The 72,089-nt window shown below is 40.4% G+C and overlaps 1 protein-coding gene across 3 annotated transcripts; it reads left to right on the forward strand.

Annotated features, from left to right (window-relative positions):
• Positions 1-18,222: 18,222 nt before the first annotated feature.
• ACTR3B (actin related protein 3B) lies at positions 18,223-44,686 on the forward strand. Of its 3 annotated transcripts, none has more exons than XM_074831383.1 (12): positions 18,223-18,400; positions 25,939-25,994; positions 27,791-27,915; positions 28,901-29,011; positions 29,395-29,490; positions 29,646-29,753; positions 31,031-31,174; positions 31,788-31,961; positions 34,592-34,684; positions 42,502-42,627; positions 43,073-43,156; positions 43,737-44,686. In XM_074831383.1, the coding sequence occupies exons 1-12, from the start codon at positions 18,357-18,359 to the stop codon at positions 43,830-43,832; spliced, it is 1,257 nt and encodes a 418-aa protein (XP_074687484.1). In that variant the 5' UTR covers positions 18,223-18,356; the 3' UTR covers positions 43,833-44,686. The 3 variants fall into 3 exon arrangements, with proteins under 3 accessions (XP_074687484.1, XP_074687500.1, XP_074687491.1); XM_074831399.1 differs by having other exon boundaries at positions 43,741-44,686; XM_074831390.1 differs by lacking the exon at positions 18,223-18,400 and adding an exon at positions 23,198-23,217.
• Positions 44,687-72,089: the final 27,403 nt, after the last annotated feature.

The raw sequence follows: 72,089 nt of genomic DNA on the forward strand, positions 1-72,089 counted from the left end.
ATGAAAAAACAGTCCAGGTCATTGTGGCATCTGTGATAGAGTTTCGTAGCTGGTTGCTGGATATTCTGCTTTATATATCAGGTTGCAGATTTACATCAGGAATAAACTTGCTCTATGGAGCCATTCACCTGTACTTATGTCTAGATTTCTTATTTCTGCAGGTTGCCTTTTATCAGCTTGTATTCCTGAGTTGGAATTACTCCTTGTTTGTTTGTACCAGGTTGTTCTTTCTCTGCTGCTTCTTCCGTCCTGTCTGAATAATTCTGCACTGGCTCATTGTGAAGCTGCCAGATACTCTTTACTCAGACGTTAATCACACAGATAAGGACTGGTTTGGTATTGGTGACCTGGCCAGGGGTATTTTCTTGCTTGTCTTTGGGCACAGTTTAAGGTTAGCAATAAATAAATAAAGGTTTACAGAGAAGAGCGCCTGACTTGTAAAGATGCCTTCATAGCCAGCGGTGACTACAGATGAAGTTTTGTTTTGAGTACTTGAGCTTTGACCTGCAGCCCACGGAGGGAGAGGTCTTGTGTTTGACCTCATGAACGTCTGTCGCTGCTCGTGCCCCACTGATGAGAATAATGCAAATTTTGCTTCAGTCAAACATGCTTCTGAAAATGTTCTCTGCCTTCTACGGAGCTGTTCAATGAAGTATGAATAATCTCTCTAAATTCTACTCTTGCGAGTTCCCCTCTGGTTGAATGTTGATGCCCTTACAAGCCCCAGGTTTTACAAAGAAGCTACGCAGGCAGTATGACCTTGCTAAAAAATTAATACAAATCCTAGGCCTGTCAATAGGAATCAATCACTACTTTAATTAATTAGCTAGGTATGCCACCCTGGGTATGCTGATAAAAGATGCATCCAGGTAGCTGGCACCGAGTTTAAGCTGACCAATATTCCTTGGTGAAAGCAAACCAGAATTTGCCTCTGTGGTACAGAGAACTAATGGTACAGTTCAAGCATGCATTTCTAACCATGAGATAAAGCTGAAGAAGAATAACTGTATAATCAAGGCCATTTGTTTTTTTAAAAAATTTTTTTAAAACTGACTAGGGAATCCCCATTTTACCCTTTTTACACAAATTTAGCATTAAAGTTTCTGTTTCTTGTAATCCCCACAGACCTCCTGTCAGCATGGAATATACATCTATTTCTTTTCTTTTTGATCTTAACACTTGTAAGTAATAAATAATTGATTGCCAAAGGAATTCTGGGAATATATTCAGCCTTAAATTGAGCACTAAACTATTTGCAAATGTGCTTAGGCACTAGCCCAAAAGATACATCAAAAGAATGTCAATTGGATATTGGGAAGTGAAGTGCCCTCATATGTTAGAATTAGGAAGCATAAAATATAAGTAGAGGGATAACAGCTGTCAGATCTGCTACCAGTGGTAATAGAAAAAGGTATGTTTTTATAGAAGACTAATAACATTTTGTTCAAGCTAGACCACACTTTCACTTCAGTAATGACACTCCAGACCCTATTGAGGGAATGTCTCATTTTTGACTGTTGTCTTGAAACTGGGGCTTGACAGTGCACTCACCCCAGAAATATCTACAGCTTAGTCTGAATGGTCTGTGAAATAAATCTATTAGAAAGAACTGGGGTATATTTACTGCAGTGACTGGCCATCTTTGATACGGAAGACAGATTTACTATGACAGTCTTATTTCACCATGGTTACAAGCCCCAACATAAGCTTGGTCAATAAACTTGGTCTATGCTGCTGTGGGTAGACTGTAGGGTCTGAGCTAACCTGACTACACCTGCACTGCTGTGCTTGCAATGGAGTCTCAATGGAGATATCTGTGAATAAATGTAGATGTTGTAGGATGTTGGCCTTGCCACTGCAACTGAAGCTCAAGTCTGCTCTTCATTGAGCACATCCTCTTGGAAAACATTTACAAACACAGAAATGACAAGAAGGTAATGACAAGGAAGAGTGAGGATGGATTTATTAACTAATGGTAAATCATGATTGACCAACCTGGTTGCTTTTTATGGTGAAATAGCTGGCTAAAAAGATTAAAGGAGAATGAGGGATGTAATTAATATATCTTCTCTTCAGTAAGGTTTTTGACACTGTAGCATTCTTATCTGGAAGCTGAGGAAGAATAGCTTGGATGAATACTCTTAGATCAGTTGAAAACTGTCTGGACCATGAGGTCTGAAGAACAATTATCAGTGTCCTGATGCTCAGTAGTTTTGTACCCCAGGTTGATACGGGGCTGATATTGTTCAACATTTTTATTGTGATCAGTGAGAATGCAAACTCAGAAAACTTGTGTGTGGTGCTAAATTAAGGGAAATGATTAGCACCCTGAACAACAGAGCTTCAGTCTAGCGGGATCTTGAAACACTTGTGGATTGGACCTTAAGACATTCAGTAAGGTATGTGAAGCTTGATACCTGGAGCAGAATAACCTCATGCGGCAATACAGACTGGGAACTTACTGTGAGAACTGGAAACTGAGGGCAAATCTGAGGACAAGTGCCGCAGTTTGCATCTTGGGAGATTCAAACTGGACGTTAGGAAAATTTCTTTAGTAGAAGGACAGTACACCACTGGAATACATTATTTGGAAGAGTTGCGGCATCTCGATCCTTGGAGGTTTTCAAGACTCAGCCAAATAGAGCCACAGCTGGTTTCATTTAGAGTTGGTGATTGTCTTTGATTGGGAGGTTGTTTCAGATAGCCTTCAGGAGCTTATTCCAGTTTCTCTGATTCTGTAATCTTTGTTTCCACACAGCAGATAGAAGAGTCACACGTGAGTTTGCTTGTGACCTCCTCAGATCTGTTAGGTTTTTCTTGCGTAGAAGTTTCTTGCATTGTGCAAACTCAACATCTGTGACCACAGCTGTAGATCAAAGATGGCTTTTCAGTGGCTTTGTCAGAAGCCGTTCTTTCTTCTGTTCTTTCTTCTGGTGCTGTGGAAAGCTGTATCATCCCTGATGTGTGTTACATCAGCCTCAGAGATTCTTGTGTAAGGCAACTTGCAATAACTCTTATGCAGTTGCACATGTAGAGTGTTGCAAAGACAGCATGATGCACCCATGTTCACCTGGCATGCTCGTGGTTCTTCTGTCATCATGATGGAAAATGGTCATGGAAGCCACATAGAATTGAGTCAGTCAGCAGTTTACTGATCAGTAGTTTTCCTATCTGGCAGAAAACAAAAAGTTCTTGTGGACTGTCTTGATTGAATGAAAATGGGTTGTATGGATTTCTTATATTCAGAATTTCAGGGGGAAGTTTTTCGGAAGTTGTCGAGACATCATCTGTTAGCAATTTCAATGTGAAAACTGTCCTGTGAAACAATTTTTCTGATAGATCTTAAAGTTAATTATACTAAGATATTTGAATGAAAAAGGGCCATAGTTGAAATGAAACATTTAAAAATGTTCTTGTTGGCTCACTGGTGGATTAGAGTACAAGACTTTGCTCTTTTGGTTTTGAAATACTGAAACTCCCCTATGATGGGAAACCTCCTCCTACTGTTTGTTAAAGAAAATAGCCATCTAATATTAGGTCAGGGTGGTACAAAATAGCCTTATTGTGGCTTGGGAACATCATCCTGTATTTTGATTTCCTATATTCAGTGCACCCTGGCACTAGTGAAAAAAGTCACTTTGGGATAAGGAGCATTTCTCAAATTTTTAAATGTATTCACTTTGCTTGTGTTCATACCTATTTTAATGCTTGATTTTCTCCATATGTTCTCACAATAAGCTGCTGATAGGAATGTTCACTGAAACAGCAAATTTGTAAGTGAACATTAAAGTATATCTACAGAAAATGAATTCTAAATATATAAACCACAATTTTTTTCATGAACGGTGTGATCTGTGCACTCACATAAGCAGTGACAGCCTGAATTTTCTGATGATGCATGTTTATAACAAACTTGCTGAGTTTTTTCTTACAAAAAGTTTGAAAAAATGTTAGAAGTGAGATTTGGTAATGGTAGTCTCTGGGGAAAAAAAGTGTATGATAACATTCTTTCTCTGCAAATGGGGTTTTCTGACATACTTTCTCAGATTATGTAGATTGTGAAAACATGGTCACCTCTTTCACTGCCATAATCTTTGATAAGAAGTGCAGCAGTAAGTAGTACTGTATTGAAAGATTAACTGTGAAAATTAAGCACTTCACTAAACCAAATTTGAGTAATTTAAGATCTTTAACATGCAAGCTAAGGCTGCAATTGCCTGACTGCTTTAAAATGACATAAATTCAAGCTGCTCCTGCAAGACGTGATGCCTCTCTGGGCTGCACATTCTTGCTGCCTTCTTTGTGCTGTGCTGGTGGCTGTGTACTGAACCAGCTCAGCCCTGTGACACAGCCGGGAGCGGATGGAGGTGAGAGGAAGGAGTCTACCTTGGATTTCGGTGCTCAGTTCCCTGATGTGGAGATGGCAACATGAAGCCAGATGTGAAAGACAGCTGGACTGTCTCATGCTGGCAGCTTGTATTCTTGTATTTAGGTTGACCAAAAGTGACTACAGAGCCAGTTGCAGGGAGACCTCAAAGGACTGGTTGATGTCAAACGTTAATGTCTCTGTGAAATTTACAGTCTCAAAAACAAAGCCTGAAATTCTGAAGCACAAAATGAAGCATCCAGAAGAAAACACCTTATTGCTAGGCCATCCAGATGTGATCCAAAATGGTTTTTGTGCCTGACCCAACACAAGGCAGTTTCTAACCTTTAATTTGTGAAGGAATTGCAATAGGTCTGTAGGTTAAAATAATTTCTGTATAAGTCCTCTGATGGCAGCAGAGTTTCAACAAGAGTGATTTCACCCAACGTAGCAACTGCAGCAAGAAATGTGTTACAGTGCTTCCCAAAGACCTGTACGCAAGCACTAGGTTGAATTTATTAAATGGATGGTCAATAACAAAGATGATCTTAGACAACATGGAAAGTTGGGAAGCAGTAGCAGATTTGTGGGAGCTGCACAGCCCCTGACCGTGGATTTCTGAGAACCTCTCCATGTCCACGTCACATTTCAGAAGTCACCTGTAATATTAAAAATTACTGCAAGGATCCTATGCATCAAGAGCAGGGTTTCTGACACATTATAGCCATCAGCAAAGTTCCCCGGATTTCTGAGAGACCATTGCAGTTTCCTGCAAATCTTTCTGTTGCTGCTAGCATCCCACAAGATGGTTTGTGTTTATGTTACCTGGAAGATCTGCTTCTTAGGAAGAGCTGCAGTTGTAGAAGGAGAATGAAACATGGAAACATCTGAAAAGTATGTTCATCACTTCAGTGGAACTACTGGTTTGACCGGTACTAAGGATGCTCAGAGCAAAGGACTAGGAAAGAATGGGACTGGTTTGGAAGAAGAGAGGGGAAATTTGTGCTGATATGGTTAGGACTCTGAGATTAACACCACAGCTTCTAATTGAACACAACAGTCACTAATATTGGTGATTTTTTTTCCTGAATTTAAGGATAACATGGATTATTTAGAGAGAGGGAGATACAGGGACCCAGAAAAGCTCCTCACCCCATAATCTGGAGCCTTCAGATGACTACTGTGTTTGCCTGCCCTTCAAAAATAGCTTTAAATAAAATATCCAGAATCTTTCTCTCCATGCCCCTCTTCCTCTTGCCATTGGCAAACAAAGCCCCGACAGACAAAAACCTTCACTAGTGTAATCCCCAACCCCCAAAATAAAATTAAAAGGTAGGTAAAAAAAAAAGGTATAATCTGGGTGTTTTTACCACTTATTATAGTCTGAAGGCTGTATAAGCAAGTATTCTCCACCTTCTCAAGAAAATGAGGTGCCTCTAAGGAATTAAACAAAGCTAGATAGGTGAGGAGTCTTAGGAGCAGTGAAAGGGAACACAAATAGGTCAGCTTGTCTTCCTTAGAAGCAACTCTGCTAATGTTTTAATGCAGGCATGAGTTTGGGGCCTGGAGAGGAAGAGGAAAACAGTTCTGGTAAGTTTGAGTGATTGTGGAAGTATCTTTTGGAGGCAGAATTCAAACTTCATCTGCATCTTCAATATTGTCCTCCTTCTCTTGGGATCCTGTCTTGGAAAAAATATCCCATTTCACAATCCAAGGGGATTAGTCAACAACTGTGATCTAAATCATTAATTACAAGCATCTCTGCTTACATATGACTACACATTGACCTCTGTATGGCTAGATGAACTCCCGTACCACTGCTTTTTGTAACATTTTATCACCTTTTATGATCAGTCTCTTTCATCTTTATGGCATGTTGTCTTGCTGCGCTTTGCCTGTGGGATATTTCAAGACAGGTAGCAGCCATGTACTCCCCTCTTCACAGGCAGTTCTTTGACTTGTGTCCTTCCCCACTGGCTTGCTTGGTCCTCAGTGCTAGCCGTGACTTGGCACAGAAAACAATGGTTGGTGGATTATCATAACACTGTCTTCACAGGGGCAGCCAGGTGTTGTCCATGGCGAGAAATAAATGTTGATTTTCTTTTTCTCAGGGTCATCCACTCCCTTTCAGTTAAACAAGAGGTCAGCCAGGCCCAGCCAGTGCAGAGATGTCTGCTGATGTTATCCAGCTGTGCATTTATCATCTGCTTCCATTCTTTATTTTTCCCCCCTCCGTTTTGCAGGATGAAAGTAATGACAATGTGGGATTCTAAATATATCTGAGCCGCCTGCAGGTTCTGTGATTGCCGTGTAGGCTGTGTGAAATCTGCAGGCAACAGTACGCCCGCTTGCAGTGTTGCTTTAGGTGAGAATCTGTTCAGTGCCCTAAGACAAAGTTAGAGACATACAAAGGCCCAAAGGCTAACACACCAAAGGGGATGTTGGCAGCGTTAACCTGAAACCCTCTGTCAGTTAGCAGGTAATGTCCCTGCTGGAAAATAATGAGTGCATTCAGTGGTAGTTCTCCATCACAGTGAATTAGACACTCACTAGCACACAGAGGTTCATCAAGTGAAGCATTTCAGGGAGAGAGCACATCCATCCTCACAAGGGCACCCTAGGAGTACTTGATCCCAGTGAGATAGTTATTTTTTTTAGGCTGTGGGCCTCAGACCCACTGAAGCAGTCCCTTCTGCTCCCTCACCTCCTCCTACTCTCAGCCACTCCTTCCCACTCCCTTACTCCTCCTTCTGCTATGCTGGCACAAGCGTTTGGGCATATGGTGAAGTGCAAAGGGAGAGCTAATCTGGCTGAAGAAATCCTGGCTGAAAAAGAAGGGGGGGGGGGGGGGGGTTAGCCAGCTCAGCTCCCTGCTCTGATTTATTTGTAGCAACCTAGGAGGTACAAGGAAGAATGATGTAGGAGCAGGGACTCCTTAAGCAGACAAAGCTGCTGAAAATAATGCTTATCAGGCTATGATAGGATTTCCTTTTTGTGATGACTTCTTTCTGCCACCTGCAAGGAGACAAGACAGCCCCATTACAGTTTGCTTGGTGAGGATGGGGAGGAAATAACCTGTCACAAGTGCTGCACTCCAAACTGGGCATCGAAGGAGAATTTAGAAGAAACCGTCAAGTGATAGTCAAAATCTTTTATATTCTTGTTTGGCATATAGTTCAGTTTAAAATAACAGTTTTTAACTAGTGACCCTCTTCATGGTTTGAACCTCACTACCTCTAAACAGAGGAACTGCCACTTAGTTCAAAGCACGGATAAGAGAAACCAGTGAACCATTAGAGAATCCTTTACCAAAAGAGAAATGTCTCCTTGGTTTATATCAAGGAGTACCTCATTTGTACTCAGAAACTTAATGGTTTATGTAATTTGCAAAATATCTTTCCATGCTTTTTCATTGTGGTGTTAAATATTATCATTATGTGCACGCATATATCCCCTCCTTTATTTTTCGATCCTACTTACCTCTTGGCCTGAAGAGATAACTGGAGGCAGTAGAGATCATTTTCAGTGAGTCAGTTTGAAAGTTACTCGGGGGATCTGAGGTCACACAAGTGCTTTAGAAAACACGACCAAGGACTTGAATATACCCATGAGCTTCAGACCCTGGGTTAAAGTGAAATAATGCTTCAAAACTAAGTCCTGGCCATCAGGCAGTGATTCCAAGCAGCTCACCCAAGTCCTGTGGATCTCCACGTAGTAAGTGAAGACCGATAGCTCAGAGGGCATGTCAGCGTGCTGGAGGCAATACCTCTCCTTCTGTGTGTAACAGACCTATGGGATGATGAAACCTGTAGGCTGAGGAAGAAGCTCTTGGGCTAGCCGATGAGAAGTGATGGGTGAAGATGTGTCTGAGACCAGGTGCCTGATTTGGGACTGCCTAGGGGGTGTCTCTGTCCCTTACAGATCGAGAATACTGAGCTCTAGAAAGGTAGGTAACTATAGGTGGACTCTTAAAAGTACAAGAAGTCCCTGAGTGAGAACCAGATCCCTGCCTTCTGGAGGTTTTCATCAGCAAGGAGTCAGGTTCATGCTTACTTTCTCACTGGCCTGTTGAATGTTGTCTTCTTTGCAGCTCAGTGCACCAGCTGCAGTAGGAGATGCATGGGAGCGGGACATAACATTTTATATTCTGATGGCCAGAAGATCTTGCTAGAGAAGTGGGAGCTGTGGGAAAGAGGAGTCTGCGTCTGGGTCTTTAATTCAACTGAGTTATGATAGAAAAGGCTACCACCATCATCTCCACCTGTGTTCTGCAGTGAACTTCTATATAAGACTCACTTGGATATACTAAGATAAACTTTTTTTTTTTTCTCCAGGGAGTTTTGCAGGAAGCACAAAAGCTTCACAGCAATTTTGAGGCAGCCTTTTAGGGGCTCACCATGCTTCTTCTTTTTCAGACCTCAGGTAAGTTTGTATTCCAAAGTGATGACAACAGTTAAGATACAGACACACACACACACACACACGTATACGTATACGTATACGTATACGTATACGTATACATACAGTTCCTCTGGGAGGTATTTGGTACTGCTTTAAGTGGTCAGAATCACTATCTGAGAGTGAGTTCCCCCAAACTGACTGGTTTGCTGGTGATACGTGGAGAAGATCTGGCCTTCTGACTATTAGACAAGGCAGACTTTTTCTTTAAAAAACCCACCTGAATTGTGTTAGAGAAGTACAATATAGAACTAGCCCCTTGTGTTTTGCTTTTTTCTCATTCCAGCAGGGATGGCTGGGGGCAGGGGTGTGGTGCACAGAGATGAGCCTGACTTTGTCATTAGAAAATAAGTAAGGGTTTACAAAGTGATGATGCAGTGGCTGTGTTCCTGCAGTGTGCCTAGCAGATTATGACTGCTGGATAATCTTTAAACTATTGCCTCACTCTGTGTAACCCTGAGCTCCTGAATTATATTACAATCTCATATTTCATCTGTAAAGCTGTGAAGCAGATACATTTTTCAATCAGTAAAAGACATTTTTCTTTCCTACTTTTTCATGCCAATTCCATACCTTTCCTGAGGGAGCTAGAATGTCTGGCTAAGTGGAAAAGTAATAGTGGGTCTTCAATAAAGAAGACAAAAAACTTGCTCTATTGTAAAGGGTGCAGCTACTTGATTGCATCTGTTTATTTTGTCAGTGTGTGATATCCACTTTCAGGCTTTGCGATTATTAGTACTGAATCTTCACCTCATTGCTTGCATCCACTGATAGTCTTTTTTACTTTCAACCTCATGATGTGATAGTCTTAGCTACTGCAATGATAGCTGACTTTATGCAAAAAATCCCCCACAAACAACAAAACAAAACTAGCTGAGGAAAGGCATGGCACCCACACAAGTACCAGAGAAGTACTTCTTCCTTAGCTGCTCTAAAGAGTTGCTACAAATCTCAACGTTTCTCAGAGTGGGAGTATAGGCAAGAGGAAATTTGGTAAACAAGGACTCACAGATTAGTGGAGTGACCATGTATGTCTGTCTCAGTTGGGGGTCTGCTTGTAGTGTGGATAAATACATTTGATTTAGCTTTGATCTACTTTGTTTGGGCAACAAGCAGCGTGAAGAGATCAATGGGAGAGCCACCCACTTGGTTAATCACCCACAGCCCACTCCATGCTGCTGCGTCGTCACTGCTACCCGTAGCTGAGTAATATAGAGATTAGGAACAGTTTGGATATGTTTACAGGTGCTACAATTGTTCTTTTTTTTTCCAGTTGCAGAACAGACCTATTGCTTTGTGGTGTGTGTGAAGGTATTGTGTGAAACCAGGTGTCCACAGACTTCAAAGTCTTTGTTTTCGCAAATGCTGATGCTGTGATACAGGAGACTTGAAACATGGGGGTTTGCCTTTATACGCTAGTAGTATCAAAACATTTTGTAATTCATTAGCAAAATTCTATACTTCATGGAAAAGACCTAGTTTGTTAGTTGATACATATTTCAGCCCCCACAAACAAGTGGAACTGGATGCAGGGAGGTATTCATGGAGACACAGGTGCTGAGGGGGAAGAAGCAGCAAAGAGTATTTGAGAAAATGATCTTTTTCCATATAGCAGAAGATGAAAATACTAGTTTGGGAAGATGGGTTTCCCTTGATACCTCATGTAGAGAAATAGTAATTTTTGATGGTGACTGAGCTTGTATAACTTAGAAATGCTGGCATAAACCTTTATGGTGCTTGAGGTAGAGAAGCAAAAAAAAAGTGTAAATGAATTGACAGCAGGACAACTACCATAGGTCTGAGCACTCTGCAGTAGGTGACAGCTGTGAGGTGTTGGACCTCTGAACTTACCGTCAAAACAACACCCCATACTCAGCATTTTTACTGCTAAATGGATGAATACTTGCAGTGAGTCCAACTACAGATTTTGGGGATTCTTGATCAGTTTTAATATGCAAATGCCTAATAAAGGTATATTTGCTTGAGTTAGAAGTAAGGTCCAGCTCCAGTTTTTGTGAATCTTTTTATGGGATGCCCTTGTAGAAGGAAACAGCCCAGTTGGCAGAAAGAATATGCCAGGATTTTTATGTTACTGAAGAGAATTAGCCCCTGGCCTCTGTGGAAGGCTGGGTTTCCACCTCCAAGTACTGTGTGCCAGTACCAGCCTCAGAGCCCTTCTGGTGTGTGACTTGTTGCAACCTGAAAAATTCACAAGATCTTCCTCAAAAGCCTTTTTTTAAAAACAGTTCTGCTGCTTGAGAAAGTTAAACACAGACTCGGAAAGATATTTGGTATAAATAGCAGGGGTTTAGGAGATGAGGAATGGCATGCTGCTTTTAATGGTGCTTCAGACCAGCTAGTGCCTTATTCCTGCAGCAAGGTTTGGGCAGACCCCTTTTTGTGCCTCTGGTGTTGATCCTGTCACATGGAGTGTGGATGTCCGTGATTTTGGACAGCTGTATTCAGCTACAATAAATGTTTCCTCAAAGCCTGATTAGATCAAAATGATGTTTGTGTTGTGTGTGTGACAATGCTTGTGGTGTCTTGGAGAACCAAAGACTTCATCGCCACGAAAAGCCTTCTTGATATCTCTGGTTTGGCAGATCAACAAATGCATTTTGTAACTGGGAAAATATGTTGCTGCTTTGTTGATGTGTTGACTCATTTGATGTATTTTAAAAGAAAACAAACAACAAACTGATTTGCTTGTCCAAACGAGTCTAGCTGACATATCTGCAGAGGTAGGCTGGGCTGGAGGATGTCAAGATCGTCTCTCATCAGGTTATTGTGATCTCTTGTTTGCTTCATGGTCCATATAAAGAAATCAGTTCTGTATTACCATCAACTCTTCTGGGCCTCAGATGAGGTTTCATATGGCACCACTGTGACAAACAGATCTACGCTTTATGAACAGCATGTTATGGGAAACTTACCAAATCATGAAACTTGAGCATGTTTGATATTGATAAAAACTACATTGCATAAAAGTTACTTGAACGGTATTTTAATGACTTGAATAGGATGAAATACTCCATTCAGTGCACAGGAGACAAGATGTGCAGTTTTCAAGCTAGAGGGTGTTCAATCTGCAGGCAATTTTATTTAAGGATGGAAAGCATTGGATAGGAGATTCTGCTCATACATATGTGTGCAGTTGCTTCTGAATGACGCACTTCTCATAGTGGGGGTGGTTCTATATAGTGTGGAGCTGGGTTATTGTTTGCATCCTGGAGTACCCCTGGAGGAACTTAAAATCTCTATCTTTTTTGGTGTGTCTAAACAGTCTGAATTGCCATTTTTGGAACTGGCTGTAATGCATCTGTTTCCAAGCAGATAAAGATTTGGGTGGCCATACATGCTCCAATGATGACAAACTCATCACTGTGTTGCTGCATTCTGTGCTGTTCTGCTGACTTTCTGTAGCCATTTTGGGCAAATTAAGCAAATAGTCCTTTAGATAGTGGCATCTGGGAAGTTGCGTCTGCCATGTTAATTTGTTGTTGTCTAACAATGTAGCTGTTCTGATGATGCAATCTCTCTGTGAGGGTGATATTGGCCTTTCTCTGTAAGCTTCTTGGCTATTTTCTTTACACAACTGCTGGAAATGTTTACATCTTTCAGGCCTCTACCCTTGACTCAAGCTTGGTTGAAGTTACCCAGTGAGTTCAAGTTGGAGGGAGGGAAGAAACTGTCAGATAATACAAGGTTTTTTCCTAATAATACCAAACTGAAAACCCAAAGATGGAATTTGAAAGTGAATACTACAATTAATATAAAAACTTGACAAATACAGCTGACTTCATGCTATTCCCATGTTCAATATGGGCAGTCTTCTTTTTTTCTTTTTCCCTTAAATTTGCAATTCATAAGTGTATTGCTGGTATTATTTAGGAAGACAGAGATGAACGGAGTAGTTCAGACCTTCCCTAGGTACTAGCTAGACCTTCTGTTGTTTTTCAGGTTTCTTCAGAAGTGCAGGGGTAAAATCTCCTGATTCTAAAAACATAGCTTCTGGTATATTATTTTTAAAATCAGAGGTGTAATGTTTGGCAAATTCCACGGTGCAGCATCACAAAGTACACAGAACTGAGTATATAGAACAAAATTTGTGTTATGTTTTAAAACCATGTAATGCAGTTATGTCATTGTATATATACATATACACATATATATGAAGAGTTTTACAGTATAGTTAATAATAACCAGATTTCAAGGTAGACAGGCGTGTTAACATTACGTGAAAGTGAGCATGAGAGTTTACTGCAAGTCTGCTGGCTTTGCTTGAGTTTGAGGAACTGCTGCTTTCATTAATTATGAATGTTCTTTATCATAACATTTCTCTTAGGGTAAGAGAACTATCAAAATAAAAGTGTATTATTTACATAGGTGTCAGAGTTACTGCAGTTGATATTCTCGGCTAAAACTGGGTCCCAAGTCACGCTGGACTGGCTTCAAATTTCAGACTGTTATTTTCAAAGTGCAAAAGGGTAATTTCTCAGCTGGGGTAAGATGAAGTTGTTAGAATTCAGTTTTAAAGGCAAAGAATCAGAGTGGTTTAAAATAAGCTTTGCATAGCCTCTACCTCAAAGATACTTTGTAAGGCATTCAGCTACCATGGTGATGAATGTGGTATAAATAGAAAATAGGTTAGATAGAATCCAAAATGTTTCTGAGTAAATCTAAATTAACAGTGGCCATTCAGGAAAGCGAGGTAGGAAGTCACTGTGCAAAATTTAAGAAAATACACACCAATAGTAAATCTAGAGTGGTTTACCGAAAGAAGGTAGAAAGCAGTTGGTAATATCATAGCTGGTAATGCAATACCCACAGGAGTATTGGATTCTGATTCTGTTCAACCCTAGCAGAGAAAAAGCAGACACGGGAGATGTTTTAGAAACTTGAGAAGCACAGAAAGATTTTTACCTGGGAGACAAAAACCTCTTTTGAACAGACAGGTGTGAGAAACAGCAATGTTCCCCCATGTATTTATGAAGCAAGTAAAGGATCCCACAACAGTGGGATACACGACTAGGAAAGACACTCGGAAATAAGTCACCTTTTTTTTCTGAAGAAAACATACAACTCTGTCCCCTGTCAATGCAAACCCACTTTAACTTGTCTTGCAACGTAAGACCCAAATATAATTTAAAGACAGCAAGTACATTTTAGTCTGTTTACATAAGCAGCTTTTAGTTTTCTGCCACAATATATTAAGGTCAACTGTTTGGTAGGAATTAAAGGTTGTTGAGGCCCCAATTTGCAGACTTATGTAAAGGACATAAAACTTTAGGGACATGAATAATTCTGTTGTTTTCAGTGGAGCTGTTCATGTGCTTTAAATTGCAGGTGGACTGAAGTACCCTGCTGAAGAACGATCTTAGAAATAGCTGTGTATAGGTCTATGTATACCTAAAGAATATACAGTAGGTTAATGTGTGCTCTACAGATATTCCTTTGTATGAATAGTTTGCACTGCATTGCTGCCTTTTTTTGGGCTTTGCTTTGTCTGCAGCCAAGGGGAAAGCTTAGCTCCTCTAGCAATTTACTTTCCAGTGACTGAGTAATACCCTGTGATTGCTAGTGTGTTAACACCATTACTTGGTGACCTTTCCTAGTGATTGTATGATGACAACTGTGTAACAGCTGCCCTTAAACTAGCCTCATGTTTGAGATGATCAAGGGATTAAAGACCCGTCTTTCATGCTGCTACTTTCTGAGCTTCTGAATTGAGTCTTTTTTATGTTGTCATCATTTCTGCTAGGTAGAAAACAAGCTGAGTCTTCAGTCATGTATTTGTGACCAAGACGTAAGCACCGATTTTTGCTGGTGAGACGAACAAAATCAGAGGGTGTAGTTTATCTATCTCAAAAGTAATTCACTGAATATGATCTGATAACAGTTCTCCACTACTTACCAAAAATCAAAGTTTAATGGAAGAGTGCTGACCAACCACTTATCTAGAGATTGAAATTTTAGACTTGAAAGTAATTTTTGAAAACCTAGCTGAAATTATTTTGGATGGAGCATGATAGCTAGACAGAACAGAAACTTGAGGGGATGTGTGATAGTGCTCCCTCACCCCCATGTTACTCGATTCAAGATGACTGATGACCTCTCTCTGGGGAGGCAGAGGTGCAGGAGAATGTTCTCAGGGCCTCTATGAAGGTGTCCACTAAATAAGGAGTGATGGAATATACCCTTACAACTATCCCATTAACTAGAATTCACCATGAACATGTGGCCTGCAGGTACGTTGTTTGGGCAAACCTAAATGCCAGCAGCAAGTCCTTCAACAGATCTTAGGTCTTATCAGTACCACTAAGATAGCCCAATGCTTTTACAGATCAGCTCAGCAATGAAGAAAATCTGACTGAAGCTGATCTCAAGCAGGGGAGAGGTTATGTAAACAAAACCTTTTTTGTAGTCTCATTTCTTTGAGGGTATGCAAACACAATTGGTTAACTTGCCAATTAATTTGGTGATGTCCCTGGACTCTGAGCTGTCACTAAGCTTGTGTATGCATTTTGTTTAGGAACCCATGTCTCCTCCTGGCAGATTACGTATGTAACCAAAGCTGGGTTTCCATTACCCCTTCTCTGAAATAGCAACGTGATATATCTGGGAATGACGTTATCAGCTTTGAAGATGCATGATCTAGAACAGAACGTGTGGTTCATCTTAATAACATGAAGCTAGCATAAATGCATCAAAAGCACCCTCTTCTTGCATACTGGCTTCTCATAGCTAAGTGCAGCCTCACTTTGAAAAAGTTATCTGAGTTTCTTGGGGGTTGCTCTGTTACTGTTGAATAAATTCTCATGGGAGTGAAGGGTTATCAAGACTACACCACCTTCTACTTCTTTAGATTACCTTCTTTATTGTAAACATACAGTAGCATCAACACTTTAAGATAAAAACCCTAAAATAAAAAGTAAAAAACCAGTCCTCTCCTGCCTACACAGTTCTCTTTGAGACTGAAATGAAAGAATGGCAGATATTAGCCACATCACTTAACACATTCCTGGAAGGCATCTGGATGCTGCGGTGAAAAGGGGTGTAGACAAACCAATGTAAAACAGCATAGCTTCAGTTGTGTAACTCATGGCAGGCTCTACAGATAGTCAAGCTGAGACCACGTATACTTCTTGGGTGTCCACTTCCCTTTCAGTATAGCTTAAACTCAGCTAACTGTTGTGGCCTATATGGTGCTGAGAGCAGAAGGACGTAACGATCCCTGGGGGCTTAAAGCATGAAATGACAATAACAATGTCTGTGTTCTGAGGGAGAGGCCAGGATATCCCCCAAATGCCACATGATTATGGTATCAGAAGAATCTATCATTCACTAAGCTGAGTAGATCAGGTGACGACTCCTTCCTCCTCTACCTGAGGAACTAGTTATCATTATTGTAACTTAAATAATCATTAGATACTTGATTTCTAATATATCACCAGGATGAATGAATGTTTTCACATTTCTCATTGCTGCAAGACCATCAGCTGATGTATGTTATCATAGTTTCATGGCACAATTTTTGTTCCAGGTTCTCTGTGGACTTGTCTCTATGCTACTTAGACTACAGACAGATGGCCTCTTCTGGATCCAGCTGGAACAGCTTAAGATGTTATTGTGCTTTACCCCTCCCCTCACTTCTGCTAACAAAGCAACTTGTTTGAGTGCTCCCTAACCCACTTCAGGCACAATCAACTGAGTTAGGGCATAGCTCCTATTTAAACTGTTTGAACTATCTCAGCTGATTCCACTTGAAGTGGGTTAGGGAGCACTCACACAAACAGCTGGGAGAGCTACTGGGGTAGTAATCAATGCCCGAGGGACCCTGATAAACAGCTTGAGAAGGGCAGGGCACAAATGTTTCAAACCTCTGCAGCTGTTTGCAAATTGAACGTCTACATAGGGCCTGTAGGCTGCATGTGAGCTATGAAAATACCTGTTTCCAGATGAGGTGCTCTTCTCCTGTAACAGCTAGTGACTTTTTTTTTAAAAAAAGGAAAGTTGAGAATTATAAGAAAGTTTACAGTGATGTGCCCATATAGCATACGAGCAGATATCCTCTGAGTGCAGCACAGCATATTGTGCAACAGCATGGGAGAGGGGAAGTTTTGGCCAGGAAAGTCAAAGCATATTCTTTCTTTTATCTGTTGGATGCTAAAGCAGTGTCTTTCATGTGCCGTTTTGATTTGACTGGCCTGAAGAGGGGGGCAGACAATTTCTATTGAGCTTCAATCCCCAGTCCTGGAGCCTAATTATTAGAGTCTGAGTGTTAGTTGTTTCAACCCACCGATAAGGGAGTCCTTCCAACAAACAAATTGAGCTGCCTTCCATCACACTCTGTATCTTCCAAAATCTCCGAGGGGAACAGAGTGAACAACTATGTTGAGCGAGCATGCTCAGTTTGTGGTAAACGGCTGAACAACCCCCCCAGGGCATATGCACAGTCTATAGCCATCACACCAACACTGGGTCTGAGGACCTGAGGATACATCTCATTTTATTATACAGGCCTTTGGTCTGCACGAGCTTCTGGTGTAGTGATGCAGAGCTGGGAGAAGGTGATAGAAAACTACACCCTCATGGGAAACGCTTGTTCTCGTGGTTCATGCTTGGGCCCAGGCATCTGGAGGGTCTATTTCTGGCATTACCACGCACTTGCAGTATGACCAGGGCTGAGTCACACATGAGACATTATCCTATATGTAAATTAGGTATCAACAACTTTGCAGGTGATGTTTGTTGCAGCCTATTTTTTTTTCAAGTGCTTAAAGTGTATTAGTATGTTGTATTCTGGGCCTGTTTATGGCCAATCCAGAGCATCTGTGGGCTGTGGCATGGTCACCTGCACCCAGAGAAATACAGTGTGGCGTTTTTTACAATTGACTGGTTCAGTGTTGGTGTTTTTTCCTGGGGCAAACCCCACCTTCACTGAAACGTGAATTGTGAGGCAAGTCTTGCTCTGAACAGCAACAGCACCTGCAGTGTTTGCTGGGGGGTGGTGAAGCCTTTCTTCCCCCCCACATGCACTGTATCCTTTGTGGTCATACATGGTGAAAGAAGCTTTCAAACTGATGATATCCATCTTGGCCAGTGTGTCATTGCTGGGGCCAGCCCTGGCTGACAGGCCCAAGGCACCAGCCTCGATGAAGGCGCACCGCTCAGAAAGCAGGAAAGTGAGTACGGCATCAAGCCCAGAACAAGGCTGCGACCCCGCTGCCACGCATGGCCTGCGACCAAGCCCCTCCACCGGCTCCAGCGCCCGTGAAAGCAGCACCCTCCCCAGCCCGCGCTACCCTGGCTCAAGATGGCGGCCCGCGAGCGGCGGGGGTGGGTGGTGGCGGAGGCCGCGTCACGTGGCGGCGGCGGGTGGCGCATGCGCCCTGGGGGCGGCGCTGACAGGCGGCTGCATGGTGCCTGCCGCCCCTCCGCCGCCGATGTACTGAGGCCGCGCCGGGCCGGGCCGGGGGAGCCGGCGGCGGCCTGGATGGTGGCGTAGGGCCCGCGTTGCCGGCTCCCCAGCATGGCGAGCTACCTGCCCCCCTGCGTGATAGATGGAGGCACCGGGTGAGTGCGGGGGGTGGGGGGGAGCGTACCGGCACAGCCAGCCCCCTTTCTGGGGAGTCGGGGGGTGTCTCTGCCGTGCCGGCGTCCCTCAGCCGCCTCCCGCTGCCGGCTAGGGCTCTCGGCGGGGTGTCCCTTCCCCTCTCGCAGGTCTGGGCTCCTGCCGTCTGTCCCGGTCCCCTCTCGGCCTGTCGCCCCTGGGGCGGAGGGTCTTCCTCCACTCCGCGCCTCTCCGCCGCTGGGGCGGCTGCTGCTGCCCACCGCCTTCCCCCGAGTACCGTCCTCCTCCTCCTTCTCCTGCCCTTCCTCCCTGTTGGGAGCTTGGAGCAGGGCGGTCCTGCCGTGGCCCGGCCGTGTGCCCCGGGCAGGCCGTGTGCCTCCAGGGATGGTGTGTTTCTACGTGCCCTTTCCTCCTCTTGAGTCTAATTTTTGTTCATGTTCCTTGACTTTAAACTAATGTATAATGAAAATGCTAAAATTGGGGATAGCTTATTTCAAACGACTGCCTGGAGAGAGGGGACACATCTTTGCTTTGCCTGGGAGCTGTGAACTGATGCCGACTGTGGTCCCGAGGCAGGTGAGGTGTGCTTGCTGGGCTGTGGCGTCTCCTTCATGCACAGCCCCTGGACCGTAGTGGCCTTGCTGGATTGAGGTTGGGTATGCCTCTAGACAACATGTACTACATCTTGAACCTTTCCAGGTATTACCTCCAGCTAGCAATGAGATGGCAGCTGGCTGTCTTATACTGGTGGTGTTTTTTGGTCATTAGGCCATCCCTTCTTCACCTTTGTCAAATCAGTGTGAGATTTATTTTACATTTAGGCAGACTACAAGTTTTGTGACTCAAGTCTTTGAGGACTAAAATGAATCTAAATTGCAGAGGCTGTTCTCAGGAGGCATTTCAGGAACAGGTCTTTCCTATCTGTGTCTAGAGAAGACCCATTCATCATGATCCGATAGACAGGTTCTGCTGTGCCTCAGGAGTGGGAGGTTCAGAGGGAGCTGTATTGAAGATGATGCTGAATATGTAGTGTGCTTTTGCTAATATCTTTCTTTTGCCCAACAGTTATGGACACCTCTGAGAAGGAGAGGAGACACCGGTCCATGATTCAGCCAGTAACTTTACTTGTCAGGCTCTGCCTCAGTGTTACTGATTGCATTAATTTATTGCAATAATAGACCTTTCCTCTGCAGGGAATTTGCAGCACTATTTTCATTTCTTTAATGCTTGGAAAGTTAGCTTAAAATTTCCAAAACTGAGCCATCTTAACAAACCCAAACAACCAACCAAACAAAAAAATCCAACCCCCTAAGGAAGCAGAAGAAGCACTTTCCAAAGATAGGGTATCATGCTGTCCTCTTCTGAAAAAGTGTTTCATATTTTGAAATACGACTATATTAAACTGTCACAAAACTTCTAGAGGTCTCTTGGCCTGCTTCTGTTTATGCCTTATCTTTGTCCTCTCAGTGGGGATTACTGAAGTCCACAGCTGGAAACTTTGGGAGTAGAATAGAGACCAGATTCCATCTTGCATGTAATTCTGCCTGTGCATCAGATACTCCTTGGGAGTTTCCCAGGTTCCTTCTAATTATTTGCTCAAGATACTTTAAATACCACTTCTCCACAGAACTGCTGATGTTACACGAATATTACTTGACAGTTTTGAAGAGTTTTTCGAGGAGAAAATGGGAACTCTAGGTGGATCCTTTAAAAAGGCTACAGTATAAACTACAAAATCCAGAAAATGCATTAAATGCAATGTCTGTCTTTTGCAGGAGACCTCCTTTGCTCTCAAGTTTGTGGAGTGATTCCAGTGTTGGCACTAGCAGTAGATATTGCTGACCAACAGCTGTACAAAATAAGTAAGGGTAGAAAAAAACTTGTGTCCTTTCAGAGAAATAATAATTTAAGTAGAATTTCTAAAATCTGTTTAGTGCTTGCGTGGGAAAAACTGGTGGAGTTTGTGTGTGAGGGTGTGTATATTAGTTTGTTTCAGGAAGGATTCGGATAGTCCCCAAATGATGTGACTTTGCATTTCCATGCCTCCAAAGGATTTTAATTCATACGAGACAACATGGTGTGTCTGCTCATGGGACTTCTCTTGGCTTTGCTGTAGGGCACTGAAATGTGGAAGTCTTTTCAGCAATGAGATTATTGAATTTGAAATAAATTATTTTGCTGAATTCAGGAAGAAATAAAGAGTCTGAACCAAAGCAGCCAGAAGAAGTAGCTTGACTCATTGATACGCAGTCTCTGGAATTTTCCTCTGTGTGGGCTGAAAACCTTCTTATTGTTAGAATGAATCTACTTTGGGTTACAGGCTTCAAACAATTCATTCAAATTATTCATGAAAGGGCTTTCAGATGAAAAACTTGGAAAAGCATAGCGGAAAGGAAAAGGTATATGCAGACGTGCACTGTGGAACATTATGTATATAAAATACACTTTTCTACTTAGATGTCTGATGCTGAATGAGGTGCTTTGTCCAGACACTAATACTTTTTCTTTTCATGGAAGGGGACTTAAGAAGTTTATGAAAAGATGCTTCTTGTTGTTGTTTTGTGTGTAAGAAGCCTGGTTTAATTTATTGTTGTTTGCAGCCATAGGCCTCAGTCATGTGAAACACTGGAATTTCTCAAAGAAAAGCAACAACAAATGTATAGAAAATAGGTGTAGACCTTCAGTGAAAAACATACCGTCATAGCAGGACAGGATAACCTTCTTCTATATTGGATAGATGACTGGAACTTTCTTTGTCATAAACTGTTCAGTCTTTATTCATAAATTTTGCAGAAAGTGGTAATAGTTTGCTATCATCTTTTCCATTAGTATTTGAAAATGATCTGTTCTTCTTCAGTTTTGATGCACTACATCTTCATTTTCTTTGCATGAGGTTTTCCTTGTGATCAGTTTACACTTTGCTGTCAATCATTTTGTGGAGAAGGGCATGCTATTTTTAGTTTCGTAGGACTACCAGGCCTTTTTGGTGTTGCTCTTTTAAGTAGCTTTAAAATTCATAACTAGTTTTATTAACTGGCATTTAGCTGTGGGACCTCAGAATGCTAGTAGGTGGGTGTGCGAAACAAAGATGTCTTAAAATACCCCTCTCTTCAGTGTGTGTATTTGCAGACACTAAGGAATACTTCTATTTTGGGTGTATTTTATTGAAGTCACTCCATTTTCCTTTTAGTAAAAAAAAAAAACCAAACTATTTTGACAGAGTCTTATTGATGAACTTAAATACTTAATTTCTGGGAGAATTGAGCTGGACTTGTCTTAAAACTTAGGGTGTTTTTTTGTTGCTGAGCTGTTAAAGATAGCTGGAATCTCAGAACAAGTTACATTTTCCCCCTTAGTTTATTTCTGTTGCTAAATAAGTGGCTTTAGCCAGGTATTACCTCTGCTCTTTACATGTGAGACTTGTGAACAGCCATTACTGTAATTGCCATTCTGGGTGTAAGAAGCCTGGGTTAATTAACTGTTGTTTATAATCACAGGCTTTAGTCCTGTAAAGTGCTAGACTCTCAAAAAAACCAATGGCTCTAATGTACACTTTATTCCTATAGTGGCTCCTAGTGCTCTTGGGTAAACTGGACAGACATAATCGATTTTTTTCTGTTTGATATTTCTTCCTTCATCCCTTCTTTCTTCATTCCTATTCCTTCATTACATTCTCCTTCATTTCACAAGTGCCTTTCCACATCTTTATGAAGAACTTGTGTTGTGAGTTTCTTGGGTGTATTTGTAATAATGATAATACAGTCTGTTTATGGCAGCATGGCATCACAGGTGTCCTGGCAGTAATAACTGTTAGTTATTTAGCAGCTTAGTTGTCAGAGAATGTGTTCTCTTTACAAAAGTTATTTTTTTGTTTGCTTACAGGACTTTCTTAAAGTGTTTTGCTGTTTTCAGTCACTTCATATCTATCTCTTCAGAGCTTTTTTTTTGTGGATGTAACGTGTTGTTTTAAAGATCTAGACCAAAAACCAGTAGAAACTGAGGAAATGGTAAAATGTTCACAGCTGGGCTTTGGTCTTTTGCATACTTGTCCAGAGAAAAAAAAAATGTCCATTCTGTATTTTGAGATGGATACAGCAACTGCCTGAGTTTATGTATTTTGAGATGGATACAGCAACTGCCTGAGTTTATGATTTTTTTTTATATGCCTTAATTATGTTGTTCTCATGCTTTAGTAAGAATTTTCCAAAATACATAGCTGCTCTTTAAAATGGTTGAGGGTGCAGTATCTGCTTCCAAGTTTGGTCTGTTTGTACATCTTTGCAGTAATATTTTTATCTAAGTTTTTCAGTTTTTTCATGGTAGGACCTCCAAAGAGAAGGAGGTTAGGACTTACCATTCCTCAAGCAAAAGCTAGTGAAACTGATTTGTGTACTAACTAATCACCTGGGAGAAACAGGATGTAGTAGGGGATGATCTTTATTATTAGAAACTGCTTGTTTCAACAACATATAATTTTTGGATTTTTTAAAATACAATTTTTTTAAAAATTTGAAGTATCTTCAAATCCCCTTGCATAAAATAACCTTAGCCTATTGGACCAGTTTTCTACTAATCTTTAATGCAGTCTTCAGTATCCTATATTTTGGAGAGTTTCCAGTAGGTTCCTATCTCACTGGCAATAAATCTGTTGCTTTTAATGAAATTAAGTTGGAATACTGACATGTTCCCTACAGCTTTCTCTGTAATTTACAGATCACAAGACGTTGCATTACCATTAGTCTGCTAGGCTGTAACCCAGGAGAAAGAAAATCATGTTTTAGATGCTTAAATATTCATTGGAGAAGGGACTGAAGACCAGGTAACCTCTCTAACTGTTTAAGTCCAGAGCCTTTCAGGTCAATGAATATTTAAATATCTTGTATAAAAGGGAACAGTCTCTGTAGGAGGTCCTGGAAGTGGGTCACCCGAACACTTTAATGGACTCTTGGGTATGCCTTTGGAAGGTGGAATGTGTTCAGGTCCTGCTGGGCAGAAGAAAAACCTGGGACCAAGTCTGCCATGTCCTGAGTGAATAGTCTGTTGGATAAGAAAGGGCAGCACAACTGCGTTGTCTCTTTTCCTTCTCCAGTGGTTTTGAGAGTAGTTTGAGTTTCCCTTCCATCTGGTTTTGTCAAAGCACCTGAAATACAGCTGCTTTTTCAGGTCTGTCTCTTGTTTGATCCTAAACATATTTTTTTTAATAGTGTTTTTTTTTTTCGCTTGCTTCAACGTTCAACTATGAATTTAGTTATTCTCATAGTTCCAGTATAGATTAATGGCATGCAAAAGAAATTTTTCCAGATCTTATCTTCTGTGAGATGTGTTCTTTGAAAAGAGAACTATTTTTCAATGAGGAATAAGCTTATTCCATAATTTTAACTGGGGTTAATTCAGCTAGTGAAAAAACTAATCGATAAAATACAGAGCTATAGGCTTTTGGTAACTTTAGAAGTTATTCTAGTAGGGGGTTCTGATCCCTACTTGAGAGGGAAGGTAAAGCTATTGCAGACTGATAGCCCAAATTGACTTTTGGAGGGTGTGTTCTTTTTAATACTGTGAGTGGGTGAGAGTTTAACACGTGTGTAGAGGGGGGAAAAGATGGCAAACTGAACTCATCTCTCAGCCAGAGGTTAGTTTAAGAAATGAGTTCTGATTATATTTCAGGAACCCTTAGTGTTTTACATATCTATATCTATGTACACACATACATAAAAATGGTATAAAGAGTATGTATCCATATTTACATGATTAGGTATGTGTGTATATATGTATGTATTGACTGTTTCTGCTTGATGGCCGTTTCTAGTCTTAGAACTAGGTGTCTTGAATCCAGAACCGGTTTCCTTGGTCCTTGCTGTGTGCATTTGAGCAAAGCCTATTTCAGAGAGCGAACCGAAGAGGAAGTGTCCTGTAGTACATCTTAAATCCCAGTGTAACTCCTGTTCTTGCTGGTTATGTTTTAACAATATTCCCTAGGTAGACCTCATTCTAAAATGTGAAGAAACTATGCAATAATAATCATAAAAAGAATTCTTGCTAGTAATGGCCTTCTCTACAAATAAGCCTGATGTCCTGCTTATATTTTTTTGAGAGCCACAGAAAGTATGCATAAACATTTTGGATTAGACTGAAAGCCTATGCCCATATAATGATGATTAAAAATACAACAAACCCTTGCCCGCAAAACACAGTCCTTGTCTTTTTGGCCTTGGGGAAAAGGCTTTTTTAACTATTATTTGAAGTCTATTGAAGCTATAGCTTTGAAGAGATGTTGAAAATATAATATTTAAATTCCAAGGTCATTGCTAATTCAGTTTTAATTCCTTTATCTAAGCAAGCTGACCTTAATGAATGTTTTTCTACCAATCACTCCATAAAGGGGAACTTACTGTTTAAGCTGTTAATGAAGAAGCAACCCTCTGCTTTAGCAGTGGCGTATATTGTTTGCAAATGCTGAGAGTAGGCTGTAGACAAAGACCCTAAATTTGCTTTAGGACCTAGGTTGTGGTTGATCCCATGTAAGACTGTCATGGGTTTAGGTTTTCATGGTAAAAATGGATGTGAATAATGCTAATTTCCCTCAAGTCCTGCTATTATTATATTCCAAGCTAATGACAATATTAGAGAAAGACTTCAGTCTCTGCAGCCATTCCATTAATTTTGTTGTGTTTTTCCTTTTTTCTTTAAAACTGCTTCTGAATTTTATTTTTTTTTTCCCCCTAGGAATTAGAGCTGGTTTTTATAGTCTAGGATGTTAATTACTTCTAGTTGCTGAAGACCTGAACTAGCTTGCAGTCAGTAACACCATGCAAAGATTTAAGGTTTTGTGTGAAAATTTCTTTTTTTTTCATCCCCAAGATACAGTTTCTTCTTTCTCTTGATCCTTTACTTGTTAAAACAGATATTATATGTGTATTGTAAGAGACAGACAATGCTTCATACCATCTGCTGCCCATTTCTAAAGCATTTTATCAATGCATGCTTACTTTGGTGTAGTATGTATGTATTACCACACACAGATACTATACCTGTGACAAAGTGAGTGGTTTGTGCAAGGGAATTGTATCAGGACTGCAACTAGAGTTCTGAACTGTGGTTTGTACTTAAGATGTGCTATTTTTTTTTCTTGTGTTTGACAATATTAAACAAATATGCAAAGTCTAATGACATCTTCAGTCATGGTAGCTTTCTGAAAGGTAAGACCTGCACAGCCCTTTTTTTTACCAAACGATGGAATGTGGCCTGCCTATCTTTTGTCATAGCTGGTTAGCAAGATGGAGAAAGTAGGACCTGAGTTTTCAGATTTCATAGTTCAGAAAAAACTGCCAAAATTTGTAAGCTGAAGGTGTCTGACAATAACACCTAAAATATTTACCACTTTCGAGTTTTCTTCTCAGCAGGATGCTACTTGAAAGCGTAACCCAGAAAATGTAGATGTGGTATGCGATTGGCCTTGACTTTAAGAAGTGTAGTGAACTGAAAGTATTTTTTTTTTTACATCTAAGTGCATCCAATGACCTTGTGATCGTTCTTTTTCTAGGTATACGAAACTTGGCTATGCAGGAAATACAGAACCTCAGTTCATTATCCCATCATGTGAGTAATTTGTTGTTTCTCCAAATTCTAATACACACCACTGTCACTGAGCAGTTTCATGAGCAAATGACATGCTTTCCAACTCCTAACTCAGCCTTCATAGTCTCCTGTCCATCTGGGAAGTGATATTCATTGTGTTAGCATCTTTGGCTAGAGTTAGCTAAAGAGAACTCCTTGTCTGCGGTTAGCTAGGACTGTTGCTCATTAAATCAGCTCTAGGTTGCTATGACAAAGATGAAGAGAACTCCTGTCCAATTTCCTTTTTATCTCCATTATTTTTCTTCCAGGACTCTTGAGTAGACAGAATGCAATTTACCTCCTGTCTACCTGACACCATGGTTACTGCCCAGATAATCTGGGGAAAGCTTCCAATCAAATTAAATACTAAAGTGCAGGTGGTGTCTGCCTTATTTACATTGTCTGGGACTGTAGACAGTTTAATATTCAAAAAAGTTGTTCCTGTTAGGAAATGTTCTTTTTGGGTGTGTGTTTACTAATTAAAATGGTAACATGCTTTTGTTAAGCAGATTAATGTACAAAAAAATTGCTTAAATGTTGTACCTTTCTGGTGTTCTTGATTTTAATTGTTGTCTTAATAGTTTCTCTCAAATGCTATATATATTTATAAATAGTAGCACTGACTACGTATTTATGTCTAATGGCATCTGTTATCTCCACTTATGTTAAACACTGCCTTTTACTTTTTGAGAACATCAGTTAACTGCTTATTAATGCATCTAGACTGTCTTGTAGCTACTCACAGTAGAAGGAAATAATAATCTGGGCCCAAAGAGGTGGTGTGGGGCATGCTCTTTACCAGGTGTAGCTGAAGTACTGGTTATAGTCTTACTATTTTAAGTATTGTAAAAAATTCAGACCTAAACCACTGGTAAAGATTTAAATGTCTTATGTTAAAGAGGTGGGATAGCAGGAGTTTCCTGTGATGGGTTTTGTGTTTTTTTTTATAAATCCTGTTTTATAAAACTATAAACTTGGTGGGGCTTAGATGTGTTTCCAAAAGAATTGTTTGCCTGTCATAATTTTAGGGGCTGATGGTATTTGCTACATTTGTGGATGATGCCTGTCTAGTCTGCGTTTTCTACTGTATGTTATTTAGATCCTGATTATGACCTATTAAAAGAAAACTGGATCTAAATAAGGTTATGTTTTAAGAGTACTTTATTCCATTGTTATTTATAACTTGCCCCAAATTTGCTTTTTTGCTGTCTCATCTTCTTGCCTATAGCAGCCATCATCTAATAATTTTAGTGATAGTTGCAGCCTGCTAATGGGAAGCGTAAGTGTCTCCGAAGATTTCTCTGTAGCGCTGCAAATTGATTTCTCCCCTCTCCCCTTCCTCATTCTTGCCAACCAGGATAATGACTCCAATACTTATTTCTGAAGTACATAGTTTATTTTCTTCTCCTCCTGTGCGCTTAATTCTAGAGTTGAAACTCAGATCATCATGTTGCTTACTGACTTAGAGTAACTCCATGGAAAGTTGCACTTGCGCAGGTTTAGTGAGTGCTGTAGTCTGTAACAGAATACATTTTTAAGATTTCCTATGAGTTATTATTTACATTGAGGGATGGGTGACCAGAATCCTCTGTGATGCAGTGAGAATGAACTCTGCTATATTGCCTTGTCAATAGATTGCTTACGTAACTTCTACTTTCTGGAAACTGTGCTTTCTATATCCCAATTTTTATTTCTGGAAAAGAATCCTTAAGTAAATATTCATTGCTTGGTATTTAGCTGTTTAATTTTGTTTTGATTTGTTTGGGTTTTATTTTAAGGTATTGCAATCCGAGAATCAGCCAAAGTAGGTGACCAGGCTCAGAGGAGGGTAATGAAAGGTGTTGATGATTTGGACTTTTTCATAGGAGATGAAGCCATAGATAAACCTACCTATGCTACAAAGGTAAGCATTGAGTATTTTTAAGAAGTCTTCCCAAAGTTTCAGATTTTTGTTATATAATGTTCTAGGACTTTTTGATAGCCATTTAAAACATACATTTGCTTTTCTGTAAAGTATTTTTGTTGCTTTTTAAAAAATGCATGATTTGGTTCATGGCTTTATATTTTTTCAAGTGTCTGTTTTGCTAGAGCTGTCCTACATGATTGGTGCTTGAACCCTTGTGTAAATATCCATTGATATAGTGCAGCTGTTCTGTTTTCAAAATTATTAGCTATTAAAATAGTTGTAAACAGTGAATATTTAAATTCTTGCTAAAAGTGTATCCTCCTAACATGGCATATGAACTGGGGAATGCGTTGGATGCTTTTGCTTCAGGGAATGTCACAATTGTTTTCTGGAGGGCTGTCTTCAATGCAGCTTTTCTGTGAATCATATTTTCCATACCCTAGTAAAGGACTCCTTGTACTTACAAAATGTTACCGGCTTATGAATTATGTGGAAAAAAAATCATATTTTATACATCCTACTGTATTACTTAAATGTCAGCTGTGTTCTTAACATTGAACAAAATGTAAACATCATCCCTGCCAGAATTTTCGTTGAAAAATATATAGCCTATGTGGTCTTTATTTCTTTTTATAGATTGGAAGGCATATTGAAGCCAAGTATGATTCTCAACTTTATAAATGATAAAATTTGTACAGAAAGAGATTAAAACACAGTGCCACAATAGAGCAATAGCAGTATTAGGAATAGAGTCTTGATTCTGGCTTCTAGTCCTGCAAGATAGAATCACAATTTGAAGTAGCAGGAGATAACTTCAAATACTGCCTCTAAATTAAAATCAGAATGGAGGATTTGATAACCTTAACCATGAGATGAGGTGTTATCATTCTTACAGAAGATGGAAGGGTTCGGGGACTTAGGCTGTTCCTGTTTCTGTGTTTGTTTTTCTTTGTATGCATGTTGACAACTTTTCTTGCTTCAGTGGCCTATACGACATGGTATTGTTGAAGACTGGGACCTCATGGAGAGATTCATGGAGCAGGTCATTTTTAAATACCTACGAGCTGAACCTGAGGATCATTATTTTTTAATGGTGAGTTAGTGAGACTGGGTAAGAAAATATTTTTGTAAGAGGGAAACTAAATAATGTTCCAAGCACAAGTAGCTTTGTCTTTGAGGATTTTTCTCCGTGTATGTCTTTTATTTCTTCAGCAACCAGGGTGGGGGGTAGGAGGAGAGGGAGGAGGAAAATAATCTATAAAGCTGCATTATAACTAAATTCTGTTCAGGCTACTGCAGGTTGGATTTTGTTTTTGAAAAACTTCAATTAATGTTTAAACTAAATTCTGTTTGAAATTTTCTATTTTGAGTGCACTGAGAATTTTAAAAGTTTGATTACCATACCAAACTAATCAAGACATGAAGTCTTAAGACTCTCTTGAGGTGCTTTTTCAGATTTTTTTTTTATTCTTGTAGACAGAGCCTCCGCTGAACACGCCAGAAAACAGAGAGTATCTTGCAGAAATCATGTTTGAATCATTTAACATACCAGGACTTTACATTGCTGTTCAGGTGAACAAAGTGAATATATACTTCTAAAGTGTACTGTATAGCTGCAGTATGTATAGTTGTCTATATGCACGTCTAAAATGTTTGAAACAGTTTTTTCTGACATTGTAAATTAGCACACTCTGCCTGCTTCTAAATATAAACCCTTTCTCATGTAGGCAGTGTTGGCCTTAGCTGCCTCTTGGACGTCACGGCAGGTTGGAGAACGTACTTTGACTGGAATTGTCATCGATAGTGGTGATGGAGTGACCCACGTAATTCCTGTGGTATGTGTAGCAGGATGCAATTTGAAATTATCAGTGGTTTGGACAACAGGGTTGGTTTACTATAGGTTTAAAAAAGAAGTGTCAAATGAAACGTTATTTTAAAGTTTTTTCTGTTGCTTGGTTGTTTGGGATTTTTTCCTCCCTTATTGTTTTGAAAAATATGTATTTTGTTCTGTGAAATGAATGTGCAATTAATTCAGCTTGCAGGCTATAGGTAGGTCACAGTAAGGAATCGTCAAGCCATCTTTTAAAGGCTATTTCCATGTAAAACTGTGTCTTCTGTTACTGTGATGCCTCAGTTCTGTGTAATATTAATGCTTAGCACAGTTTTGGATCTCCTGCATGCCACCAATGTCTGACAAGAAATGTCCTAACTTTTTTGATGTCCTGCAGTTTGATTGCTTTAATATAGCTGACAATGTGTGCTACTTACATGATATATTGTATTTTAGAAGTTAGTGAAATCTGTTTGTGTGGAAACAACTACAAGCTTGTATAAATGCGTGTTCATATACATGGCTGATCTTATACATGGTTGAGCTTAATTATATTAGGATGTTAAAAATACAGAATTATCTGTGCATACAGACATCTGTTCCGTTGATGTCATTTTGTGTATTTCTGAAGCATATAGTATGCTTGAATGATCAGTTATTTTAGAAATGAAAATTTTATTCCCTTTAACTTCATCTTACATTTTGGTATTAACCTGGTCTTCTCAGTATTTGCATGTGGGAAATGCTGGGAAAAGTGTAAAAAAGACAGGGGAAGAAATGATGTTGGCTCAGCAATACCAGTGTTTTCAGTAAATGCATCCTGAAAAAAAATTCAGCAAATTTGTTTTTTGTTGTGCTTATCATTAGATATGACTTAATATAATTTTTCTTGTCTGAGAATTTTAATAATTTTTATACTTATTATTTTTTCACTCTCAAACAGGACATGAGTGGTCTATTTATATTAGGTTGCTCTTCAGATCATGCCTAAAAGACAAAAAATCTTGCACACATTAGAAGACAGTCTAATCAGATGGTTACTATCAGTTGTGTATCTATTAGATACTCAGTATCTGTTTATGTGTAATCATCGAGGTCTTTTAAATAAAACTAGTAACCATTTTGTAGTGGGTTGCACATTTTTATAGTAATTTTACAGTTTCAAGATTTTACTTTTGAAATCAAAGCAATGTATTATAACAATGAGCATTAGTTTTGCTGTTAATTATTGATACACAGTAGGTTTTTCCCTAAATATTCTTTTCCTCTCCTCCTACATAGGCAGAAGGCTATGTAATTGGAAGTTGCATCAAACATATTCCTATTGCAGGTAGAGATATTACTTACTTTATTCAACAGCTCCTAAGGGAAAGGGAGGTGGGAATTCCTCCTGAACAATCTCTGGAGACAGCAAAAGCCATAAAGGTACACCCTTCTTTATATCTTAACAAATACATAACTGAAACTCTTTGAGCTATTTTTTTGGCTTTAACAAGTTGCTGGTGGCTCTTTTAAAAATGCAAATATAGGCAATGTATTGTAATTACGCAAGCTTCTGGTGGTTTATCCAATCAAGTGCGGGGGAAGGAGAAAGAGGAAGAAAATCTTCATGCTAGACTGTTTGGAGTGAGTATGTTCTGCAGATTAAATCAGCATTTTAAGCTTTAGATTTGTTTAACATATGCTTTTTAATTTAATAAAAAATTATGTGTAATGTCAGTAGGGTGATTGTGAGGGTCCAATCTTGCAATGAAAGCTCGCCATTGAACTTCTTTATCAACACAGACCTAATGGTCGTGATGTTTTCATTTTGAGAGAGTAATCTAGGTGAGACAGCGTGCAATCTTGTTGAAACAAATAGGCCATGTGCATTGTCTTGTAGGGTTGAGTCTTCAGTAGTCATTTGGGTGAGAACATCTGTTCAACAGCCCCATCTGTAAGAATGCTCACATATTTTTGTTTCCAGATTATGTTATACTTTAATTCAATGATGGAATAATTATTTTGTCAATTTTTAATGCATGATATTTCTTAACAGGAGAAATACTGTTACATTTGCCCTGACATAGTGAAAGAGTTTGCCAAGTATGATGGAGATCCTCGAAAATGGATCAAACAGTATACTGGCATCAATGCAATCAACAAAACCAAGTTTGTTATAGATGTCGGTTACGAAAGGTTCCTTGGACCTGAAATTTTCTTTCATCCTGAGGTAAGAATAGGGACTAGCAATATGGAGTTACAGAAACTTTACTGTGTGAGGGAAGAGGCGGGGGGCGGGGGGGGAGGGAGGTACTGTAATTTCTGGTGCCAGTGCGCCATCACGTGGAAGCAAGATACCAGTAAGTCTCCAAACTGGAAGCCATGTACTGCCTCGGATAACTTCAGCACAGAAAAACATGAGCACAGCAGATAACTTTTTTTCTAATGTCTCGTGTAACATTTAAAGTATTTTATTCTGTTTCTTTAAAGGCAATCTAAAATTGAGAAGAATTTGTTTGAATTTCCAGATTTTATATAGCTTTTTCCTTCTTTCTTTCAGCATTAGTTTAAACCAGTATGCCTTCATACCGTGTGTTTGATTATGTTGCCAGTCCCTTTGGGCACTACTCTGCATGATAGCATTGCATTGATAATATTTTAAATCTTGGGTGCTGACTTTTGATACTGAGTCATTTTATAAAGCACGGATACTAAATTTGTCCTTGAGGGAAGTCCACTGAAATCTCTGTTGGTGTGGTCATAAGTAACATGTACAGTTCCGGGAAATGTTATGATACTTAGTCTGTCTGGTTTTTGGTAGTTCAGTTTGAGTGAGCTTCAGGATATTGTGGGAGAGGAAAGAGTCAAGTTTTAATATGTTACAGCATATCAGAGAAGGTCCTCTCCATTTCTGCGCACTCCATGGAGTTTATTGCAGGCATCCTGAACCTGCCATACTATTAAAAAATTAAATCAAGATCCACATTAACACTGGAGAAGTTTCCTTTTGTCTACTCTGCTCCTATTGGAAGAATACTAAAAATCCTCATTCTCTCACCTTTTGTCTAAATTCCAGCCTTAATCTCTTTGTGGTCAGTTTGTAGCCATCTGATCTTGTGCCAACACTAAACCTCTGGGCTAAATAGCTTCTCCTCCCTGCTGTTTACCCATATGATCTTACCGAGAGGCATTGAATCCCATGTCAGACATCATTTTAATAGCTCCTCTTTCCATAGTCCCTTCAAAGACTGTTAGGAACAGGGTAAAGGACTAATTTCCATTTTCTTCATTTCTTGATAGTTTCTTGGCTCTGTATTGAAAAAAAAACTGAACTGACTTTCTAGACAAGAAAAACACACTAGATGATATGTACTGCATCCAAAGAGAATTTCTCGCTGGACTTCATTAACTCCTCACTTCAAAGGGTATCAAGTTAGCTAGGTAAAAGCTGCCTTTGGTAAAGCTGTCTTGTAATCCTTTCCTGTTTTCAGTTTAAACAATTTGTTCTGAAGTCTTTAATACTCTTGAAGGTAGGCTTTGGGGTTTGTAGTTATCCAGATTGTTTCTCTGGTTTGTCAATTAGGTATTTTACTTGCTATTCACTAACCATATGGTATTTGCTAGCAGACTGCAATTTCACATGTCACTTCTCTTGTCCCCGTTCTTAGAGCATGTTATACTCTGCTTTGGATGCTATAACTCTCATTTTTACTTATTCCTTTTGCCCTGCTGTTATATCAATATCTTTGAGGAGAGCTCATGAGAAGTTTTCAGACTGTAGCTCATTCGGATGAGAACTCTCTGTGTTGAAGCAACACTGCTTCTTTCTTCTCTTTTAATTTATGTGGCTTCTTCATGTTTTAGCTTCTTGCATGATTAATTCTGTCTATGGAAATTAACGTGAATTCTTGGGGATTTTTCACATAATTTTTATGGCTCCTGGTCTCCAAGCCAACTTCCTTTGCTAATTTCTCTTTCAGTTCAATGTATACTTGTGTCTTGGCTTTTGATATTCTTCCAGTTAGATACTTCATCTTGTTTAGGATGTGAATCCCCAATAGTTTCTACACCTTTGGGAAAGTTTTAAAGTTATGTAATAATATATCTATTATAATATATTATTATGTATTGATAATTCATTTAATTTCTCAAAGTTTAATCTCTGAAAGGGCAAATCCTAGACTACGAACTACTGTTTTTTTTATGTTCATGCTAAGTTTTAAGTGGAAAATTGCCGCTAGTCCAAGAATGTTTTCTAGCATTAGCAACTCTGACTCTCTAGTATTTATACATGCAGAAATTTACTTTAGCACTGCATTGATGTTTGCATTTATGGGGACTTCTACTCAAGACCTTAGGGTGTTTATGCCTTTTTGAATACTAGAAATTTTGTGTGCTTGGAAAAAAAAATAGGACTTTTTGGTGGGAATTTAACATAAATATTTTAGTAGCGTTGAAAATTTTTTACAGGGGAACATTCCCATTTGCACACTAATATTTTTAACTTCACTTAAGAGGAAATACAGGACCGCATTGCACAGTAACAGTATGTTTAATATTGCAGGAGAACTCAAATTCATGTCGTGTACAATAGCAGATTCATAGTGTGTAAACAGTGAATTTATGACCAAGGAAAAGAATCTGAATTTCTCAGAAGAAAAAGGAATTTTCATTTCCCCTGTACAGGAGTGGGTTTGTTATAATGTAGAGTAAGTCGTGAGCGGGAGTAATACTGACTTGGATTCCTACTCACCCCCTTTAAAAGTGCTATTACAAAAATCTTTCTACAGTCTCACTTCTGCCTCTTTGTTTCTCCATTTTTGGGACAAAAAACCTAATCTCTGTTCTATTTCATTTTAGTTTGCTAATCCTGATTTTATGGAATCCATTTCGGATGTAGTTGATGAAGTTATACAGAACTGTCCCATTGATGTCCGGCGTCCATTATATAAGGTATGGTATATAAGTATTTGAAGACTAGATATCAGCGTCATTATCGTGAAGCATATACGTAGCTACCACTTCCTCCGCTATGAGAAATGTGAACTTTGAATAAAGTTCAAGTTAAACAAAGTGCCACTTCTGAATGAAAAGAATTTGATAATTGCTGCTTTTTCTTTTTGAAAGAAGAGTTAACTGTAACAGTGGCTTGATACATAGGTAAGTATTGTCCCTGAGGAACTGAGGCAGAGGAATGTTATTTCTATCTGATGTTTGTAATGTGAATTCTCGTGCATGAAGGCCTTTGTTTTTTGCCATTTTAAGGGCTACATCATGGTCTCACCCTTCTCATTCTCCTCTGCCCCATGCTTTATTAAGCAGAGGTTTCAAAAACATAAATTTTTTCATAGTCTTGACTTGTATCTGCCCACTGGCTGCAGTTTTAGCCAGGTATTGAACCTGGTATTAAAGTACATGAAGAGTTCAGATCTTTAGGAGACAGCTTAAACTTGCCCAGGGTATAGTCCAGAGAGTACTTTCAGTCACTGATCCTTTAAGAAAGGAAAAGGAAGAGACTGACAGGCATAGCTGATGGCAAGCTCTCGTTGTATTGGCAGCACATCCTATGCTTCCTGGTTGTTTTCTGCTTTTGAAGTAGCAGTGCCCTTTTGAAAATAACCATGTAAAGTAGTAACATCGAGAGATTTGCTTGCTCATGTAGAAGGTGGTAGTTTTCCTTACCTATGAGAACAAGTGTTAAGTTCCAACTGAGTTGTATCTCAGGCTAATCATAACTATTAAAATTCTGCGGTCTGTTCTACTGGTCTAGTAAACATCCTTTGTAATCTAGAATGAGACATAGTGCTTCAGAGCAAATCTGTTAGCTATGAGCAGGTTAAAACTACTTAACAAGTTTGTATGTGGAGTGAATTTTGCAGTAGACATCTTCAAAGGGTTCAAGCTTAGGTACGTTGGAGAAGATTTTAGGAAACTCTTAGTGTTTGGTTGTGCTTAGGGTCTGTGCTTTTTTTTTCCCAAGAGACCAAAGCTGCCATAGAGAAATAGCTTAATTGCTTGGTAGGGTAGGAATTAGTACTGACTTCTGAAAAGTGGTATTTAAAAACTGAGATTAAGTTACTCTTTCCTCACCATAATTGGCAGGCAAATAACTTTCTATTGGCTTGCCACTGATTGTGACTTTGTTTTTTCATTGTGCCTGCTTACTTAAAACAGTGTTACACAATTACATGTCGAAGGTAATGATAGATGTCAGTAGTTGTTAACGCTAATAGTTGCTGTCTTGCAAGGTCACTGCAAAGGGATGAACATCTCTGTTCTCATTGTTTAAAACAGTGTATAGGTGTGGAAATCCACTTAAACTTTCTCTTAGTTTTTGTGGTTTATCAGTTTCACTTTCCCACAGTGCTGCATGGTGGTTAGCCAAGGCCCTGTGCTTTGGAGCTGGGTTTCCATCAAATGTATTTGGATTCTTTCCCAGTGTTCATGCAGAATATACTTGCAAGTACCCTCCTTGCAGATTAAATGTGGTATGTAGCATTTGAAGCATTGTTTCACAGCCCATCTGTTGATGTCCTATGGTATTTCTTTGTTCGAGTTTTGCCAGTATCTCTGTTTCCCAATCTGATGAGCATCTCTCTTAAGAGGCTAGTTATCTTACCTTATGTTGACTTCTGGACCAGCAGGACCTTCATAAGAGTGACTTCTTCCGCCACATCTGATAGCCTCTAGCTGTTCAACACCAAGCACAAACATTCTTTCACACTTGATGAAGCCTTTTAAATTGTATAACGGTTGCCAGCAATGCACTCTTCATTTCCATGATTACACCATCTTAATGTGATTGCTTGGAAGAATGGATTGATACTCTTATTCTGTGTCTCTCAACACAGAGTTGAGAGTTCTGGATTGCTAGAATGAGCTGTTTTCTGCTAAAATGGAAGAAGATGGGTAGACTTCTGGGTTTGGAACCATGGGACTTGCACTGAAATGTGAGGAAGTAAGGTGGATATTTTTTTTTTTCTTTTTAACAAACCCAAATCTTCAGAAAGCAGAATGAAATTTAAAGTGAGTGCTCAGATGAAATGATAGAGGAGTAATTTTGGATCTTACCACATGGCTGAAATAATCTGGCATCCTTGCTGTGTTGATCACTCCTGTGTGTTGAATTCCACTGAAAAATGGCCCATCATGCATGCAGCTAGAAATGCAATCGTGCTTTTGCGGCGTTCAGTGGAGCACTGCATCACCCTTGGCATTCTTTGGGAAGAGTGGTGTATAGTTCATCTAATTCTAGTTTTTGGAGAATTCTTTAGCTTCCTTCTCTCTCAAAATGTTGTTCCACAGCCTTTCCTCATAGTTACCTAATATTTATACAAATACATAGTATAACTGATATCACATAAATGCAGAGAAACTAGAGGGAGAGAGCAATAGCATGATGGAGACTACACTCTGCAGAAAAATGCAGTCCTTCCCCCAGATTTCAGGTTACTATGAGTGTACTACTAAAGAGTGCAACTAATGCACACCCAGCTTGTATCGGTGGGGAATATCTGCTCTGTGGTATAGCCACAACAGATGCTAGTGTTGGATGCTTTCAATACTAGTTGCAATTTAAAAGTCTCTTTTCAACCTGGAAATGCTCTGAAACTTGTACTAATGTTTGTCAGTTAGGGCATGAGTTTCGAGACTTAGTGTCAAAAAAAGAGTAGCTGAATTTAACAATGAATATAGTTATAATAACTTTAAAGGTGGATGGAGGGCTTTCAGAAGTTCTAAAAAATGCTTGGTATTCTACTAAGTATTTTTTGTTGGTAACAGGTTCAGAAACTGTCACTCTTATTCCACACTCTACTTCATCTTCCTTTTTCCTCATCCAGAGTCTCTTCCCCAGATACTTCCAGAGTTTAGATGGTAGCAGCAGATAAGAAAAGTATTGACAGCTCTGAGGTCTGTGCCTTCTCCCAGTAGGAAGGATGTAAGTGTAGGGTCATTGATTGTCCCAACAATTGATTTCTTTCAACTTTTGTCTGCTGTGTTTTTGGCACAAATACATGGATGAAAGAATTTAAGATAAGTGACATCTGACAACAGGTTAATTCTGTCAGAAATATCTCTGAAAGATCCTAACCAAGCATGTTTAAGTATTTATGATTCAAATCATGATGGATCAAGTTGTAGCATCCTTGACCTCAAACTTTTAAGCTAGGTTCTCAAGCTGAAAGCATTGCATGAGGTGGGAGCTGTAGTGTATTGACAAGTGTGTTGTTTTATTGTAGGTAAATCGTCCAGGTTTTCAGTGTACATGCAGGTGCATGGGGATGGGATTTTAACAAAAAGACTTTTTATCCGGCTGTGCAGTTGTTGTGCACCATAGTGAACTTGAGCTTGTTGATACAACTAAGATTTGGACTAGAGTTGTTGTATCAGTGTTCTCTTGGAAGGTTAAACTGTTGTCTGCCCAGCTCATAGCGAACCATTCTCAAAACCTGGAGACATCTGGGATGCGGGAGGCTAAAGGGGTGGTAAACATCCCGCCCCGCCCCCGCCCCCCCCCAAGATCTCTTCTAACTTGAATTGCTGGTAAATACTTTGTGCGAAAACAGCTTCCCCTGCGCTGCGTGGTGTGTAGGTGGCGCTGTCAGACTGCTGTGCGGCGTCTGGCAGGACATCTGCGAGCTGCACAGAGAAATGCAGCCCGTGACGGTGCCCACCTTATCTGCAGTATCAGCCCCTATTCTTGCCTTTTCTCTCCGAAATTGTAGATATCCTCAAGAAGACGACTAGATAGGTTTCAACTGACTTGCTTGCCAGTGCTTCAGCAAAATGACAATGTTTGCTGTTAATTACTAAGTGTAGAGTGGGGAGGGTCTGTGGGTGAGGTAAAGCTGGAGAGACTGCCAGATCATCAGATCTGCATCACAAGACACAGCAAACAAAAGGTATTTCTGCTACCTTTGGAAGCAGAAATATCACTTGGGCTGGAAACCCCAAGTGATTAACACTGTTCGTGTAGCACAGGAGTACTGAGGAGAAGCCCTGTTTATTCCTATCACAGCTGTAATTAAATTTTATAACATTACCTGTGCTAGCTGGTTTAACAATAGCTGAATACATCTGCAGTATTTTGTGGTTACTTTTGTGTCTGAGTGCAGGCATATTTCTGCAGAAGAGAAATGTGCTTAAATCTTTAATTAAACATTAAATCTTAATGTTTCTTCATTGTTAAAAGTCAAACTTACTTTAAAAAACAGTGTTTCTCACAATACATTTACTTCTTTGTAATAGATTTGTTGTTTGAGATAGATATATATATAAAAAAATATTTCACCTTATACTTCCCATACAGCATTGGCAAATATTGCCTTGTTTTAACTAAATTAGGAGGCATGTACCTTCGATTCACTTGCTCATGAGTGCTTGGCTTCAGCTTCTGAACTTTCCAGTTTTTACCCATACTAATTTTTAAGTCATGTATTGCTCATTACATGTCTGTGTGGTTGTGTCATGTTAAACAACTTTAATTTAGGCTATCATTTGGAAGGAAGGGAGACTGGGCTGTGTTGAAGTTTGCATTTACCAGAAAAGCAGTGGATGCTTCTCAGCTTGTTGCTGCAAAGTCTGAAGTGTCCAGCTGAGTGTGCTTATACCACATCACAAGGTGCAGTGTAAAGATGCACAAACCGGTTCAGCACCTTGTGTTTGGTAGCACTGAGTTCTGCAGAAGCTAATTTAACATGTTGGAATTTTTATTTAAACTTTATTTAGATTGAGATTTCTGTTACAGTAACTGGGTTGTTTTGTTAGGTAGCTTCATTTCTCTGCAGCATTACACTGTACAGGGATAATACCAGAAATGGTATGGAGAGAAACTCAATATCCTGGAGTTCATAAGACAAGCAAAGGGTATGGATGAGAAGTGAGAAATTTCTTGCCAGCCCTCTGAGATGCTTGGTGTTCACGCCCTGGTTTCCTTCCAGAAATGGCCTACTTTCATTATTTACTTGTGGTTATTTTTTTCATGTGTGTGGAAGGTCTTCATCCCTCCTCTCTTCTAAGGGAACACATTCTTTTGAAACAACTTAAATTTTCAATGTTAGCTATAAAAGTAAAAATCGGCTGAAGCTTCTTTCTGTCAGATGGTATAATGATCAGTGTTAGCTGTGAAACCTGTGGTCTGCTTAGAGCTGTTAAACCAGTGAAGCGTGTTTCAGCAGAGTAAGATCAGAATAAGTTTTGTTTAAAAGAATCTGTTGGAAACAGATACTTAAATCCTGACTTCCTTGATGTCTTTTTCTGGGAGGCCAGGGAATGCCCAGGAAGGCTGAGAACCCAAACATCACTAGTAAGCTTTCTTCACAGATGCATTCAGCATGCTTTATTGTTACGTTTTTCATTAAGCAGTTACTGGAATTACTGTGTTGTGTTGCACTCAGTTATTCTAGAGAAGTTATTTGCTGTGGAGGGGTGGTTTCTTCGTTGTTTTTTGGGGGTTGTTTTTGCTTTTATCTGACCTTTTTCTACCTTCATTGGGTCCTTTGTAAGTGGTGGGTGTGTTGTTTAAGGACTGGGGAATGTGTATGGATTCTGCTTGTGTTGTGAGTGAGGACTACCTGGCTTCTGACCTCCTTGCTGAGTTGTGATAACTCACTGAAGCCTGTACGTAAACAGTCTCCTGCTAAAGATTTAGCACAGATTTGGCCCAGTGCTGTTAAGAAGTGCAGGGAGCAGGGGAACTGTAGCTGTATAATTAACCATCTCATAATAGTAGTTGGTGTCACCTAGTTACTTATCCAAAATTCTTCTTGGCCTGGCTTGTCCAGATATGTGATAATGAGATGACTCACCTTTTCAACAGATATGCCCTAGTACTTCTGTTCTCCTTGACCAGTATTATTGTTAAACTTAATTCAGTATGTAGAAGTACTTGAATAATCATAATCTGCAGAAGGTATAACCTCTTAGCTTCTAACCCTGGAATGGCAAAAGATCCTCCCAATGTTACTGCTAACTCTGTGGTTGCGTGAGTTGGTCTCAGATGTATTCAAACAATTATTCTCAATTGTATTCTGAAAATCTGGTTTTAGTGTTAGCATTGTCCACTTTACGGAGTATACTTGAAGTTTAATTTGCTTTGAGTAGAATTATTGCTTTCACCGTCTTTGCCAACTTCATTATCTCTAGGTAATGTTTTCTGATGGCATCTTTTTAATTGCTGTTTCATCACTCAGGTTGGTGGTTGTCTTTTTTTTTTTTTTCCCCATTAGCAATTTTCTTTTCACATGTGGAGTGCATGACCACTTTGAGGCAGAGGAAGAGATGTTCTTGTGTATGGGGAGAGCAGGAGGAATCGCCCTCCTACTTGAATTTTAGGACCAACTGTGGTTCTGACTCTTGTTTATACATATGGCTCATTTCCTCTTCTCTGTCCTCTGTTTATACATATGGCTCCTTTCCTCTTCTCTGTCCTCTTTTTTTCTTCTGGGAAATGTTTCAGTAGTGTTACGGGCATGTGCAGGTGTCTTTTAAGTACACCTGCCTTGTTATGCACTCTTATACTGTAAATATCTGAAGCTCTGAAGAAATTAGTTTTTCCTACTGTAATGGTTTTTACAATGTACAGAGATTTTTTTTTTCATTAATAAACCAAAAGCTTTTTTTTTCTCACTTCATAAGTTACAAACAAGATTTTCCTTGTTATCTGTTGCTTAAAATCCAAGCAGGTACTTCTGCACCCTGCAAGTGTGAACACTTATTACGTACATCTTTGACTCTTCTGATCTGTGTGCGGGTTCCTGGCTGAAAACAGTGTTTCAGGGATTCTTTCATTACATGCGCAGTCTTGGTCTGCAGTGTCAAAAACTATTACTGAGAGAGAATCCTTTGACCCTTTGTGTATAATGAACTCTTGATCTCAGTTGAGTTGCTAGTGGACATGTGTCTAAGGCATATAAGTGGTTTTAGTATGCACTAATTGGCACTTTGGTTTGCAGTTGAGCAGTATTCAAGGACACACATGAAGTTTTGTCACAGAGTTAATTTTTCTGATTATGAAATGCTTTTTTGTTGCTACTCATGTTCTAGGGTTCCTGTTTTGAATCCCCTCACTTATTTTAAAATGACTTCTGTGTTAGTCTATGACCCTACAATGTTATCAGAATTAAGGTTGTGACATTCTAAAACCCCTATTCAAAATCCAAGTACAAGTCCAGGCTAAGAGGCTTTTGGTTCCCTTCTGAAAACTTAAGTAACACCAGGCAAGCAGGTGTAGACAGGAAAAGTGAAAGGCATTGTACCTTTCTCTGTACTCCAGTCCTCTTTGGAGGTGTGGTACCTTTTTGAAGAATCATTGGACTTGCTGGTTGCCATGTTTAGAAGTTTAGCTCTTAAAGAAATTGAGTTCTAGATAACTTTACAGCTTTTGGAAAGAATCATAACAGTAATATGATAAGGCTAGAGCCTTATTTTTAATCGGGGCTAAAACTGCTTACTATGAGCGTTCCTGGGAAACTTCTTGATGTAGTGTTTTATTTGTGCTGCTCTGCATGTGTAGGGTACTAACTCAACATTTTAATGTTAACTACTCTTTTGTAGTAACATATTCTACATAAAACTCTTCTTTAAAGGGGAAAAAAAGAAAGTAGGGGACCATGGACCTCCTATGGAAATTGAGCAATGCTTAAGGTGCTCTGTGTAGCCTGCCAGCTTCCTAGTGATGTTAAGATCCAAATAGTCACCTCTGCAGTGCTGGCTTTTGGGAAACGTGCTTGAAGATGAATTTAAAGAATGTATATTTATTTTCTTCACAGAATGTGGTCCTCTCAGGAGGATCCACGATGTTCAGGGACTTTGGACGACGACTGCAAAGGGATTTGAAGAGAGTAGTGGATGCGAGATTGCGACTTAGTGAGGAACTCAGTGGTGGTCGGATAAAAGTAAGTAAGCATATCAGGTCCATTAATTACATGAGTAGTGAAAGAAAGTAAGTTCAAAATTTTCACCTCACTAGTGAAAATGCAGTGTTTTAAAATAAGTAGCATATGTATGTGTGGTTAAATGTGTTGGTAGCATTGCAACGTATGACATGTCTTTACAGGAATCTTAAAGCTACTGTGAGCAGTCTCTAGGCAATTCTGGTTTCCCTTCTAGGAGATATGTGATATTAGCAGTAGACAAGGGGGATTTAACTGTTATGACCTTCAGCATACTAATCATGAAGACTGTTATGACTTGGTCACCTAGGGAACATGGCAGACTGAGTAATAAGTGTGAGATAGTGATGTGAACGGAGGGGTGAAGATGTCTGGGTCTGAGCATTTTCAGTTCGTAAGGATCTTGCCAGAAAATGTAAACCAACTAAATATGAACTGTTTTTCTTAGCCCAAACCAGTTGAAGTTCAAGTGATAACACATCACATGCAGCGTTACGCAGTTTGGTTCGGTGGTTCCATGCTGGCTTCAACAGTAAGTCTTTATCAAAACTGTTCTTAATTTTTTTAATTGCATGTAGTTTTCTGGATATATTTGATCTGAGTACTAAGTTTTAAACCTTTTCATTGTGACAACCTAAACTGTGTCACAATCTGGAATCCTTACCCAACTTTTATCTCAGTAAAATTTGTACAGGGCAAGTGGGAGCTTTACTTGAGTAAGGGTATTGTGATTTGACATAATTCTGAAGTAGTTTTTATATGGTAGTTGCAATATAGTCCCTTTATCCTTGAAGTCAGCACTAGAGAATAGTTAGGACTTCAGGAATATAGGATCCAAATCAATGGTCTTAAACCTGAGAGAGAAGCAAATACAGAAAAATGGGAGCAATTCCCACCTTCAAAGTGGGATTTCTTATTGCTGTGTTTAAAAACAGTCTTCTTGACTAATCATATTCTTATTCTAATGTTTCTAGTTTTATTCTATTTCAGAAATCTAATACCATATCATAGAGCTGTAATCTCCAAAAACTTTAAGGCATTAGTTTATTTGTTGGTTCTTCTACTTGATATATTCTTACGCTTTTGAGAGTATTTGTTTTATATTTTCATAGCCAGAGTTTTTCCAAGTATGTCACACCAAGAAAGACTATGAAGAGTATGGCCCTAGTATTTGTCGTCATAATCCTGTTTTTGGAGTCATGTCATAATGCTTGTCTAATGGAAACAAGATATCTGATACCTTGCTGGTGAAGAAACTCATGTAAAGCAGAGGAAGGCAGCAGATACTGTAAATACTGAAACAAGATGTGGTTATCTCTTGGAAGCATTTGGATCACCGCTGTGCACTAAAGCACAACTTACAGCCCCAAGTCATTTCAGTAAAAGCCATTTCTCTGCTGACTACTTCAAAGACTATCCTTCTTTCTTCCTAAATGTGAGGTAATTGAGAATAGGTAAGTCTTGGTTTAGGAGGTTGTGCAAATACTACTGAACCTGAATCTAGAAGAATAAGGCAGTGTTTTACTGCTTGTGGAAAGACATAAACCTTTCCCACTTGTGCCCTGATTTTGCAATCAAATCTTTAGCAATGGAGCACTAAATACCACATTGCCTTCAGAGGAGTTGGAATGGATGCAGATACCTGCCCAGAAGGATTAGATTGCAGGATTGGGACTGTACTTTGTAAATGTAGGTTTTTCATATCATTTTGTATTTTATGATATTGGTAGGGTTAATTGATGACTAGTTCTAAGCACGAACAGCTATCAATGTCATGGAGTGATGTTACGCATTTCCAGGTGTGAGGCATGTATTGGAGTTGTACTGGTATTATTTTTGGAAAAAAAAAAAAGCCATGTATGCTAGAAACTGATTTGTTCATGTTTGGATGACACAAACTAAGTGATTTACAGTATTGTATGAAGTTTATTATAGCCACTGTTACTTTGTTTTGAATTTTCTGAAACTGTTTTATAGAAGATGATGTTTTGTTTTGATGTTGGTGAGTGGTGGATGACACATGGGCCTTGCACCAGTGAAATAAAAGCTGTTAACATCTTTACGAATGTTTGTCGTAGTCCTGATTTAAATACTACTCCACTTTATCGCACAAGGTTAGCTTTCTATGTTAATGTATGTGAAATGACAGTAACACTGAAGTTGGAAGGGACATCTGGAGATTTCTGGTCCAGACTCTTGCTCGGTGCAGGGCTCACTGCAAAGTCAGATCTGGTTGCTCAGGGCCAGTCGGGTTTCAAGTTTCTGAACATCTGGGTAACTGGTTCCAGGGCTTCACTACACCATTATGGATTCATGTATTTGTGTTATAGACACAGTATTTGTTGTTCTATGGTTTAAATCTAAATAGAGTAGGAAATCCTACTTACTCTGTCCACGCTGATGTTTATCTGATTTCTGTCAGCAGAGGTTTTGTAACAGTTTGTGTAGCCCAGTAAGAATTTTGTAAGACACATCAAATTGGTTTTAACTGGCATGGAGAGATTGAGACCCGGCAATTATTTGTTCAGCATAAATTAGAAATTAAACAAGATGGGACTCCATGATTCAAGCCTGGTTCTGAATTCTTTTGAACTTGAAGCTCAGTTCTCAGGAGAAACACATTTAAGCATACTTTGCTCAGTCCTCTCACTAAGAAAGAAATGCGTAATCTAGTATAATGTGCACTGTTTCAGCTTGTTCCAGTGTTACATCATCTTGTCTATGTTTAAATCTATGTTTCAAGTTTGTCCCTGCACTGCTGGCTACTTAGGTTTTTGGCTTGTACAGCAGAATCCAGAACAATGAGCACAACGTGGCTGGAGTCAGGCTTCAGAGGAAGACTTACATGTTTAGTACCCTGAGCAAGCATGGGCTGAAGCACTGGCATGCTCACTTGGTCCTACAAATTAGAGAATGCTGGTGTTGTGGCATAGTTACATGGGGCCTGCAACCAGTTTTAGCCAGGTGTTGAGATATCTTAGAGTTAGCAGGATGTGGTATTTCTGCGATAAGGCATGGGCACCCATTTTTTGGGAGGGGGGAACTTCTTTCAAAAAGAAAGCAAGACTTGTGTTGAAAACAGATGAGGAAATGTGCTCATGTTCACTCTTTATAAAAAGCATTGGTAGTAAGAATACTAATGTAGAATGTTCAGATGTCCTGAATCTGAGTTGCCCTTTCTTCAACTTTTTGGAAGGCTGACCTACCTACCACACTACAGACCATGTGAGTTTAAAACAGCCATTGAGTGGAAGAACATTCAAGATGAGATGTGTCAGAGGACAGATGCAAATGTGAGTTGTTAGCCCCTTTTCTTCTGTCTGCATAGTTATAGCTGGGGCTTCTGAGGAGTTTGAAGGTTTACGGTACCATATGCCCATTAGAAATGGGGATTACCTGTCCCCATCAACCAATTAGCAAATGATGTGTTTTAGCCTTGATTAACTTTGACTTGATTTGAGTCAATGCTCTAAAAGTAGAAGGTATTGTTCCCTGCTACCAATCCTTTGAGCCTTTTCCTTTTTTCAGTAGTAGTTGAAAGTACTTAAGGCTTTTATGAACCTGAAGAGCATTGTGCATGTGTTCAGTGTGGTACTTTCAATTAACTACAATTAGTGAAGTCTTGACGTGAACTTTTTGTAAATAATTCATTCTTTATGATCACTGGGTTCTCTCTCATGTGGAAAAATTAGTGTTGTGCCAAACAAGTGTTGGAGATGAAACAAGTGAAAAGCTTATTTAAAACCACCAGGGATACTGAGCAGAGGTAGGCAGCCTCCTGCTTAATTGAAAAGTGCATTGCATAATATTAAGAAGTGCTGTGTGGTGGCTGTCAGATAGTTACAGTGAATGAAAGCTTAAGTAAAACTACGGCAAAGGAATAGCCAGTTACCTCATTTTCATATGCTGGTCTTTAGCAAGAGCATGTTTGCAACAAGTAAAGAAAAGCACAAAGAATGTAGTGAAGGGGTGTCTGTGTATTTTTTTCAACTGCTTAGGTTTCTCTTCTGCAAGCTAAATGTACGTGATAGAAGAAAGAGGCAGGATAGCATGTATTCACATCTTGCTTCTGTGGCCGCTTTTGTTCTTGCTGTTCCACATCTGACGAGTCTCCTGTAAACAGAGTCTGACCCAAAGTCAGTGGAAAAGACTTCTCTTTGGCATTATTGATCCTGCAGTGTTCTAGATTCCTTTCTATTTCTTACTGTCACCTAATGTATCAGTCTTGAGCATGCTGCATCTTTTGGGGCAAGCCACTTCATTTCTGTATGCTTTTTCCTGATCTTTTCGTAAGGACTGCCTCTTAGGCAATAGCTTAGTATTTGTCTGCTCGGTCATAACTGCCAAATCCTTAGGTGCAGATGCCTGACATGGTCTCTTTGGCTTCAAAGAGAGAGCAGAACAGTATCCCAAGGGCAAGTCATCTCATCCTAGGATATGCATCTAAAACAGGTTGATTGATTTATCCTTTGGCAGTGCTTTCTCCATTCAGCTGACTATAATTAAAACCTGTGATGTCTAGCACAGATGTTGCATCTAATTCTTAAAGGCTCAAAGTTAGAGGGGGGGAAAAAAATCCCACCTGATTTTGGTCTCTGGGCACTACAGATGGTTCACACTAAAGCAGTGTGGTTGAGGGAGCAGACTTGCTGAGGAGGAGGGCTGGTGCAGCTCACTGCACTATACCCATGAAAAGTGGTGAAGGATGAGTGCTGTGCTGCTTTAGCTTCCAAATCACTTGAGGATTTTTTACTTTAACATTATTTAAATGAACAACCTCTCTGGTCCTGCTTGTATGTTCACAGCTTTAGTCTAACTGTGCCAACCTGTTACCTGCTAGTTCAACTTTCTACCTGTTTTTCTGAATGGTTTAAGAGTAACTGCTGTAAACTGCAGTTTTATTCACGTGCAAGGTAAGGATGTCCACAGCACAGCAGTTTTGATGTGCCTTGGGGAAACACGGAGCGTCTCCCAGCTGCTATGCTGTGTTCTCAGAGCACTCAACACACAGCTCCTGTGAGGCAGTGGCTTCCTCATGTGTACCAGCACTTGTCTCACTGTTCAAGAAGGAAGTTCTGTTGATTCTATATGCAGTGCAGTTTCAGTGGCATTCGTGTCTTGCAGCACTCTCCTGCCGGACAGATGAAAGGCTCTGGAGCTGGCCTAAGAATGCTGCCTTCAGCTGTTGTCAAAGTAGAGGTCAAGCTAAATCAGGACGTTTGGATTATTTTTCAACTTTCCCTCTGGTGGAACTGGGAAGAAGAGGGAGCACTTTGCAATTCCTTAGGGATTTAAATGAGACTTTCATTTTTTGCCAATCCGCTACAATACAAGCTAGGTGTCATACTGGGCAGAGGCATGGGGTTCATAAGTACCTGTAAATAATTCAGCGGACTCCCTGTCACCTCTTCTGTTTCTCTAGTGCTGTTTCCCTTTAAGGTCTCTCGAGTTCAGCTGATGAACATAACTAGGTTATAGTATTAGTCATTGCTTCTTACCTATGTCTAATTTGAAGTTTGCTGCTGCTTGACTTGTGGTCCCAGGAGCCTTTTACCTCTTCCCAGTTACATCAGCTATTCTAAAATTAAAGATTTTACATTTCCCAACAAACAACGGCATCTCATGTTATAAATGAATATATGGAAAATTATGAAGGAATTTTTTCCTCACTTTCCTTTCAATTTATCTTCCTCTGTAGTTAGAGCAAGGAAGTGACAGGGCTACCAGTAGTGGGAGGTGTCTAACATTTTGACTGCCTGGGAAACAATGGGCTAATGTGGATTTGAAAAGTCAGAAAATGGAGGATATTTATAAGGATGATGGCCACCACATATGTGGAGTTTGCCTTACGTGCATCTTGTGTTTGTGATGCCTGTGTAATCATGTGCTTCTGCACTTCAGGAATGGCTGCCCTGTTATGTCTGTTGTACATCAGTAAATAAAGGAGTAGCGTACTTTAACTGGGAGGCCACATTCATCTGAAACAATTTTCCAGCAGTTTTTCTGTCACCCTGTGGGGTAATGACAAGAGTTTCAGCCACTTCTACAAAGGGAGAATTGTTCACTGCCTTTCACAGGTGGTAGATGCTGTATATGAGAGAGAGAGATTTTTAATGCAAACCTGTATTGCCTATAATTCTATTTCTACTGGTAATCTGCAGTTTTGTGCAGATGCTTTGGGTCAGTTCCAATAAGGGTGTAGTCAAAACAAGATAGAAGATATGTTGCGGAGGTGATGGGCACCTACCTGGCCCACAAAGTAGCTCTAGAATTGGCAACTGGGTGATAAGGGTCCCCTGATCTGGACTAGTCACTTAAGGTACCTGAAATTAGTTTATGGGCAGGGACACAGCCAGCCCCTAGGAAACACTAGGTATGACTGTGTCCTAGTTCTGGTCCTTTTTCTGGAGCATCAAAGTGCTTTAGGGACACTTTGGATCCAGAAACAGGGTGCATTTGGAGGGGTGGGAGGAAGGGAAGAAGGTTTACATTATCCTCCTTCAGAGTTCACTAACTTGGCAAGGCTCAGCCTTTTTAATGTGGCAACTGATGGCTGCTTCTAAGGTGCCAAACCTGTGGTAGGAACAGCTGCTGAGGAAACTTCTCATCAGGTTGAAGTGGTCTCTCCTACTTCTGAAGTCTCTTGTACCAGGAGAGAATGGGAGAGGCTGGATTTAGTGTCCAGAAGTGGAGTGGGCAAGTTCTAGTTTCTACATTTGAACTGTTTAGGCAGTTGTAGTAGTAAAAAATACAAGTAACTCTTGGATCAGTAAAGAGATTCTTGAACACTGCATTACCTACCTGAGAATAATGGCTAGGTTCCAAATTATATTTTCTTCTAAACTTTTCCTTTCTGGTCCCATATACTGTATATGCTCTTAGGCTGTAGATAAGCAAAAGGTTTAAGCAAACTCATTCAGCTTCCTTGGCTCTGATCAAGGTAAAAACAAAATGTGGAAAATGTTAGTGTGGAGAATATAAAGAGATGAGCAGAAGAACAGACCTCAGTAGCACTTGGATGTATAGTCTCGTTTCATTCCATTTTTGGACTGGGTCAGCATCTACTGCAGTTTTAAGTCCTAATAACTTTGTTCCAAGGAATTGCTAGAAATCTATTTCTGCCCTTTGCTCGATGGCTGATATAAGTGTCAATTTATAACAGATTTCTTTCAGTACTTTTAATTTGTGCATCCAGTGAGGTACTCTAGGAAACCAACTATTGGTGCAACAAATACGCAAAGTGAGAGTAGAAATCCTGATGTTTTCTTTGCTGTGTATTCTGATGGTTATTAATCGTGCTTCTTGTTTAATAGCCTGCTTCACTGGCTATGCTATCGCTTTTACTGTGGCTTGCTTGCAGAATGTTTTAGTACATTTGTTCATCTAGTCATATGGTATGTCTATAATGCATTAGATGATATTGGCAATTAAAGGATTACAGCTAGGATATAATTATGGCCCTGTGGAATAAAGTTTTCAAATTATTCTGCTGCAGTCTATAATTATACTGTGTGTGCCCCGATGCCAAGGATTAATAGGGGGATTACAAACTGTTTCCTGTAACATGCGGTTCACGGATATGCAGTTTACAATTCACTGGCTTTAAGGAGCTAGTGACCTCTCATGGGAAATGTTATTAAAGGATACTGTCCAGTGGAATGTTTTTGTCTTATATTATGCTTGTTTCCCTCCCTCACCCTGAGTTTATCATGCAGAGACTAGTCAGGGTAGCTCAGATCTTGAGTAGAAGACCCTTAAATTGGAGTATTAAAGCAGTGAAAACAGACAAGCTGTGGTAGACAGCCTTACACTGTTAAACTTGCTCCTCTCTTGTGCTCTTCCTTCACACCAGAGACATCTCAGCTAGATGCTCTGGATTCTCCATCTCTCTGGAATGGAGATGGGAGTCTTCATGAAATATTGTTACATGTTACACAAGTAGTAGGATTTAAACATTTTATTTCTGTATATCTGAAAATTATTTACTCTAAGAACCTCTGCAGTCAGTGCTTCTCTGAAGAACTGCAGCTGTTTAGTTGTAATGAAAATAAACCAATGTTGATGCTATTTAAAGTGGATGAGAAAGTAACTAAGGATTGTCTTTGAAGTAGCAAAACAGTTGAATTCCCAAATGGGAAATTTAGGCTTCTTTTTGACAAATTACAAGTAGTAAACTAAATGCCATTTAATTATCTGTGAACTTGGATGACTCTCTCTTTAAGAGTAGTATCAAACCTTATATTACCTTTGAAATGCAACATCTTGCTTCCCTTGTCAGTTCTGAGTGGTTGTAGCAATACTTGTGAACCAAATGTGCTCAAAATTCTTCTCTGGCACTGAGACCCACTTGCATGAAACAGCCTGTTCTTACTAAACTCTCCTGACTTTGCCAGTAAAATGACCACGTGTGAACTGCTTTTTGGGCTGGTCTCTGGACTGTGTTAATTCCTGAGCTGTGCTCTGCCATTAGTTGGCTCAGTGACAATTGGCTATGGCCAGAAATGATGCTATGGAACACACTTACAATTTAACAGTATAGTTAATGGCACTCCAGTGCCTGGGAATGTTCCTTGGTGCTGTTTAATTTACCAGCATAAATCGAACCTGTGTATTTTCAGTGTCAGAGTGATGTCACATATTTCAGATAACAGGCTATTTTATTTTCTTAAGTCTCCAGATCTTTGTCATGCTGTTTTTTACATGAATATGATTTATGTTTTAGGAGAATGCTTCTACTATAGTTGCTGAAGAAACGTGAACATTGAGCTGTGAGATAACAATGACAAGTAAAGACTGTCCAGTTTGTTTTGAAAAAATATCCTAATTTTTAAGCCAGTGTTACGGTTCTTAATGTCAGAATAACATTTAAATGCATAAGTTGTACATTTAGGAGTACAGGTCAGCTTGTACTACTAACTTTCTGTAGTGTGGAGTGGTGGGTTTTGCAGTTTTTCACAGTTAACAGGGTTTTTTCCTTAGTCTTTTCATTTCACTATTTTGCATGAGTTACCATCATGTAACCTCAGTAAGGCTGTCATTACAGTGATGTATCTAGCATCTAATTTGTCTTTGAGAATCTTTTCTCCTGATGGGAGCATGTGAGAAGGAAAAAGAACCCAGCTTGACTTTTATATTTCTTCGGATGGCTTTGCAGAGCTATAAATCGAACAATTTGTTCTGGAGTATTGCCACAAATAAGGCCTGGCAGCCGGAACTAGCCTGCTATGTGCATTGCATGAACATTAAAGCTCCTATGTCTTTCTCTTCAAGCAGAAAAGCTGCTTTGAAATTGTAGTCAAAATTACTCTTTCTCCTTTCATGGCTGTATGATGTTTTCCCTGTTGTCCCCTGCCCCAGTTTCCTTCTGTCTTAGACCTGAAAAGCTTGCGTGGATGTTTTGATGAAATGATTAAATGAACAAAAAAGATTTGCTGTGACAAAATGGTACTTTTCATTGGAAAGCGGAAGACTTTTTGGGCAACTCTGCTAGAAATAGTTTCTTTGCATAGTCATTTTTCAGAACAAGGAATACAATTCCCCATATTTGGCAAGATGCAGTCTTTTGAACCTATTCATTCCCAAATGAGTCAAAGTTAATGAAATTGTAAAGCAGAATGCTGCTAGATGCAGTTGCCATTGTGGTTTGCCTAATACAGAATAGCACTGAAAAATAAAGTAATATCAGCAGATGACAAGTTTAGTCATGTCATTTTTTTCAAAGTCAAGCATTGCTTGCTTTTTTCATAGGCTAGGCTGTATGTTCATAGTAAAAACCAAAGAAAGCAAATCTTTCACAGAATAGTAATTTAAATCTACCCTATGAATTAGAGACACTGGGTCATGAGTACTCCAAAGTCTTAATAACTGAAGGTAATGCTGAAATTAATTCTCCTTTCCTCTTCTGGGGCTAAATGTAATCGGGCAACAGATCAGTACTATCATCAGTTAAACTGCACACAGTTCTTTCCCAAGGGAAGGTCTGCTTGTTCCAGTCATGATTTGTGCCACAGGCTATTATAGTGGGACTGCAAAAATCTTATAAAAATTGTATTAGAGTAGGATCAGCCACCCATAAACATATTAGGCTTCCAGCTGTGAGCAAATTTGTCCCAGAAGCCCAGGGAGTTTTGTGTGAGGTTCCTAATTTTCTTAAAATCTTTCTTTAATAGTGTCTATTATTAAAGCTATTTCTTCCTCCTGCGTGTGTACAGAGAAACAAGCAAATTGTGATTAAATGCACGTTGGGGTCCTGGCCATAGCACACACTGATTCATGAGCCATTGTGTCTTCAGAAGCAAAAAAACAATTACGCTCCAGAGAGCACACTTTAATTGTTCAACTAGGTACATTAAACTTTTACACTTGAATAATAAATTATATGGAAGTAGATCTGCCTCTTTGCAGCTACTTTTTATCTGCTCCAGCCACCACCAGAAATCACCAGGCAGATCAGCAGCACCCTGAGATCAGTCAGGTAGCTTCTGACCACATACTGTGGGTCGGTGATCACAGGTTGCCTTTTTCAGGATTGCATTTTGGCTTCTGCTGCCTTCAGAGGGATAATTCGGTAGCTTCTTAAAGTAGCTGTCACTTGAAGTGAGATGCCCTGAATTAAGCATTAATAATTTTTTTTAAAATGCATTTAAGAAAGGAAAAGGGCTGACTGGAGTCGAAAAAAGTAGCATTGAAAATGGCTTGGTTACTGTATTTTATTATCATGCAGAAGTGTAATAAGGCACAGCACTCATGAGGTGGAGGATGATCTTGACAGGCAAGAGCACACATACAGTGTGGACATCAAAGTAAAAGTCACCTTTTTTAAAATGAAACAATTTTAAAATAAATTAGAACAATCCCGTTTCCTTGTTCATCTTTTTCTGGGCTCTGCTGAAATTCTCTGTAACATATCCAGGCAGCACCAGCTTTGAGGATGATTTCTGGATTGGCACAACTGGGAGCTGAACTAGGATCAGTTAGATCATGGGAAAAGCACTGTCCTTGAGCAGAACCCCGTTAGCTTTGGCTGTCCCAAAGTGGTACCAGTTCAGTGAACAAGACTTAAGGAGGATTCATGATAGACTGCTTGTCATTTTCTCAGACAGATAAGGTTAGTCCAAAAAACATTTTTGATTAAGCACTTTTTTGTGAAAGTGTTTATTTTGTGTGTGAAAAATAAAGCATTTCAGTCCCCAAACTCCCAAACTGAAATTGTTCTTTTCCAAGTGGTTGTCATGTAAGTGTTGTAAATCAGGTACTACTGTTAAGCTGCACTTGCACTATGATTGGCTCTGTTTGGGGTTTACCTTTCCTTTGGGACTAGAGGCAAATTCTTCCAGGATTTCTCACCATTTATTTCCCACGTTTGTTTGTTTGTTTTAGTTGTTTTGAGAATAAGTATTCATTTCATTTGAGAAATCTCAAAAGAGTGTGGTCAAAGTGCTCTTTTGCTTTTGTGAGCAAAACTCCAATAAACCTAATATTTTGACCAAGATAATGTACTGTCAGAGATGCACTCAGCTTGCTACCAGACCTTCACAGCTATAATTAATAGCAGATACTAATTTTCTTCAATCTAGATGATCTCTGATATTATCATGGGAATGGTGAGCACTAACTAGGAAGGCAAACATATGGCAGCCTAGCATGCCTGGTCAACACTAGCATCTTTTGCTCTAGATCTCTTTTTTTCTTTTCCTTTTTTCCTTGTCAACCATGCTGTCATGGTTTTTCAGCTTTCTGGGCAGCTCTGTGAAGGGCAGCAAAGTGGAGCTAGATGTGAGCACATCCACTTGGAAAGGGAGGTAGTATGAAAAACTTGTTAGTTTACAACCATTCCTTCTCCTGAAGGTGTCAGCTTTCATGTAAGGAAAACAGTCCTCACGTTTGATGTTGCATGCTGAGAAAATGGGGTTATAATGCTAGGGTGAGGTGCTATTTTTTAGGACAATTCATCTGTTCTACTTTATGATTCTCAAAGATACCTAAATCTGAGCTCATCAGTTTTGGCTCCATTTATAATCCAAGGAGAGAAGTATGTGCCCCTGAGCACAATTCACACAGGTCTAAAATAGGTCAGATGAATGACTCTATGGCACTGCCGGTTTCTTTTCACGAAGAAAGATCTTCACTGATCAAGATATATAGCTGAACTTAGGTAAGAAGACTTTTCTTTCCAGAAACTCAAATCTGTGTCACAAGCTTGGGCTCAAATTCTCTGGTGATATATCTAGTCTCTGACAAGAACAGACGTTTGGAAACCCTTCTTCAGAAACGTTGGTTTTTTTCTGAGTTTGAGAGCATCAAGTTAAGACTAAAACCTCTGAAAGGCTGAGAAAACATGTTTACTCCTAGAAGCAAGGAAAGACCCTACATTTCTTAATGACATTTCTGGTAATGTTTTCACGTTGTCCTGAATTTGAGTCAATTCAGACATCCATTTAGCAATTACCAGCTGATAGTAGCACTAAATTGAGTGTAACGGTCATGATCAGATAAACTCTAAGTGTTTATTCTTTCCATGCATCCTTTCTACATTATTCAATTATACTTTGTGACGCTGTATTTTAACTGCCTGGTGTAATTTGTGTGAGTCTGAATATTACATATTTTCAAAGGTGCTGGGTTGATGTGCAGTGTCAGAGCTGCGAAGGTTCATTTCACGTTGCTGCTGTTTGTGACAGTGCCTCTTATGTTTAAAGATCTTCTTTTGATATCTCTGAAATCATCTAATTCCTGGTCTGTAGCTGCTCTTGGGTCCATTTTGTTTGTGTTTCATGATTCTGCTTTTGAAGATACTTTGCTTCTTATCTTTGCTGAGCTATCAACATCTCTTTCTTCTAACAAGCAATGCTGCAATGACTTGCTATATTGTGATTTATCAAGTGCTAGGGACATCAACTAAGGTATTTTTTTATAGCTTTGTAGTTCAATAATAGCGAGTTCAGATTCTGGGATTCTGTCTTACTGTCCTAAAGGCAGCTGTTAGTTCATCAGTGATTGTAATTCCTGTTCCTGGGTCTGTATCTGTTGTCACTGAAGGCAAAGACTGAACTACTAAATAGCTTTATGAATTAATTTTGTGTCATTTGGGATTGCGTTAACATTCTCCAAAACAAGAACCAGAGCTTCTAAGAAAAAGCAGACAGAAGAGGAGGGGGAGGGCAATGTGTTTAAACTCAAACAGGCGCACACTGAAGAAAGATGGGGACTAAAAGCCTGAGCAACCCCATGGAGGGAAGGAGGGCAGCCAGCTCTCCAGCAGAGCCTGTTTTATGAGTGTGTGTTTGCTAAATGGATACTGAGATGGAACGTGCCATAGGGTTGAAGGGGCACTGTTACCTTGAGCCTGATCTTTTGTTTTTATTTTAGTCTTAATAGGAATTATTAGACCTGAGACAGCCATGCTGTGGCTTTGCTGCATGCGGCCTTTTCAACAGCTGCCTGCTCTTTTTGACGTCTCTGATTGACTATGATATTGTTGACGAATGTGACTAGTATTGACAGGGCTTTGAATAACAATACCCAGCTCAGGGGTTCTTCTCATGTTCTTCCACAAAGCAGGTGATGTGGTGCTGAAGGTCTTGGTAAAAAAAAAACCTGTGCTCTGTTCCTGTGGTGTCGGTTGAAGTCCCTGTGTGATGTTAGCTGTTGGTGTAGCACCAGCAGAGGTAAAGAAGAACTTGGAAGTCCCAAGTAGTCCCTTCACATAAATTTTAAACAAGTAAATGACTAGTGCCAAATTCATTGGCCAATAGTTCAAAAATCACTTTTTACCAGTCTGAAGCATCACCTGTGGTTAGCTTAGCACTTGCCTTTCAGAGCATTTGGATAACTACAGCTCGGTCTTGTTTTCATTGTTGCTATAGAACTGAATGCAGTGTTTCCATTCCCCTCTCTCAGCTGCCATATGATGTTGTTATACAATGGTCATCTATCATTCAGGCTATTCAGCTGCACAATATCCAGCTATTTGTCTTGCACTGAAAATTACTGCCAAGTGTCCTGTTGTTTCAGCCATGTTTGCTTCTTGTAAGGTCGTTACCTGTCTGATCCACTTACGTTCTGTAGTGAACAGCCGTAATTGCCGTTGACATCAGAGTGCTGTAAGTCAACTGTCTCTGAATTTTGAGGTACATCCCAATTTCTCATCACAACATGATTCAAATGGTGAAGGTACGTTAAACCATGAAGAACGACTGTGAGCAAGCAAAAGTCATGTGCTGTTACCTACACTTACTTGTACTATTATACCTGCTCTTCAAACCACATCATGAATTGTATGGTTAAAAAGGGTGTGCTTGTAACAGAGAACAATATATTCCACGTCACAGGAATAACACCTTCCACTTACATGTGGGTTTGCTTTTTGCAGGTCAAGAATTGTACGAGGTGGCTAAATATTTTTATGGCCTCTTCACAGATGGAGGAACAAAGGCAGAGGACAGTAAATGACTTGCTGCATAGCATACAGAGTATCAGTGGCTGTGCTGAAGTATCAGAGGCTCCTCTCCCAGCCCAGGCTGGAGCATTTCCCCTGCTTACAAGCAGGGCTATTAATATTCTCTCTGTGTGGGCTGCCATTGTACTAGGACGTTACTCTGAGGATAGGCTTCTAATTAAATTGTTTACAGATGAATGATTTGCTGGACTACCCACACGGTGTCTTAATAAAACTGGCTTTCCTGAGGGTGTGGGGTGTTACAGCAAGAGAGATAACTTCAGCTGCATTGATTGAGAGTACTGAGCACATCATGGGGCTTTTGGGTTTATCGCAGGAAAATTTTGCCTGTGAACGCACCAGGGGAAGCACAGCAGCTCAGCCCATGCTCGTTGTTTCTGACTGACTGACAGAAGCAACACAAACAGCTCAAATGTTGGTCCTTGTAGTCTATATTGACAACACTGTTTTCTTCATCTGAACACCTGGAAATCCATCATGTGGATTTCCTATATACTGTAATGGTGTTTTCTGAGAGTGCACCATGGCTATGGGATGTTGATGGTTGTAACAGACCAATATTTCATGGATAAATGTTCCTGAATAATCTTAATTTATTTGGTTATTTGTTGGCAATGTTAGAGTAAAGTTTGTGAGACACCAGCATAGACACAGGGGCAAATGTCTCTTACGTCCTTGGCTGAGAAGGATCTTGACAATAGATGTTTCTGGCAGCAAGGTGGAGCTTGGGAAGGAGTCACCTATAGAAAGCATGCACTGGTGAGATGGTAGCAGCCAGGATCAAGCAACTGTTGTTTTCATAGAATCATAGAATGGTTTGGGTTGGAAGGGATCTTAAAGATCATCTAGTCCCAACCTCCCTGCCATGGGCAGGGACACCTTCCACTAGACCAGGTTGCTCAAAGCCCTGTCCAGCCTGGCCTTGAACACTTCCAGGGAGGGGGCATCCACAATCTCTCTGGGCAACCTGTTCCAGTGTCTCACCACCTTCATAGTAAATAATTTCTTCCTTTTATCTAATATAAATCTACCCTCTTTCAGTTTAAATCCATTACCCCTCATCCTATCCCTAGACTCCCTGATGAAGAGTCCCTCCCCATCCTTCCTGTAGGTCCCCTTTAAGTACTGAAAGGCCACTATAAGGTCTCCCTGGAGCCACCTTTTCTCCAGGCTGAACAACCCCAATTCTCAGCCTGTTTTTTCCAGGCTGAAAATAGAAGAGCAACAGCAGTGGCTGCAAACAGGATCTCATGTCAGTCACTGGTACTGGAGAAGGTGTCTTCAGTTTATCCTCTTGCTTGGGAGCACAGTGCAATTCTGTTAGTCAAGCTGTTATAATACTTCAGGCATAACTGTAAGAGCTTTCTTAGGGAGTCAAAACCAGTGTTAATTCACTCAAATGGCTGCATTACTCTGGATTGTGTTGATTTTTGAACACAGAGTTGTGGGGCACAAAGTGATGGGGAGAAGACTTCTGCTGACATTTAGTGTAAAGCCCATGGGCACCTGATGCTGTTTTTCCTGATTGCCTTTACTCCACAGGTACATGTACCTGCTGGGTGAAATTCTGTATCCCTCTTCTTTTGGAGGCTGCTAGGTTTATCATAGCATTATATTTTGTCCTGCTGATTACTGCAGTATTTCTGATAGTCCTAAGCAAGAACCTGAGTCACTATGCAGGTCCATAACGTGGGATAAGATGACACTGGTTTATCCTATGTGATCACTAGGGAAAGTATTTTTATTGCTCTCTAATGTTTTCTAGGGAAGATGCTAAAAGTTCAAATATTTTTAAAAAGCTGATTTACTTTTGCCTATTTGTTTTTGTTGTGCTTAACTTGAATAAGAATTTGAAAACATTTGGTTTTCCTAATTTTGATGAAAAAAGTTTGTATGAAAAATTTCCCAACTGCCATCCACCACCACCATCTTGAACAGTACCCATTAACCTGTTGGTTTCTGCTTTCTAGCCAGTTTTAAATCCTTGTTGTAGTGTTAAGATCCTGCCATTACACTTGATAATTAAAAAAAATCCAAGCTTCTGGCCAGTTCATTGCGTGAAGCTTTAACTGATGCAAAGCTTTTACTCTTTAGCTAACATTTGTATAAGCAAAACTAATTTGGACCACTGCAGTTAGCCTATAAGGTGCAAAGTGATAGCTGTTGGGCAGAAAATTCCTTCATTACTCTGATTTTTCTGTAGGTAAAGGACTTCCGGTATATTGCCAACTATTTTTTTCAAGGTCATTTCTATTTAATGCATTGTACTGCTTAATTCTGCTACAGCTTTTGCTGAGCTGAATTACGAATCCCTGTATGCTGTAACAGTATCTTTTGAAAGTATACCTTACTTACACTTCAGAATATTGAAATGGCCAGGTATTAATAGGGGTGCTTTTTCAAGGATTTTGAAGATGGTAAAAAAATCTGTCATTCACCTCAGTGCTCTTTGCTGAAATTTAACTGGGGCACTTGATGGAAGTGTGGAGGCAGCCCAAGAGGCTGGACTTGATTTACTTTCTCCATTTCAGAAGTGAGTGGGAGTCAGCAGAGGAGAGCTTTCAGGCAGTGTTGATAATTGGGAATCTGATGAACAGATTTTGCCATTTTTATGTGCCCTTTATACAGTCAAAATATGTCTCTCATCAGTCTTGGCAGGATCCCCAGCTCTCAGTAATGATTCCACCTAGCACCGTCCAGTGCTCACTGTCCCATTGGAGATCAAATGCAGAATATAATGTTCAGCAGTGAGTTAATCTGGGTCTGGGAAGGCTGCTTGTTCTTCATCTTCTATTTTTGTCATCTGCAGAAGAGCACAGTTTAGGAGAGGTGGTGGGATAGGAGGGTTCAATATCCAAGGGGATCTTGCAGCTTATTTGGGAGTGAGTGGTCTCGGTTCTTCTCTGCTGTCTCTATAGGGTCCTGAACCTGGCAGGTGTAAATAGCACCTTCTGGTCAGTGCAATCAGGAGAAGCTAGAATACAATCCAGTGTTTGATACATAGCTACAATTTACATCCCATTTAGGTCACAATGTATGCATAGAAACACTACAGATCACGCAGCCTACTGCACCTTTGCCCAACCACAGAAATGGCTGCATAGCCATTAGCTCTGTAATTAACATTCATGTCTTTAGTTAAAACAATCTGGTAAGAAAACCCTACATTAAAAAAGTTAGAGGCAACAGGGTGGTGTGGTTTTTTGCAGTAAAATGTATTTAGAAGAATTCAAAATTCTGAAGCCAAGACGGGCAATGTTAGGGTGAGCAGCACCAAACAAGCAGGGAGAATAGCTCAATACACCTGTAGAAAAGCATGTTTTATTTACACCTGTCTTAGAGTCTGTCAGTCTGTGACACAGACAGAACACCCTATCCACTGTGTTTAACAGCCTCTCTGTTGTTGCGTGCATATATTCATCCTGTGCTACTTGTCAACCCACAAACCACACTCATCTAACACCTCATTAACATCCAGGTACCCAGGCTGAGGGATCTTCTGTCCCAAGAAAGGTGTGGTGGTCTCCGTTACAGTCAGAATTGTGCTGAGCCTTCTAGGAATCCTTTTGTCTTTCAATAAGCTTTGGGAAAGCTGCTGAGTGGCAGCAGGAGTTTTCCATTTGCTTTGCCGGGCTGCATAGAGAAAGTGTGACAGGAATGGAAAAACACAGTGAATGTGAGTTTGTATATCCTAGTTTCTAATTTCTTGCTTTTTGTAAGTTAGACTTTTTCATAGTTTGGTATTCAGGGATGACGCATGATCATAGAATAGTTTGAGTTGGAAGGGACCTTTCAAGGTCATCTAATCCAACCCCCCTGCAATAAACAGGGACATGTTCAACTAGATCAGGTTGCTCAGAGTCCTGTCCAGCCTGGCCTTGAATGTTTCCAGGGATGGGGCATCTACCACTTCTCTGGGCAGACCTGTTCCAGCAGTTCACCACCCTCACTGTAAAAAATGTCTTCCTTATATCTTGTCTAAATCTGCCCTCTTTTAGTTTAAAACCATTACCCCTTGTCCTATCGCAACAGGTCCTACTAAAAAGTTTGTCCTCATTTCTCCTGTAGGCCCCCTTTAAGTACTGGAAGGCCACTATAACGTCTCCCCAGAGCCTTCTCTTCTCTAGGCTGAACAACCCCAACTCTCTCAGCCTGTCCTCATAGGAGAGATGTTCCAGCCCTCTGATCATCTTCATGGCCTCCTCTGGACCCACTCCAACAGATCCATGTCTTTCCTGTGCTAAGGACTCAAGCTGGATACAGTACTCTAGGTGGGGTCTCGCCAGAGCAGAGTAGAGGGACAGAATCACCTCCCTTGACCTGCTGGTCACTCTTCTTTCGATGCAGCCCAGGATATGGTTGGCAATTGTGCTGGATGGTAATTTAAAGTTGAAGCTTCTTATTATGGAATAATGAAGAAACTTTAGTTTTTGATCTGACTGAAGAGAGGCAGGAAAGCCTGTGTGAACAGCCTGGCAGAGGTGAGACTTTACATCATCCTACCCCATGCTTCAGCTGTCCCTTCTGCCCAGCTTATGCTGTGCTTTACTTGACAGCCTCCTCTTTGGATTCAATGCAGTAAAAGGAGACTCTATTTTGTAACCAAACCTCACCTTAATTGCCAAAGGACCCTGAGAGTAAAGCAGAGGTATTTATGAAAGCCTTCTTGTGTATTTGAATGTTTTACAACAGCCATATTGTTTACAAAACATTTTTGCTATCTTTCACCTGTTTCTTTTCTCCTTTAACCAGAAGTACCCTGGCCTCTTAGGTGATGATCATAATGGGTTTAATTTCATAATAGAAACACACCATGTAGCAGTGTTTGGACATCACTGCAATGCAGTGATTTAGCCAGTCAGCCAGCTGCTTGTTGGTAGATAGGTGTTAGCATCTCTGTAATCTGTGAACTAAAATAAACTAGCAGCCAGCACTAGTTTTTTAGTTATGGAAAGGGAATTAAGGTATTAATTGGTAAGGGGGTGCATAAATTTGACTGGCATGAGTAGGAAATGCCTGAGGAAGCTTACAATCCATCTCTACAATGTTGTTCCTCAGAAATTCTAATTAGAGATAGCAATTGGGTTCTTTTAATTTTCTTCCATGTGCACTCCAAGCAACATGAAACCAATTAACTTTGTTATTGCATCGATACATTACTTTATGTACAGAACATAGTGATAGAAGACATTTCTATTTGAATTTGTGCCTTTTGGCCTTTAATAGAAAATCAGATAGTCACAGTTTATTAGACTATTAGAGAGTATATAGGAATGCAAATTTTTATCTTTTTTATACCAGAAAGGAAATCCTAGACCTTTATACTTCTAGAAACCTTTTTGTACAGTGCTTGTGATTTCTCAGCAATTTTCTAAAACCTGATAAGGAAGAACATTAATTAAGTCTAGATGAAGTAAACTTCTTTGCAGTTAATCTCTGAAGTCCAACTGCTATTCTGTACATAAAGCTCTCTGTGACTAGGAATAGGTATTTGACCAGGATTTTGTTTTGAGGCAAGCAAACATGCAAGCTTGAGTCTGTATGTGCACATTCATACAGAGGATGAGCTTTAACTAAAAATAAGTGTCTTGCTACAGCTTGGGATGATGAATAGATTTAACTTTTCCCTTCCTGGCTTTCTTCTCTTTAGGTAGGACTTATATCTCAGGGAAAATTATATAAAGCATAAGCTAAAGTTTTGTGGTGATTCTAATTCCTTGGTTAGGTGTTGCCCTAATGACAAGAAATACTTAATTGAATCTGGTGGGGGGTTGGGAGGTGGCAGACACAGGTCTCAAGATCTTATTTTACTTCCATTTACTTTCTTTATCAGTTTTTGTTCATGGCTCATAAATCAAGAACAACCATGATGACTTCTGAGAAAGTATCGGTATTTGGGGAAACTCAACAAAGGGTGAAAATTGGCAGAGGCTGAAGTACCTGGCACTGTCTAGGTGTAGATTTATGGTTTTACAGACCCCCAACCACCCCCCATCGTGGCCTCACATGGTGCTGCCTGTGCTCCATGGTGCAGAAGAAGGAAGAGGCTGTCTGCTCCCGATGTAGGTCACACCCCAGTCTTTATCACAGCTCTATCCAGCTCTGATAGAAATCCAGACCCAGGTCTCTGTTCAGACATCATCCCCAGACAGATGCAGCTGACTGAGAAAACAGTTTCTCTATTGCTTAATAAAGCACTACAGTGCAGCTGTACTTTATTTTCCTCATAAGCTGTGCTGAGGTCCTTGGCAGATGATTAAAGCATGACATGTGTCCATGGGCCAAAGCCCTGATAGAATTAAATCTGGTCAGAGATGTCAAGGGCAACAAAAAAAGCTTTTACAGGCACGTTGGTGATAAAAGGAAGACTAAGGAAAATGTGGGCCCTCTCTGGAAGGAAAAGGGAGACTTGGTCATCCAGGATGTGGAGAAGACTGATGTACTCAGTGACTTTTTTGCCTCAGACCTCACCAGCAAGGGCTCCATCCAGACCACCCAAGACACAGAAGGTAAAGGCGGGGACTGGGAGAATGAAGAGCCACCCACTGTAGGAGAAGATTGGGTCTGAGACCATCTAAGGAACCTGAAGGTGCACAAGTCCATAGGACCCAATGAGATGCATCTGCAGGTCCTGAGGGAACTGGTGGATGAAGTGGCTAATCCACTGACCATCATATTTGACAAGTCGTGGCAGTCTGGTGAAGTTCCCACTGCCTGGAAAAGGGGAAACATAACCCCCATTTTTAAAAAGGGAAAAAAAGAAGACCCAGGGAACTACAGGCTAGTCAGTCTCACCTCTGTGCCCAGTAAGATCATGCAGTAGAACCTCCTGGAAAGTGCGCTGAGGCACATGGAAAATAAGGAGGTGATTGGTGACAGCCAGCATGGCTTCAGTAAGGGCAAATCATGCCTGATGAATTTGGTGGCCTTCTATGATGGGGTTACAGTGCTGGTGGGTAAGGGAAGAGAAACTAATGTCATCCACCCAGACTTGTGCAAAGCATTTGACACTGTCCTGCATGACATCCTTGTCTCTAAATTGGAGAGACATGGATTTGACAGATGGACCACTCGGTGGATAAGGAATTGGCTGGATGGTCGCACTCAAACTGTTGTGATCAACGGCTCGATGTCCAAGTGGAGAGCAGTGACGAGGGGCGTTCCTCAGGGGTCGGTGTTGGGACCAGCGCTGTTTAACATCTTTGTGGGTGACATGGACGGTGGGATTGAGTGAAGCCTCAGCAAGTTTGCCAATGACACCAAGCTGTGTGGTGTGGCTGACATGCTGGAGGGAAGGGATGGACCATCCAGAGGGACCTGGACAGGCCTGAGAGGTGGGCCCGTGCAAACCTCATGAAGGTCAACAAGGCCAAGTACAAGGTCCTGCAAGGGGTCAGGGCAATCCCAAGCACAAATACAGGCTGGGCGATGACTGGATTAAGAGCAGCCCTGCAGAGAAGGACTTGGGGGTATTGATGTATGGAAAACTGAATATGAGCCAGCAATGTGCACTCACAGCCCAGAAAGCCAACTGTATCCTGGGCTGCATCAAGACAAGTGTGGCCAGCAGGTAGAGGGAGGTGATTCTCCCCCTCTGCTCCGCTCTCATGAGACCCCACCTGGAGAACTGCATCCAGCTTTGGGGTCCCCAACATAAGAAGGACATGGACCTGCTCGAGCAGTCTAGAGGAGGCCATGAAGATGATGAGGGAGCTGGAGCACCTCCCTTGTGAGGACAGGCTGAGAGAGTTGGGGTTGTTCAGTCTGGAGAAGAGAAGGCTCCAGGGAGACCTTATAGTGGCCTTTCAGTACTTAAAGGGGACCTACAGGAAGGATGAAGATGGACTCTTTATCAGGGAGTCTAGGGATAGGATGAGGGGTAATGGATTTAAACTGAAAGAGGGTAGATTTATATTAGATAAAAGGAAGAAATTATTTTCTACGAAGGTGGTGAGACACTGGAACAGGTTGCCCAGAGAGATTGTGGATGCCCCCTCCCTGGAGGTGTTCAAGGCCAGGTTGGACGGGGCTTTGAGCAACCTGGTCTAGTGGAAGGTGTCCCTGCCCATGGCAGGGGGATTGGAACTAGATGATCCTCAAAGGTCCCTTCCAACCCAAACCTTTCTATGATTCTGTAATTATTTGCATCAGCATGTTCTAACCTTTGCAAGTGCTCGATTTGGAGAGTGTGACCCCATCCTCATGGTCTCTCTCTCCAGGGATGTAACCTTCTTTGCCCTCTGGAAAATCAACCATCTTCATCTCTCCCACCGCCTCTGCCCCTCTAGCAGCCATTGCAACTACTCTCTAGTACTTCATACCTGAGGATGGGGAGAGCAAATTGGGGCAGGGTGGGATGGTTGCTGCTACCTAACACAGTGCAGGGATGCTGCTGCTAGGCAAGTGGGTGTTTGAGAAGCAGAGACAGTAAGTCAGACCTGTGTTGAGTCCTTGTAGGCTCAGGAGGGGGTGGTAGGGCAGTTGAGCTGCTTTAAGACCTGTGCCCCATCTCTGCTGGGGACAAGGCAGCGGGTCGGTCAGTAGATTGTCTCACGGACCAGGAGTCAACCCTGAATTTATCAGCATTCAGATGTATTTGAATAGAGGGATTCAATCTTTTGGGGAATGCAAAATGATGTTAATTAGCATCGCTGCAGTGAGTGTGGGCATTGCCCTTGTTAGGTTTCCAGGAGTCTATTTTGCTGGACAAGTACTTGTCTCTTTCTCCTGGCCAGTAAGTAGCTGTGTATCACAATTAATCTGTTTCCAGTGTGTTGGTTACTGGGTGAATGCTGACTCTCCTCATTTGCTTTCTGACAATGGAAATCATCCTTGGCTAGTGCTTCCAGATGAATTTGAAGAGGTCCTGCCTCACCTCCTTAAAACTGCTGCATTTTAGAGATAATTGAACAATTTCTGCTTAGCCATCTTCTCCTGGTGAACCTGGAGAGAAAACATCAGCTGCATTACACAGATTGACATAACAATATTGAAAACTGTGATTTTTTTTTGTTTTTTTTTTTTTTTTGGTGAGATGCCAACAGAGTTACAAGAAGTGGCAAAACCTCTTTTAAACCAGATTGGATTTAACGTTAAAGAAGTAACCTCGGAAGTGACATCTCAGGAAACTGAACTTAATAGCTTACTTGTTCATATTTATTGCTGTTCTCTAACCTGTGGGGTGATGAGAAGTAGACTTTCATACTGCATATACACTATACTGCAATATTTTCTGTAAAGTACAACTTGTGTATGCACAGTGTTGGTCTGTGGTGCAAGAAAGTTTTGTGCTACTGAACACTACTTGATTAGCTAGAGGGAGCTCTTTGTCTAAGATACATGCCATTTCAGCCTTGCTTTTTCTCATCATTAAACAGTAATTTCAACATCACCAACCTGTCACAACTCTTGTTTTTCCAAACTAATTTTTAAATGATAATTAAAGATTTGAAAAGGTTTTCTGTATAAGAAACTGGTTTTTGCTGAGTTTGTTTGCTTGTCTGATCTCCAGAAAAAGTTTGTTCACCCTGATAGGGGAATTTTTCAACTTCCCTTGCAATGAATTCCTGCTAAACTGGAAAGGCAAATAACTCTACAACTGTTTAAAAAAATTCTCCTTTACAATATCTGAACTTGATAGAGCTGTATGTAAGTGGTGTTTTCCAGTGAGAAGCACATTTGCTCACTGGATGCTCGTGTGCTCACGTGTGTGCTCCTTAACAGCCTGATCCAAAGCTCTTGGCTGTCTGTGGGATGACACTCATTAACTTCAACAGTTTGACCCCAGTTATTTTCTGCTGGAGTTGTGGCTTCATGCAGAAAGGATTCTGTGTCTGTTTTCTTTAAAGGTTTGTGAGGACTCCGTAGGTTTTCTCTTATAACAGCTTTTCCCTCCTCTCAAATTTAGATTTGGAAAAAAGATTTTGATGCTTTCTGAATCTTGAATTACCACTTTCTTTGTTCAGATCATCTTGCAACTATTAATGAAATAAACCCTATGAGCCCAGCAATGCTGGTGTTCTCTGTTTACAAGTGGAAGAACTGAAGTGCAGCATGAGCCAACAGCGTATGTCGAGACACGCAGGATTTCTGTGACAGAGCCATTGAGCCACCAAACCTTCCTGTTTTCCTACATTTACTGTGTGACTTGGATTTCAGTGCTTGCAGGCTTTTAGATGTTTGCACATGTGTCAAGAGGGCAACTTGCAACCCTTTTCCTTTCTGGTCAAGACTTTTGCTGGTTTATTTCTGAATATCAGTACCTCCATGAAATTCAGTGTGCCAGAGACAAAACAAACTGCCTGACTGCCCCATTCCTCAAAATCCAGTTTGTTGAACTAGAGCAATAGTGAGATGTCTCAGATGTGTGTGATGGATTCATATCTGTACATCTTTTACAGCAAGCTGGTAACTTGATCCAAAAATGTAATGTTTTAAAACTGGACTATTGGCATTTGTAATTCAAGGCTGCAGGATACGTTTTTGTGTGTGGAGATAATGAGTATCAAGTCTAAGACTCCTATACAAAAGCAGCACTAAAATCAAGTGGAGCATGGAGTACTTTTCAGTGCAGATTAAATCAATGACTCTTTCAGCTCCATCTGCCACACATGATGTCCCAGCCAGGTCGGTCTGTGCAGGAAGCCGGTGATGCTGGGAAGACTTTCATAGGCAGAGGGTTAGGTCAAGTACCTGACTTTGAGGAGGGTCAGGGAAAACTGGCTGTGTAACTCCGCCATTGCCATGAGCCTTCTTTCTCAGTGAACAATTTGCTCTGGGCAAGACAAAACATAATTTCCATGTTTCCAGTTCAAAATAAATATATTCAGGGTGAAAAATATGTTTAGTTTAAACACACAAAAAATCAAATAATTTAAAAATAACAGAATTAAATACTTTGGAGCCCTTGAGAACTGCCTCATTTTCCTCCTCAAAATGATTCAAATAAATTCATGCAAAATTTTAGTCCCACAAACAGAGATTTCTGTTGTTAAGAAGGGAATTGTCTGGAAAATTTTGCACAGCTCCAGCCTCTGCCCAGCATTACATGGTGCAGCTGCACACTGCCTGAGAATCATAGAATCATTTAGGTTGGAAAAGACCTTTAAGATTATTGAGTCCAACCTAGCATTGCCAAGTCCACCACTAAACCATCTCCCTAAGCACCACATCTACACATCTTTTAAATACCTCCATGAATGGTGACTCAATCACTTCCCTGGGCAGCCTGTTCCAATGCTTGACAACCTTTCAGTGAGGAATTTTTTCCTAATATCCAATCTAAAACTTTTCTGGCACAACTTGAGGCCATTTCCTCTTGTCTTATCACTTGTTACTTGGGAGAAGAGACCGACACCCATCTCACTACAACCTCCTTTCAGGTAGTTGCAGAGAGCAATAAGGTCTCCCCTCAGCCTCCTTTTCTCCAGACTAAACAACCCCAGTTCCCTCAACCACTCCTCATAAGACTTGTGCTCTAGACTCTTCACCAGCTTTGTTGCCCTTCTTTGGACACGCTCCAGCACCTCAATGTCTTTCTTGTAGTGAGGGACCCAAAACCGAACACAGTATTTGAGGTGCGGCCTCACCAGTGCTGAGCACAGAGGGACAATCACTTCCCTAGTCCTGCTGGCCACACTATTTCTGATACAAGCCAGGTTGCTATTGGCCTTCTTGGTCACCTGGGCACAACTGCTGGCTCATGTTCAGCCAGCTGTCGACCAGCACCCCCAGGTCCTTTTCCACCAGGCAGCTCTCCAGCTGCTCTTCCCCAAGCCTGTAGCGTTTCATGGGGTTGTTGTGACCCAAGTGCAGGATCTGGCACTGACCCTTGTTGAACCTCATCCAACTGGCCTTGGCCCATCAATCCAGTCTGTCCAGATCCCTCTGTAGAGTCTTCCTACCCTCAAGCAGATCAACACTCCTGCCCAACTTGGTGTTGTCTGCAAACTTACTGAAGGTGCACTCGATCCCCTTGTCCAGATCGTTGATAAAGATATTAAACAGAACTGGCCCCAATACTGAGCCCTGGGGAACACCACTTGTGACTAGCCGCCAACTGGATTTAACTCCATTCATCACCACTCTTTGGGCCTGGCCATCCGGTCAGTTTTTTACCCAGTGAAGAGTATGCCTGTCCAAGCCATGAGCAACCAACCTCTTCAGGAGAATGCTGTGGGAAACAGTATCAAAGTCTTTACTAAAGTCTAGGTAGACAACATCAACAGCCTTTTCCTCATCCACTAATTGGGTAACCTTTTCATAGAAAGAGATCAGGTTAGTCAAGCGTGACCTGCCTTTCATAAACCCATGCTGACTGGGCCTAATCTGCTTCATAACTTTCCCCAGCACTGAGATCAGGCTGACGGGTCCGTAGCTTCCTGGATACTCCTTTCAGCCCTTCTTGTAGATGGGCATCACATTTGCTAACTTCCAGTCAACTGGGACCTCCCTGGTTAGCCAGGACTGCTGATAAATGATTGAAAGTGGCTTGGTGAGCACTTCCGCCAGCTCCCTCAGTACCTTGGGTGGATCCCATCCAGCCCCATAGACTTGTGTGTGTCTAAGTGGTGTAGCAGGTTGCTAACCATTTCCTTTGGATTATGGAGGCTTCATTCTGATCCCAGTCCCTGTCTTCAGGGAGGCTCTAGATTGAAGGGGGGATGGTGCACCTCATCTGTGAAAATCAAAATAATGGTTTGAAATATTTCTTCTGAACAACCTGGAAGGGTGAGGTGTGGTTTGCCCTTTCCTTCTTGCAGGACCTGCTTTCTGGATGCTCTTTAGGAACATCAATCAGTCTGTTTGGTCTGTAGGGGAGTACAGATGAAAGCAAAATTTTCTTCCTCATCTGCAGTCAAAGATGCTTAAGTTGGCAGCTATTGCTGAAGTCATTTCCAATCTTGTCTTGCAGAAATATGCTGCCAGTTAACATGCACTGGCTTTCACTTCTCCCCATTATGGACGCAGCTGCCAGGAGCTGGGGGTGGTCTCAGTGGGTAAACTGGCCGCTGACTCTGCAAGGTGGTGTGTGTATAGAGCAAGAGAGGGAGAATGGGGCAATAGAGGAATGCTTTTTCCTGTGGATCTCATCCCAGACTGGGGACCCTGGACCTGGCAATGATTTTCTCTTTTGTTTGTTGCTGTGGAGTCTCTTTTGCCTGTAAGGGACTGCCTCTCACTGTGTGTTTGTGCAGGGCTCAGAATTTCTGTAGAACAAGAAATGATAGCAGCAGTCTGGAGGCTGCTCAGGTTCTGTGGATAGCAGTACCCATATGAAACTCTTCTGTAGGAGAGAGAGGCTGTGACAACATTCATCACAGCTGCATCTGTGGATCATACATATGAGCACAGACTTACAGGGGACAGGATAAGAAAGGTACAGTCCGCCTTGATCAGCACCAGATGCTGAAAACATATTCCCACATCACCTGATAAGGGTACAACTATGTAGCTGTGCGGTCCTCCTGCTTATATCACGATGCATCTGGCCATGTGGAAAGGTCAGGGGGATTCCCAGTATCACTATAATCATTTTCTGACTGGCGAAGCATTGAAACTGCTCCACAGCCCTAGATGTAATCTCCACAGCCCTAGATTTAATCTCTTTAAAATTCCCAGGCCTGGGACATCTGCCATTAAAAAATCCCTGGCTGAAGAGTTCCTGCCAGGTTAATGTTTTCAGGCCAGGATAGGAGTCTTCTGAATTATTTGTGGTGTAATATATACAACATATATATGGTGTAAATGACTAATTTTGGGGAAATTTTTAGAATGCAATTGTTGAGAGATAAAAGCCAGTTGGTGTAGGCTGGAAGTCTTGGAGCTGCCTCAGAGGTTTGACTCCACTGGTTCAGTGAAAAACAATGAAAATTATATGGGGATCATTTGATATCTGGTTTAGATTCTAAAGATTTTGTGTCTACAGTGCGATTATCTGCAAACAAAGCAGATGTCTAAATTCATAGCTGATGAAAATACAGGCAAAATAGTCAGTGGAGATGTCTGCTTTACACTGAATGGAATCATTCTCTAAACTCTGTTGATTGACTGTCAACTACACGGGGATCTTAGACACCTGGCTTCCATGTATAGAGCTATAGGTAGTCACTTACATATAGGTTCATTCATCTGAAGCTGAATCCTACTGTAAATTGGTAGAGAATATAACCTGGAGAGATTGAGAACAACACAGTTACTCAGTCTAAATATGAAAAGACTGAAGAGAAGTAGTGCTAGTCTTCAAATACACAGAGGACTGCCACCAAGAACAACTTGTTTTCCAAATCGCCAGAGAATGAGATGCGAAATGATGGATTTTGGTTGCAACAAGGAGGATTTAAGATAGACATCACAAAAAACTTGGTAATGAAAACTGAATAGATTTACTGAGAAGTATGTAGAGCTGTCAGTGTTTGAGGTATTTGTCAACAGGTATAGACAAATATCTCTCGGAGGAGGTTGGTTTAGATTCCTTCCAGTTCAGTGACTGAAAGTTAAGGTCACTTTACTATTGTAATATAATTGAAAGACAATGTATAAAACACTACAGAAATCATGGCTTCATTTACAGAGACAGTTTCCCACTCTGGAATTGGAGATGTCATCAGACTGAGATGGTCCCCATGTGTATCTTATTGACTCTGCTTACATTTTCCTGAGGAGTTGCTGGTGTGACAGCAAGAAGAGACATGTCTTTCTGGAGCAATGCAAAAGCAGTTTGGTTTTCAAAGGCTTAAGCTACTTACAAAGCAAAGTGTAAGTTGTCTTTAAAGACAAATGGTATGAGCATTTCTGCTAGCATTTTGCCTGTTAAAGGAATCCCATCCACATTTTGAAACTGTAGACCATTGTGTCATGCAGAAGCAGCTTCTGAAGCTGCTAGAGTCCTAGCAAAACCTGTGTGATCCAGAGCACATCGCACCATTTGTGCTTTATCTTAAGGCTGAGAATTTGCAATATGCACATAAGAAATGCTTGGATATTGGATTTTCCTGGCAAAAAATAG

Source organism: Strix aluco, chromosome 1, assembly GCF_031877795.1.
Source record: "Strix aluco isolate bStrAlu1 chromosome 1, bStrAlu1.hap1, whole genome shotgun sequence".
Lineage (NCBI taxonomy): Eukaryota > Metazoa > Chordata > Aves > Strigiformes > Strigidae > Strix > Strix aluco.

Coding starts and splice junctions, on each gene's coding strand:
- ACTR3B (XM_074831399.1), top strand. CDS start 18,357: ATGGCGAGCTACCTGCCCCCCTGCGTGATAGATGGAGGCACCGG. Junction 29,012..29,394: donor AGGATCATTATTTTTTAATG/GTGAGTTAGTGA, acceptor TTATTCTTGTAG/ACAGAGCCTCCGCTGAACAC. Junction 31,962..34,591: donor AAATTTTCTTTCATCCTGAG/GTAAGAATAGGG, acceptor ATTTCATTTTAG/TTTGCTAATCCTGATTTTAT.